The sequence below is a fragment of the Canis lupus genome, chromosome 22 (genome assembly GCF_011100685.1).
Source record: "Canis lupus familiaris isolate Mischka breed German Shepherd chromosome 22, alternate assembly UU_Cfam_GSD_1.0, whole genome shotgun sequence".
In the NCBI taxonomy this organism is placed as follows: domain Eukaryota; kingdom Metazoa; phylum Chordata; class Mammalia; order Carnivora; family Canidae; genus Canis; species Canis lupus.
The window spans coordinates 29933900-30005988 of NC_049243.1; the positions used below are offsets into that span (position 1 = coordinate 29933900).

The following is a 72089-nucleotide window of genomic DNA, read 5'->3' on the forward strand; positions in this document are numbered from 1 at the left end:
CTTTATTGGATATAATTGACAAAAACATTCTGTAAGTTTAAGGCATACAATCTGATAATTTGATATTTGTATATATTGTGAAATGATTACCATAATAAAATTAGTTAACACATTCATCTGCTCACATACTTATCTTGTGTATGTATGTGTGTTGGAACATTTAAGATCTGTTCTCTTAGCAAATTTCAAGTATACAATACAGTATTGTTAACTATAGTCCACCATATAGTCCACCGTATATTCCCAGAACTTTTACATCTTATAACTGCACGTTTGTACCCTTTGATCAACCACTCCCCACTCCCCCTACCACTCAGTAGATTGGTAATATCAATTTACTCTCTGTTTTTAGGAGTTTGACTTTTTTTTAATTCCACATCATACAAGTGTGATCATGTAGTATTTGTCTTCTCTGACTTATTTCACTTAGGAAAATGGCTTCCAGTTTCATTCATATTGTTGAAAATGGCAAGATTTTCTTCATTTTCTATATCCATTCTTCTGTTGCTGAACATTTAGGTTGTCTCCATGCTTGGGCTATTGTGAACAATGCTGAATGACATGGGGGTGAAGATATCTCCTTGACATAGGATTTTATTTTCTTCAAATATATACCCAGAAATAAGACTACTGAATCAAATAGTAGGTTTATTTTTAATTTTTTGAGGAAGCTCCCTACTGTTTTTCCGTAATGGCTATGCCCATTTACATTCTCACCAACACTGCACAAGTGTTCCCCTTTCTCCATATTCTTTAATATATTTTGTTGATTCACTAACATTGAACTTGTGGCCAAAAACATTATAACTCATGCCTGAATGAAGCATACCTAACAGATATTTTCTCCATGAGGCATATCGCAGCCTTCTTGCACTTAGGAGGACTGGATAATACTTTAACACCACATTTGGAAGCCATTTTAAACAGCAAAGTCATCCAAAAACAGCACAAAAATGCTAAACACTAAGTAGACCAAGAAAAGGATGCTGGTTTGGAAGATGAGAGCTGATACAAAAAGACAGATCATCACCTTGTTCAACTTCATGTGAAGCTGAGGAACATGTACATGAAGTAACTGAAATTTCTGCCACTCTGTGCATGCCCATGGGTTCTGATTTTGGGGTTACAAATAAATTTTAACATGGAGGTGAATTCACAACTATGAAATCTATGAATAAAGGAGATCAACTGTAGGTCTTTTGGTACTTACAAAAATAGTGGAATATTACCTGCATATCCAGAATTCATCAACCAAAAATACACTCTTTGTTTTTTTTTCATTGAGGTGAAATTCACATAAAATTTATCAAGTTTAATTCAGGAGCATTTAGTTCATTCCCAGTATTGTGCAACCATTACCCATGCATGGTTCCAAAACATTTTCAATACAATAGAGCCCTGAACCTATTAAGCAGTCATACTCCATTCTTTTTCTCCCCAACCTTTTGCAACTACTAATCTGCTTTATGTCTCCATAGATTACCCATTCCAATGTTTCATATAAATGGAATGATACAATATATGACCTTTGTGTCTGACTTCTTTCATTTAGCATAGAATTTTCAAGGTTCATATATGTTGTGGTGAATATCAGGCTTTACTACGTTTTATGGCTGAATAATATTCCATTATAACATCCATTCTTAATTATCAATATATTATGATGAAAAGGGCCTTTTATTTACCAAAAAAAATTACTATATGTTTATCAGTCTCTTGTATAGAGAGAATTCCATAAAAAACTTCAGATATTTTGAACTTAACTGATAGGACCTAAAAGATAAGACATCAGATGGAAAACTCAGGAAAATCTTTTGAAGAATATGTTTTTGAAGATTATAGGGAAAAATCATTCTTCTTTGCATATTCCCCTGGAAGCCTGTCAATTTTTCTTTCCTATTAGGTGTTTCTAGTTGCTTAATATTTGATTGTTTTCAGTTTGGTTCTTTGCCTGCTTAGATGGTCCTTTCATGATTTACATAGTATGTAGTCTCACTATCTTCAGTAAGTTTAAGTGGTGTGAGTTTTGGTCTCTACCTGAAGCTTCACAGGCTGGAATTCTGAAAACAAAGATCACAAGCAAGAAGTAAGTATGTGGTTTTAAAAATTAAGGCTGTAGAAAGCATCTGGTTAAGATTTCTTAAAGGTGACAGACAAAACCTAAATCAAATAAAGGCCAAAGTTCTTAAAAATTTATAATATCAAAGTAGAGATTCATATGGTGAAATGCCTTGCTTTTACTTAAATTCAGAAAAGTAACTAAGAGGAGAAATATGGGTTGCAGTTTTTATGGTGATATAAAATATATATTTCTTATTGAAAGTTCATTAGGTTGTGGTGAATTTGCAGCAATATTTTAAGAATAGAAGTCAGATGGGAATAATAACAAATCACTTGACATAAACATATAATCTATGAAATCAAATTCCTCTACCAGGCACAAAGGGAACAGGTTAATATTAATATATCATATGTGGCTATATTATAAGGAAATGGTGGTCCTCTTTCCTGGACTACACAAAGGAAATATCAGTGAATTTACTTATAGGTATTCGACTTTTTGACTAATGCAAGCAATGGTCTGTGTAGGGTGAAAGCAATTAATAAGGCAGTAGGGAGAGGAATCTAAAACTTTATAGTGACTTTTATCCCCTGTATTAAGAGTAGAATACATGCTTTCCTCCCTCTTTTTGAATCACTAGCTCCACATATTCATTTATCCTGATTATTACCAAATATAAATTCTTAATAAAAATATGCCCCATTTCAAATTTTCTCATAAGTGGTTGGTTTCTGTTGACCTGACATTGATAAACATTGTTATGAGATTTTCCAGTAATAATTCTCAGTGATATAAGTCAAATATAAAACATCACTTATACCTTTCTTTTGCCCGGAAAAATTGAAGGTAATGTTTTTGTTCTGTAAAATCCCAGCCCTGTGCACATGAACAGCCATTCCCAGCAGCTGACTTTAATTGCAATATGTTACATGTCAGCAGCATTTGGAAAATGCATTTTATCAAAGATAACTTGTACAAAGTCATCTTGAAAATGACAAAAACAATCAAATTTCAAAAACTGAGAATGTGAGAAATACTAATGGGCACTAATGTTGACTTTTTTCGATTTGTCATTCTGTCAATGATTTGAGATTATTATTTAGCATAGGAGTGGGAAAGAGATTTAGAGGGGAAAGGAATTGATACTAGTTACAGGGAGATTTTTAAGTATCTATGTGTGTGTGTGTGTGTGTGTGTGGGGGGTGTACACATGTGCTCCTTGGTAGAACTGGGAAAGAGGCTAGTTTGATGAAATCTGGAACTAATTTGCTCCACTATTTAAAAATGTAATTATGGTATATTGAATAAAAGTGGTTTAGAGTCCATATTATTGTAATTTTCTTTTTATGATATCCTGGAGAACTGTCATTGACTCTGTCCTTGGACCATCAACTGAAAATGGGGTAATCAGCATCCTACAGGAACCCATTCCATTATTGGAAAGTTCTAAATGACAGTTCTTAGATTCTTTCATATTTTAGTCTTCCTTTTGATTTTTGGAGCAACAGGAACAAATAGTCTCTGCTTGGTATTCTTAAATATTTGAAATAATTATTACATCTCCCTGTTGGGCCTCTCATTTGCCCAATAGAATTCCTAGTTCCTTCAATTGTTTCACTTAATCAAAGATATCCAAATCTGTCATCAACCTGATTGAATTTCTCATAATATATTTTACTTTGTACCTTATAAAACAATGCTCAGAATTGATAATAATGCTCTAATATGATACAAGCACTTGAGAACAGTGAGAGTCTACCTACCTACCATGATTTGGACACTGTAAATATATTCATGTAACCCCAAATTAAAGCAACATTCTAGTAGCCATTACACTTTTGGCTTAGGTGAAACCTGTGGCCAATAAATGTTAGTTGAAATACTAAATCTTTCCCCTCTCTCCTTATACACTAAAAGCTTGTCTTGTTTTGGATTCTTTTGGATGGCTACTATTAAAATAATAGAAAATAGTAAGTGTTGGTGAGGATGCAGGGAAACTGGAACCCCTAATGCATTGTTGTTGGGAATGCACAATGGTGTAGCCATTATGGAAAACAGTATGAAGTTTCTTCAAAAAGTTAAAAATGGAATTACCATATGACCCAGCAATCTCACTTCTGGGTAGCTATCAAAAATAATTCAAAGCAGATATCAAAGAGATATTTGCACAGTATTGCAGTGTTATGCACAATAGTTGAGGAGTGGAAGTAACCCATATACCACATGAAAAAGAACATGTGGTATGTGAATATAATGGAATATTTTTTTACCCTTAAAAAGGAAGCATTATGGCCTATGCTACTACATGGAGGAATCTCAAAAACATTGTGCTTAATCAAATATGCTAGACACAAAAGAAAATATTGTGTAATTCTACTTATATGAGGTATCTAGGGTAAGTTGAACTTCTAGAAATTGAGGATGGGATATAGAAAATTAAATTAATTTTGGACTCATGTTTTAGCTATTAGAACACAATGACTGTTTTTTACTTTAAAGATGCTTTATAGGGGATCCCTGGTTGGTTCAGTGGTTTAGCGCCTGTCTTTGGCCCAGGGTGTGATCCTGGAGTCCCGGGAATGAGTCCCACATCAAGCTCCCTGCGTGAAGCCTGCTTCTCCCTCTGCCTGTGTCTCTGCATCTCTCTCTGTCTCTGTCTCTAATGAATAAATAAATAAATAGAATCTTAAAAAAATAAGGATGCTTTATATATAATATAGTTTCATTGAATTAAGAAAAGCTCTCTTTTCATATGCTTTACACATACATTTTCAAAAACATCTAAATGAAAAAACATTAGAAACCATATTTTAATTTTTATAAGGTTTAAAATGTCTATCCTTTAGACCTAATATTGAGCTAAGAGAAGTGCATACTATTAATGAGAGACTTGCTTAAAGGGGGAATATGTAGTTCTACATAAAAATGCACATCAAGGATACATTTGCTCTATATTGTGATAGTTATTAACTAATTTTCAGATGATTTTTAGGGTGTATTAAAATGCAGGGTTTAAAATAATCTATGTAATATCCTAACTATTCTTTATGTTTATCATTCTTAAAAAGAAAACAAATTACAAATTTTAACTTTTATTTTGGTATGTTTATAGGCCCAATTTGCTAGTCATTAGTGTGATGCCAATAATGACTAGCTGTTTTGATGATGAGGGAATGCTCAAGTAATAGTAGAGTCAGATCCAAAGATTAGTTAAGTAGGTTATCTTTATAATGTTTACCAAACAGATTGGCTACTTATTGACTGTTGTCTGGATAAAGCATATTTTTTATCAGTCTGCAGATTTTTAGATTGCTGAAAATGAAACTGAGGGTCTACAGATGTTTTTCTTGATGAATTCACTTAAGAACCATAGATCGTCAAGATAACTTAATATGTACCACATTTCTAATTTGCAAAGTCAAATCACTTGAGATCTATAAACCATTATGGTATATAATCAGAGTGGGATCTGCCTTACATAGAGAACCATTGACAGTTGACATTTGACATTTAAGTTTGGCTTTCTCTCTAGCTCCTAAACTTTAACATCAGGAAAGGTAAGAATTACATTATTTTCCTTGGCCTCTTTATGCAACAAATGCTTCATATGAGTTCAAGAAATTCATATTAAAAGTACATAATTGAGTTTTGGTTTGTAAAGAAAATGTGAAACTTATAATGCAGGATTCAGATACAGATGTTGTCATTTAAAAATGTGAAAGGGAAAATTGTGAAATTGTACAACATTTCAAGATAAATTTTAAAGAGAAGTCAAAGAAAAGGCAGAGAATGTAACAGAGGGGCTCTTTCCTCATCTATTCTACAGGCCAAACCATGGGCTTATAGACAATAAGAGAGATCAACAAGTCAGGTGTAAGCAAACATTAAAAATTTCCTTGATGGTTTCAATACTAGTTCATTAACTTGAAATTTTTACAATATATTGAAGAACTTGCGAATTTGCTTATTCAGATTTAAGGTACAGAGATGATGTTCAACACCCTTCACATTTGTTGTAAATTTCTGCTAACAAAAACGACGTGAACATTGTTTGTAAGTACAAATGCTAGATTAAATTATTTGTAGTCAATTAACCCATCAAAAAAACTCTAGGACCATATGCATATGCCCTGTCCTCAATACTTCAGTGGATACATCTCTCTCACCCTCAGTGATTGTGAAATGGACTGATTGTGTCTTAAGCACTCTGCTTTTTCTGGTCTTTGTTATTTTTCAGTCCTCAATGGTATCCTCATACCTTTTCTAGCCCTTTGAAATGCTCTCTGCTCTATCAAACACTTCATCCCATGAAGGCAGCATTCATTCTATTTTATAGAAAGAGAAAATATCCAGAGAATACTTTGTAATGCAGCAGTGTCCCAGAAGGTACAGATTTTAAGCACAGCATCTAGGCACTAAGGAGATGACATATAGCGTAAACCGCTGGCCTAGATCATCTGAAGAATCTCTAGTAACACAAATTATTTTACTTTATCCCCCTAAGTACGCACTTGATCTCATAAAGAAATGTGTTACAATTTTGTTTTTTAATTTTGGAATATCTGTTTCCTACCTGCTAAATGATTAGTTGGTCTCAGTATCAAACATAGAACCACAGGCCAAATAGCGACTATTACTCAATCTCATTCTAACAAGGAAATTTTTTACAAGCATACTTTTGTAATTACTTTATCTAATTAGCTAAGATGAAGTAATAGTCCATCATTGTCTAACAACTTTTTTGCTATATGACTGAATACAGTCAGCTGTAGTGAAGTATATTAGAATCAATCAGCCATCACAATTTATGCTGAATTTACTTAATTATGCTTATTTGATATGTTCAAGTTTTGTTACATTAAACTTACCACTTAGAAATGGAACTTTATGAAGGTTAATTAACATTAGAAAATTGAGAAGAAATAATACTTTTATTTGAACTTGGCTCAGATTGAGTGATATTTGATATCTTGGACCATGCATGTGATCTATCACAAATCACTGTTATTTTCTATAAAAAATTTATGTAGACCCTTTAAAATGAAAATAGGTTTCAATATTAAAAATCTTTGATGTTCTTTCATAGGAGTAAAGAGTAGAATGGTTGCTGGCAAGGGTTGGAAAGTGGAGGAACTGAGATGTTGGTCTAAGGCTAGATACTTTCAGTTATAAGCTGAGTAAGTTCTGGGGATACAATGTACAGCATAGTGTCTATACCTGAAATTTGCTAAGAGAGCATATATGATGAAGTGTTCTAGCCACACACAAAAAATGGCAGCTATGCGGGGCAGCCCCCGTGGCCCAGAGGTTTAGCGCTGCCTTCAGCACGGGGTGTGATCCTGGAGACCCAGGATCAAGTCCCATGTCAGGCTCCCTGCATAGAGCCTGCTTCTCCCTCTGCCTGTGTCTCTGCCTCTCTCTCTGTGTGTGTGTGTGTGTGTGTCTCTCATGAATAAATAAATAAATAAATAAATCTTTTAAAAAAATGGCAAATATGTGAAGTGATAGGCATATTAATTATCTTGATTACAGCAATCATCTCACAATGCATACATACCTAATTATGTACACAAACATATATAACTTTTATTGTCAGTTATGCATCAATAAAGTTAGAAAAATGTTTGATCTTACTATAAATTTCATAGGAGTAGTATTTTGGAAAATTGTTCTAATGGTAATATATAGCTTATCTATGAAGCCCAAATATGGTAATATGTAAGTGGGAAGTTTTTCTAAATTTCTGAGTATGTAGCATTTTGCTAGAACATTTTATAAAATTCCCAGAGGATCCTCAACAAAAGAAAAAACAATGTATTTGTACCCATTTCATCAACATAAAGTATCAACTTAAGATGACTCAAGGACTGATAACCAGTGTAATATTAAATGATTAAGCAGCAGCTTCAATAAATTCTATGAAGTAAAATGAGTATACATCAGGTGAGTAAACTTGAGACATCTCTAAGATCTTAGGAGAGCTCAGCCTGGCCATGCATATAGCATGAGAAATTACAGAAGGACCATTGACAAACTGCAATGATTAATGATAACTTATATTGAATGGTATTTGGTAGAATGAGAAGAGCAATTCCTTAAAATTCCATATTTCCTATTATTTTGATTAACATCTATAGGATTAATCCCCAGGATAATATTGAAGTCTGTGTGAACCTTGTTTAAGGTAGGGACAATTTTACCTCCCGTGAGACATTTGGCAATACTTAGTGATGTTTTCAGTTGTCACAAATGAGGGGAGTGCTGTTGGCATCTGTGTTAGAGGCCAGGGATGCTGCTACAGTCCTACAATGCACAGGACAGCCCCAACATATTGTCTGCCTTCAACTATCATTAGTACTGAGATGAGAGTCCTGCTTTAGAGCTAAAAAACCTCTGCAGGATGGGCAGAGAAATGAAGCAAATCAATCTGAAGCCAAAGAAGAGTATTTAAGGAAGTCTGACTTTGAATCACTGCATCTATAAAATGAACCAAAAGGGAAGATAGGCAGGGAAACAGAATTGCTGTCAGATACTTAATAGCTGTTAGCAAAGAAACCTCAAAGGTAATTGAGGGACATAGCCAGAAACCAAGTAAATTAAATATGCTTTGAATATAAAATGATTACGGACTCTAAGCCAGAGAAATTTGTAATGAGAGCATGTCAGGGCAAAAGTAGTAGGGACTGGTAAGTCCTTGTCAGAGAGTTCAGAGGCAGAGTCCTTCTGCCTTCCACAAAAACCCATGTAGGAACATGGTTTTCCATCATGTTATACTGTCCTGTGAAAACATGAGTTTGACATCCTTCACTTTGCCTTTCTTAGGTCATGGTCCTACTTGCTTTTCTGATTCCAATATTTTTAAAAATGGGCTACTTAAGAATGAACCCACTTGCCTCCAGAGATGCAACTGAAGCCTAAATTGAAGGGAGTGTTGAGATGACGGGGTGGTTGGTAAAGACGTAGTATGACTTAGAACAGAACCATTCTGTGGGAAGTCTCAGTTTCCTTAGTGATGGTCTTGTTCCCACTCTGCTCTTTGCTTTCATTTCTCCTTTCCCTTCGTCCTTTCTCCTTTCTCCATTCCTTTTTCTTTCCTTGAGGTATTTGTACATTTTTTTTTGTTCATAGTACTTTATTACTTGTTCCTTTTTGTTTTAATCTTCTCAGTCTTTTCTCATTCCAATTCAAACCTCAGCATGGGTTACATGCTAAGGTCTTTGATATAAACTCTTAAATGTGCCATTACTTCATAAACTCAGCAATAGCAATTTTGATTGGATAATAAATTCTGAAATTCAGGTGCCCTCTGACTCCACCAAATTCCAAGGATTTTGATGGGGTGGGGCATATCATGATAATCCTTCTAAGATAAAGGACAAATTATTGCATCTGGCCCCTCCTGCAAACAAAGAGACACAATGCCTAGTGGATCTCTTAGGGTTTTGGAGGTAACATATTCTTCATTTGGGTGTTTTACTACAGTACATTTACCAAGCGACCTGAAATGCTGCTAGTTGTGGGTGGGGCCCAAAACATAAAAGGTCCAGGCTGCTGTGCAAGCTGCTCTGTCACTTGAGCCATATGATCCAACAGACCCAATGGTATTTGAAGTATCAATGACATATAAAGATGCTGTTTGCAGACTTTGGCAGGCCCCTGTATTTAAATTGCAATAATAGCACATTAGAATTTTGGAACAAAGCTCTACTATCCTTCACAGGTAACTACTCTCCTTTTAAGAAACAGATCTGGCCTGCTACTGAGTCTTAGTAGAATACTTAAGCATGAGTCGCCAAATTACCATGCAACATAAGCTGCCCATGATGAACAGGGTGTTATCTGGCCCTCCAAGCCACAAAGTCGGGAATGTACAGAAGTACTTTATCATTAATTGGAAATGGTTTAGGTGAGATCAGGTCTGAGGAGGCTCTGGGGGCACAAATGCTCATGGTTTCCACTCCTGCTACTGTGTCTTCTCACCTGCACCTCTGACTTAATGGGAGAGCTCCCCATAATTGGTTGACAGAGGAAGAGAAGACTTAGGCCTGGTCTATACATGGTTCTGTTTGATATGCTGGCATCATCCAGAAAATAGCTGGAGTACCACAGCCCCTTTCAGAGACATCTCTGAAGGACAGTGATGAAAGGAAATCCTCATGGTGGCCGGAACTTTGAGAAGTGTACCTGATTGTGCACTTTGCTTGGAAGGAGAAATGTGTGATTATATACTGATTCAGGAACTGTGGTTGAAGGTTTGTCTCATGGACAGGGACTTGGAAAGAACATGATTAGATAATTGGTGATAAGGAAATCTGGGGGAAAAGTATGTGGATAGACTTCTTTGGGCAAAAAACATGAAGGTATTTGTGTTCCATGTGAATGCACATCAAAGTATGACCTCAGCAAAGGAATATTTTAATAATCAAGTGAGTCAAGCTCTTTCCCCAGCCACCCTTGTAATGCCCAATGGACTCATGAACGAAGCAGTCATGGTAGCAGTGAAAGAGGTAATGTATGAACTTAGCAATATGAATTTCCATTCATCCAGGCCAACCTGGCTATAACCAATGCTGAGTGAACAATCTACCAGCAATGGAGACCAACACTGAGTCCTGATATGGCACTATTCCCTGAGGTAATCAGCCAGCTATTTGGTGTCAGGTTGATTACATTGGATTGCTTCCATCATGGAAGAAGCAATGTTTTGTTTTTATTGGAATAGACACTTTGGATATGGATTTGTCTTCCACACGCACAGTGATACTGCCCAAACAGCTTGTGGACTTAGACAATGCCTTGTCCGCATTGATGGTATTCCAAACAGCATTTCTTCTGATCAAGAAACTCAGTTCATGGTAAAAGAAGTATGTAAATGGGGCTATGCTCATAGAATTCACTGGTCTTATCATGTTCCCCACAAGCCTGAAACAGTGCTTTATAGAATGATGGAATGGCCTTTTGAAGTCTCAGTTACAGTATCAACTAGATGGCAATACCTTGGAGGGCTAGATAAAGGTCCTCCAGAAGGCTATATATGTTCTGAATTATTGTCCAATATATGTGTGGTTTTTCCCATAGCCAGTATTCATGGGTTATTTGTTTTCTTCTTCTCTTATTCCCTTACCATGTAATATCAGATGTATTGACTTCATATCACAGTATTTAGAATTGGTATTTTATATCTCAAGACTTTGCTTCTGGGAGATGTGTTAGTGCATTTTTGGTTGTATGCAGGATAGCTGTTATGTTGAGTAGAATTATGATCCTATTACTGTTTTTATTTGAGGTTTATGGTTTAGGGAGATGCAGATGTGAACCACGTTGACGGGATGGACTAATGATAGTTAATTTAATGTGTCAGTTTGGGGCATGGGATGCCCAGATATTTGTACATTTCTCATTCAGAAATGAGATTATTTGAATAGGCAAACAGAGTAACTCAGATTTCCTTTTACAATGTGTGTGGGCTTCATCCAGTGCACCAAAGGCCTGAACAGAACAAAAAGACTGAGTAAGGGACAATTAGCTCTCTCTTTCTGCATGTCTTTGAGCTGGAACTCAGTCTTTGCCTTCAGACTCTGACTCAGACTAGAGCTATACCATTGGTTCTCCCAATGGCTCCAGCTTACTAACTTCAAATCTTGGGACTTCTCAGCCTCCATAACCACAGGAGCCAATTCCTATTGGTTATACTTCTCTGGAGAGCCCTAAGATACCTCCTTTTTCTATTTCTTTCCTTCCTTCTTCCATTCTTTTCTTCCCCTTTCCTGTTCCTTTCCTGTTCCTTTCCTTTCCTTTCCTTTCCTTTCCTTTCCTTTCCTTTCCTTTCCTTTCCTTTCCTTTCCTTTCCTTTCCTTTCCTTTCCTTTCCTTTCCTTTCCTTTCCTTTCCTTTCCTTTCCTTCTGCTATTTGTACTTTAGTTCATAGTACATTATAATTTGTCCTTTTTGTTTTAATTTTCTCCATTTCTGGTTCCCAATTCAATCCATACCATGAGGACACATATTAATGTTTTTGATTAGACTCTTAAATATGCCTATATCTTATAAACTCATTAGTAGTTTTGATTGTATATGTACCTTTCTTATATTTATTTTTTTATTGCAGAAAAAACACATAACAAAATTTAGCATATTAATAATTTTTGTGTACACACCTAACAACAGCTCCCCTTTTCTCTCTAGCCCCTGATAATTACCATTTTATTTTCTGTTTTAGTATTTGACTACTTTGGGTTTTGTATGTGTTTTGAATTAACATAAATTATATTGTACTATAAAGCTTGTTCTATTCCTTTATTCATTTGACACTCTTAGTAAAATCTAGCCAAATCACTGTGTCTCTATCATTGCTTCTATCTGCTGTATTTTATATTTATAGTTTTCTTAGTATTTCAGAATTGTATCCAATTAACTTTTTTCCTACAGTGAGGTATACTTGGTTTCAAACTCTTTGTTACCCCAGCAATTACCCAATAAACATCTTCAGACATGTCCTGTTATGGATACCCAGGAATGTAATCATGCTTAGGACATTTGATACTTAATTTTATCAGATTTATCTCTGAAATGATTATACCCAGATTTTATTTCATTCAGCAGTGCATGAATGTTCTCTTTTCCCCAAATCTTCACCAAAAATTTGGTGTTATCTAGCTTTCTAATTTTTATAGTTGTAGAGAGACATTTCTTTGTGCTTTTATTTTCTAAAAGATTTTATTTATTTATTTAATTTATGTATTTATGTATGTATATATTTATTTATTTATGAGGGAGAGTGAGAACAAGCAGAGGGAGGGGCAGAGAGAGACGTAGAGGGAGAAACAGATGCCCTGCTGAGCAGGGAGCCTGATGTGGGGCTCAATCCCAGGACCCTAGGATCACAACCTGAGCCGAAGGCCAACGCTTAACCCACTGAGCCACCCAGGCACCCCTCTGTGCTTTTAATGAACATCTTGGATTACAAATTTGAGCATTATTAGCCACTCTGGAAAACTGTGTGGAGGTTCCTCAAAGAGTTAAAAATAGACCTGCCCTACGACCCAGCAATTGCACTGTTGGGGATTTACCCCAAAGATACAAATGCAATGAAACGCCGGGACACCTGCACCCCGATGTTTCTAGCAGCAATGGCCACGATAGCCAAACTGTGGAAGGAGCCTCGGTGTCCAACGAAAGATGAATGGATAAAGAAGATGTGGTTTATGTATACAATGGAATATTACTCAGCTATTAGAAATGACAAATACCCACCATTTGCTTCAACGTGGATGGAACTGGAGGGTATTATGCTGAGTGAAGTAAGTCAGTCGGAGAAGGACAAACATTATATGTTCTCATTCATTTGGGGAATATAAATAATAGTGAAAGGGAAAATAAGGGAAGGGAGAAGAAATGTGTGGGAAATATCAGAAAGGGAGACAGAACGTAAAGACTGCTAACTCTGGGAAACGAACTAGGGGTGGTGGAAGGGGAGAAGGGCGGGGGGTGGGAGTGAATGGGTGACGGGCACTGGGTGTTATTCTGTATGTTAGTAAATTGAACACCAATAAAAAAAAAAAAAAAAAAACAAAAAAACAAAAAAAAAATAATATGGATAATTACAATACCAACATCAAAAAAAAAAAAAAAAAGACATTTAGACTTAGCTTTCTATGGATTGATAATTTTTGAACTTTGCTCAGTTTTAAAAATGAATTTACCTTTTCTTGTTTTGTCAGAATTATTTGTATAATTTAGAGATTCATGGTTGATCTTGGACCTTTAACATATCTTCTTTCTAGCTACTGTTTTTCATTCTGTCCATGGGACTCTTCATTAAACAGGAAACCTTAATTTTTATTTATGCAATTTAGGGATGCCTGGGTGGCTCAGCGGTTGAGTATCTGCCTTTGGCTCAGGGCGTGATCCTGGGGTTCCGGGACTGAATCCCACATTGGTCTTCCTGCATGATTAATCATAACCTCTTGCCTCAGTTCTACTCTGCAACATGTTATCAGATGGATTTGCAACAAATCTTTGATAGTATGGGATATATTCACTGGATCTCCATGGACTACTGTGTACAGCCCCAATTCCTAGGCCAGCATTCATATACCGTGTGGCCCTAATCAGTTCTTCCAAGCTCATTTCCTACTGCCTGTGTGTATCCATAGTCTTCATTTAAACCATACTCCTTGCTGTTCTCTAAGTTTTCTCTCTGGCTTCCCACCTCTGCATTTTAAACATCATAGAATTTTAGAACTTAAAGCAAACATGGAGATGCTGCTTTAAGTGATACACCTTCTGTATCACAAGGGTGGCTCAACCCTCGTGATACAGAATTGGAGACTGAGGACCATGTGAGACTGAAGACATTGGGTATTACTTCTCTGCCAAAGCTTTCCTTGATCTTGGCCAAAGTGAACTCTTCCTTCTCTGGTTTAATATGAAACTCTGCACCTCTATTCATGAACTTCTACTCAGCCTGGTACTGTGGTATGTGTGTCATGTTATCTCTTTCCTCCTAAAATCTGTGTGTTTTGCAAGAAGGAGCTATGTCATCCTTTTGGTACTTAATACATTGAAATCATTTAGAATAATATTTGAGTGAAGGCACAGAAGTGACTGAATAATGAGTCATTCAAGAGTGATTGACAGCCTATCTTTCCAAAGTATATGTGTGCTGGAGTGAAAGAGAGAGGCTTGGAATAATTTATCTTTTTTTCTTTAGCCCAAACTAAACATCTTGAAAGTTTGCCATGAATTTCCACTTCTGTTATTTGACAGCTAACCTTGCATCATCATAAAATGAGAGTTGCAGCAGCTTATTGTCTTTTTTCCAAATATTAAACTAATCACACAGCTATTAAAGGAGTCATCAGAAAGAACCTACTGAGAATCAAAAAGCTGAAGAGTCATTTGATATTTTTTTCTTATTTTCTTGCTTTCCCCCCAAATCAATGTGTGTGGATGGATGATGTCAACATGTGGTGATGTGAGTGTCAGTGTTAGAGAGCCAAGAGAAAGAAATGAATATGGAAAAATATGATTATTAGGTTTATTAAAGAAAAAACAGACTGTATAGTAGATATTAGAAGATTCTTGCTAGAACAGAGAGCAAAAATAATTAAAAGATACTTATAAAATTCTAAGTAAAAGTCAAATTGCAAAAAATGAAGATGTATTTTCTGTGATATGCTGGCTGGAGTTCCTGAAGAATGCTTAAGGCTGGTATGGAAGCAGTAACAGCACTATTTTTTTTAAGGAAAAACAGTTATTTTTGGCTGTATTCTAGGCTCTAGTCTTTCTGGGAGAAAGACACCAGACGAATTAGCTATTAAGGAGAGATACATTTAGTAATTTAAGAATTTTAACTTGTTAGACTTTGGAGAAAGAATAAAATGTGAATCACTATCTTCCTGACTTATTGAAAGTTGGCACAGTGTAAATCAGGACAGAAAACATTATAGCAGGTTTATTTTCTTTGAATTTTTCTTTTTTCTTATTGGTTGAAGTATTATTGACTTAATAATAGATTTGTTTTGTTGATACTTAAGAAAAAAATAACATATTTCAGTGGATCAGTATAACTTCCAAGTACTGTCTTGACCAAAACGCAGTAGATTTAATGGCAGTGCCATTGTTGTAGTTCTACTGTTATATATTGGAAAAAGAAAAAAAAAAGAATACTAATAGGTTTCTAGATACATTTTCTACTCAAAATAAAATACTGTTATTATATCTATTTACTGGAGAAAATGTAACCTTAAAAAATAGTTGGATTCAAATTTTCTAAAAGAAACTAATTAAAATCACATTTCAAAGCAGAAAAGTACAACGGCTAAGAGTTTACTTTACGGAATTAGATCTTGGATCAACTCCTAATTCATTATCTACTCTGCTTGAAGGCCTCTTAATCATTCTAAGACTGCTTACTCATCTATAAAACGGACATTGTATGGGGTTCTTATAAGGATTAAATGTAATATATAATACAATGCATTTAGTATGGTGTCTGCAACATACTGAATTCTTGATAAATGGTATCTACTGTTAGCAGTGGTACCATTCAATCATCATTGTTGTCATCCACAGCATTACAATAGTCAAAGTTTAGGACAGACAAAAATTAAGGTGATTCATATCGATGTCCTGTCTAGACATACAATTGGTTCCAGCAATCACTGGGATTATGCATGGATGATCCATCCATTTTAATGTCCAAATCATACAAAATTGTGCAAAATTAAATTGCTTCTAAAAATATAATCAAATTATAGCTGTAAATAATAAAATATCCAGCAGCTACTTTTAGAAATGCAAATCTGATTTTGTTTACTCTCCTGCTTAAAGCCCTGCAATGACTTCCACTGTACTTTGAATAAATTCAGACACTTTAAAATACCCTTAAAGGCTCTACAAGATCTAACTCCTGCTTCACTTCCCTTTACCCCCCTCTCCCTTACTCATTCACTCTAGTTACCAGGTAAACTTGCCTTTTGTTTGTAGGAGATCAACAAATATTTTATGAGTTAATAAATAAATGTGTAAAAGAATGATATATGCTGCAATCTGGTTAATTCATTTTACCCTAATCTGTACTTTAAACTTAAAGACCATATCTCTTTTATTAAGAAAATCAAAGTCATTATTTATAGGTAGTATTTATTTTTCTTTTCCATACAGTTATCTTTGAACAACATGGGTTTGAACTGCACAAGTCCACTTACATGTAGTTTTTTCAGTACAGTATTGTGAATGTATTCCCTCTTCCTTATGATTTTCTTAACATTTTCTTTTTTAGCTTGTTTTATTGTAGGGATACAGTATAAAATATATAACATAGGGATCCCTGGGTGGCGCAGCGGTTTGGCACCTGCCTTTGGCCCAGGGCGCGATCCTGGAGACCTGGGATCGAATCCCACATCAGGCTCCCGGTGCATGGAGCCTGCTTCTCCCTCTGCCTGTGTCTCTGCCCCCCCCCCTCTCTGTGACTATCATAAATAAATAAAATCTTAAAAAAAAATATATATATATAACATACAAAATATGTGTTAATTGACTTATCAGTAAGGCTTCTGGTCAACAGTAGGCTATTAGAAGTTTAAGTGTTTAGGGATTTGTTTATTTTGTGGGGGTTGGGGCCTCCAACTTTCACATTGTTCAAGGACGGATTGTATTTTCTACTTACAAATTTATTTTAATATGCAAATTAATTGTAAGGTTACTGTAGGAAAAGACCTATTTTCTACATATTTCTACATGCCTTTACCTCAAATATCAAATATCTATAAAGTTGATCCTGATGCCTTTTCTAAGGTCAAAGTTATGCATGAAGGTTTGGGGACATGTTTTAACAGAATTTTTTATAAAACTAATCTCATAATAGTTTGATAATTCAAGGCACAGAGCCTATTTGTGTTTTTCTCTCTAAAATACTAGAGATTTACACTGGATATAGTTTGGAGCACATCAGAACATGTATTTCCATAAATTGGTCCACTTGAGGGATTTTAAAGGTTGCTTTTCTACCTTTTCTATGTTGCTGGTTTCAGAGGGTCAAAAGATTCAGAGTTCAAAACAGTGATCTCCTGGGAGCTATGGATTTGTCACCATGGCAACAAGCCCAATAAATCAGTAAACAAAGGACAGAGGAAAAGATTGTCTCTTATTGTTCCCAAGCAAGAAAGGTATCAACAAAACTCTTTCAAAGTAGATATATAATTCCATTGTAAAGGTGAATAATAGTTGTGAGTTCTATGATTTCTGGAATTTTATCTTCCTGAAAATTGAAACAATTAGATGATAGAATATTAGTTTTGAGAAAGATGATTTCTTAACTGCTCTAAATGGCAATACCATCTATTAATATCAGTTTCTAGTGTCAACATACGAATTACTCAAGGTCAGAATGAGTGAAGGTTAATTGCTTTTCATCATCTATATTGGTTGAAGCGTAAGAAATAGAAGAGACATTTAAATTAACAAAAGGGTCAGAGGAGTATCTTAAAAAAGGTTTTTATCTTTGAGTAGTCAGTAAACAAATCTCAGAAATATGCTCACCTGGATGGAGAGTATTTCTCCTGGAAACTAGAAGCAAAGCAGCTAGCACAACATAAGTTGTGAACTCTGCCTCTCTCTTCATTAAGTCCCCTGCTGATTGGTTTTGGGATTGAGCTGCCTCAGAAGGCGCAAAGGAAAGCTGTACTGTCCATGCAGAGCTGGGGCATGTGACAAGGATGAGGCTGGAATAACTGCGGGCATCAGAGCATTTGTCACATTGTACTGTAATGTACCATTTACAGCTTGCTACCTCTGACTGCATTGTGAGGTCCATGTGGGAGGAGACCAGATATTATCATCTTTTTAATAGTAAATGCCCATTCATAGTGCCTAGTAGTTAGAAGATGCCAAAAATATTTTGTGGAATGGATGGAAAAATGACTGAAAAAATGAATTCTATCCTGGGTTCAGCATTCCGTCCACTTCTGCCCAATCTTCTTTGATGATAACACTGAAGGGCAAGTTACTAAAAGATATAGATTTGTCTTTAATGAGACAAACTAATTTACAATGGCTTAGAGAAAAAAAAAAACACCTTGGTTTTCTTAACATTTTTTTCTAAATCTGACATGCATAAATTAAGCTAATAATTCTTTTAGGTGACAGTTGTCAAAGAAAAATAGCACCTGATGGAGTTAAACAGACAAAAAAGACTTCATAATTCAAGATTATTGGAATAAGAGAGAGAGATCGACTCCCATTGAAACAGAAGACAGGAGACTTAACCACTTGTTAGCTAGTGAAAAAGCAGTGGAGAATGTTAAATGGCTGGTTGGTCAGTGTAATTAGGCCATCTGTGTTTGCTAATTGTCACTTATTGAAGTTAGGCTCCGGACTATACCACAGAAATTGGGATATAGGAGCGTTATGTTTCCTGTTGATTACATTTCGAGGGAATACCTTCCATTGGCCTTGGGAAAGGCACTCGTAGGTTGTAAAACTGACAAATAGGTTTATATCTTAAAAGGGCAGAGAAAGAATTTATAATTGCATGTTTTTAAAGTAAATGCTTTAAGGAAAGGGAGACCGCGGCTTACTGTCAGGAAGAAAACTACCTAAAGTTTTGTCAAGTTGAGTGGAACATTTAGGCCACCTTGGTCATACTTTATATTATAACGTAGTGGAAAAAGTTTAACCACATATCCAAATTTTTATCTTATTTATCATGATTTTACTATTTTTTAAATTTCAAGGACTTTCAAACAGTACACCAAAATTTGTTGTATGTACTTGAATTCACCTAACATATAGTCTCCTGAATTTTTATAGATTAAACTTCATCTTTACAACCTTTATTTTATTTTTACCTTACTTTTTCTTTTTTAAAAGAATTTCATCTTCCTCTGAAAGCAAAACTTGATCACTGTAATTGTTTTTAATTATGGCTTTTTCAGCTTTGGTATACTTTTTTAAATGAGAAACAAGGGCCAAAATGATACTTACAATCCCAAGTGTGTTTTCAGCAAAATTCCATTCATAGATTTGATTAATGTAGTATGCATTCATCCAACAACTCTATGTTGAGAAGTGAATATATTTGAGGCATTGTCTAAAGTGCCATGGGAAGAAAGAAGTGAGATTCTTTTACTCCCAAGCATCTTCCCATTTCTATACCCTTTCCAAGGGTATAGAAAATGTTCTTTAGTGTACAAGTAGTAAGTGTAATAAAAGATGTAGGAAATCACTGCTTACGTGTATTTGCCCAAGAGAGAGATCACCTTTCAGATGATTTCATGAAGAAGATATTTCAATGAGATCTGAAAAGATCAACATGTTTATTTGTGGAAGACACTTGCTCCAGATGAAACAAATGTTTAGAGCTGAGGTATGGAGGAAGAAAAGTGAAAGCGTGTTTGATATTTGCTGAGTTTGCAAGTAGAAAAATAAATGTATTTAAACCCTTAGTTATGTTTCTTAAGCTATAAAAAAGTTGGAATGTTATATCACTGAAAGTTTATTCTGTTACTTCATCAGCCATATAGACCGATTCCCAAGGATGATCTGAAACCTGTCTTTGTCTCTTCCTTCAAGGTGCAGATAGAGTTCACCTCAGATTGACAGTGAATTTCTCTTTTCTTCTCCATTCTGTATGTCTCCTATCACTGAATCTTTCTTTGCTTTTCTGCTTCCACTTTGATTTTCTAAGTTTAGTTTGGACCAGAATTCCAGAAAGCAGTGGTGATATGCTCCATCTGAAGATGAGGATGCATGTATAAGGAGAAGTAAGTGTTGGAGAAGGAAAAATCCTGTATGGCATTAGTGCAATGTCCAACTGAGAATGGAGGTTAACAATAAGTAGGTAGATCTGTAGTGGGTTGTATTTTTCCAAAATGATGACAATCATATTTGTGGTGCTTATGCTTCCAGAACTTTGCCATTCCCCATGAAGAGGTAGATTGTATTTCTTTTTGGACTAGCTGAACTTGAAACCACTTCAGCCAATGGAGAAGAGTGCAAGTGATGCTGTTTGATTTCTGAGGCTAGGTCATAAAAAGAATAGAGCTTCTGCTTGGCTCTTTTGCTTTAGGCTCTTGTCCCTGGAATTCATCCACTAAGCTGTGATGAAGCCCAAACTATCCCATGCAGAGATACCACATAACAGGGTCAGCCTAAGAAACATAGTACCAATTGCTAAACCTGTGAATGACTGATCTTTCAGATGAATCTGTTCACAATATGGAAATCTTCCAGATGAGGCACTCAACATTGTGGAGCAGACAAGACATTCCTGTTACACTTTGTCCAGATTCCTAACCCAGTTATTTATTGACACTAAGTTTTGGGTAATTTGTTATGCACACAAACTAGGTCTATGAATGATGGAGTCTGAACTTTATTTGAACTATTGAAAGTTTTTGGTAAAGGGAACACATAATCTGAGCTACACTGAAGGATGTCAACTTTGATAACAAGATAGCGGAGGCATCAAAGGGGATGGGAGATTGAAGAGACTGTGTTAATAAGTTTCTAGAATTGAATCACGGCAGCAGAAGGAAACAGAAAGAAATGGATATGAATAGCATTGTGAAAAACCCACTGTATTTGAGTGGTACTTGGACATAACAAAAAAGATTTATGGAAAAGTCACAGAGTAGAAAAAAATGGAAAATTTTTAGGAGCTGATATAGTTTGGGGAATATGCCTTGTTTGAAAACACTGGGTTCAGTGTATCAGTTTAACATCCAAGAAAGATTCCGTAGCTGCTAGAGATATATAGTTGGGCATATTTTCATTGAACTAATAAACAAATTATAGAAATACAGGAAGAGAGCATTGAAAGGAAAATCAATGGATAAAGATGAGGGGCATTGGAATTAAGGGACAAGAGCTGGAAAAGGAATGGGGAAAAAAGGTTGGAGAAAACAAAACAAAAAACTGCACCAAAATGTAGAAAGAACCAGTGGAAGACAATATTTTATGATGTCAAGGACAAGGAAGCAGAATTTTTTCCATGAAAAAGTGTTTGTCAAAAATGTTTAGCATGAGAATGAGGATTTAGAAAACTCGATTTTATGATTAGTAGTAGACCTTATTGAGAGTAGCCTCAGGTGGGAAAGAGGCTACTCTCACTTTTCAGGGAAAGTGAGTGGCAGGGATAGAACTAGAAGCAGGAGGAATACATTCAGTGAAATTTCTTGGTGAAACAAAGGAGAGAGGAAGGTGATTACTCAAAAATTAGGGGGTCTTGGGATATCTTTGAGGCAACAATGGAGCAGGAAACAGAAGGGTTCAATGCATGGAGTTGGAGGAATCATACAGAGATATGTACAAGGATTACTCTTAAATGAAGAGATGACTATGAGTCAAAAGAAAAAAAATTGAAGTATATATAGAAATCAGAATTATGTTCTTCCATTTTGTTCCTGACATTACTATCAACATTGAACTCTCTTATTGGGAAATAATGTTCTCACTGAAGATACATAAAATGTTAGTTGCCAAAACGTAAGACTGTAACCTACAGATTTATTTTATTTTATTTTTTTTAAATTTATTTTATTTTATTTTATTTATGATAGTCACAGAGAGAGAGAGAGAGAGACAGAGACATAGGCAGAGGGAGAAGCAGGCTCCATGCACCGGGAGCCCGATGTGGGATTCGATCCCGGGTCTCCAGGATCGCGCCCTGGGCCAAAGGCAGGCGCCAAACCGCTGCGCCACCCAGGGATCCCAACCTACAGATTTATATAAGTAAATAACAGTAAATAGTTTTGCTGTTTTATTTTTGTATGTAGCTTTTGGCTTCTCAGATCCCCTGATGAGAAAATTTTATCTATTAATTGTTGGTTATTGTTTATTATTATATTTTATGTACTGTCACACTTTGATCATGTCTCTTATAAGCATTTATTTCAATCTGTGTCCAACAAAATCTTCATAATCTCAGAAAATTAAGGAAGATATGGATATAACTTAGTCTAAACACTTTAAAACTGCTGACAGGTGCCAACTATAATTAGTCAATGCTTTCGCCTGTGTTCATGAGAATCTCTCTCTTCCTTGCCCTCCTACTAATACCACTTCCTTCTTATCACCTTCATCTCTAGGTAGATTTGGAGCTGGTTTAGTTTCCACTATGCATTCAGGCTCTATCTAAAACTCCTTTTATTCAAAAATTGCTTAGATTAATTAACATTATTTGCCTTCTGGGAAAGCCCCTGATGTGGGGGTGATAAGGAAATCCTATCATAAATGTCATAGGTGAAGTTTAAGAGACTATCTAATCTATAGATAGATTATTGTTATTGTGATACTGCTCCAAAGCAGGAAAATGGAGACTTTCAGAAGAATCATGTCATCCTTTTTTCTTTTAATCAACTCACAAAATGAAGTTTTAGATAAATGAACATACCACTACATTTTTCTATTAGATAAGCAAACCAAAAATATTATGACAGTAGAGATTATATAGGACTTTTCCTTTGCTTTAAAAATATCTATAAATGGAATCTGTTTATGTAGTATATTGATAAAAAAAAAAACTTATGGTAACAAAAATTAGGAATGAAAAGTCCCAGGAGGCTGGAGATTTAGAGTTCACATACCATCTGCAGTTATTACTCTTGTGGTAATTGTGTACACAAAGATACAGATTGAATTTCAAAAGTTCATAGGAAGTATTTATGAAGCCAAAAACAATTCTCTTGTTGCAATTCTTGATTTACACAAAAGCACTTCAGAATAGCAGACAAGAGCACTTGTATTTTCTAATCATTTAAAGGCCACTTTGTGAGTCCAAATCCACATGGTTCAGTGCTTCTGGTTATTAACATTTTGTACTGTCATTTGCCCATATTTGTTAAACAGTTTTTAATTGCTATTTTGCTTTTCCCCGTAAATAGTAGTCTTTGTAAATGAAAAAGAAATCCTGTAAAACATGTTTTTTTCTTATTTTGTGTTGAAAATTTAAAATGAAAATCGTGATTGTGTTCTGAGCCACCATTTGAATTACTTTGCCTTCTTGTGACACTAGCTTTTTGAAAGTGCCAACTATCACTTGACTTTTCATTGTTAAACCATCATCATTATACTTGTTGCCCTGGAGTGGAAGGCTGAATATATGATTTTTACTTATCTCCTTAATAAAAATTTTTGAAGACGAAGAGGTTGATTGAAGAGTTATTTAACACTGTTTTAATAAGTATTAATGGAGATTTTAAAAACTCTAATTTTAAAAGCGACTTTAGAATAAAGACTAGTGTTAATGCAAATATGGAAAAATTAGAACCCTCACACGCTGTCAGTGGGAATGTAAATGGTGCAGATACTATGGAAAACAGTATGGAGATTCTTCAGAAGGTTAAAAATAGAATCATTATATGATCCAGCAATCCCACTTTTTGGTATTTATCCAAAAGAATTGAAATCAAGATTCTTGAAGACACACTAGCCCTCTCATGCTCATCACAGCATCACTTACAATCGCCATGGTGTGGAAACAACCTAAATGTCCATCAACAAATGGATGGATAAAGAAAAGGTGATATACTCAATGGAATCTCATTCAGCCTTAAAAAAGAAGAAGAAAATTCTTCAATATGCAACAACATGGATGAACCTTGAGCATAGTATGCTAAGTGAAACAAGCTGGTCACAGAAAGGCACACGCTGTAGGATTCCACTTACATGAGGTATCTAATACAGTTAAATTCATAGAATCAAAGAGTGACATGGTGGTTGCCAGAGGCTGAGGGGAGGGGGGAATGGGGAGTTACTAACCAATGTGCATGAAGTTTCAGTTAAACAAGATGAATAAATCCTAGAGATCTGCTATACAACATCGTGCCTAGAGTCAATCATACTGTGTGGTACACTTAAAAATTTGTTGAGAGGATAAATCTCATGTTAGTTGTTCTTACCATAATAGAATTTTTAGAAACTAAGTGAATAAAATATTTTACTCCTATTCTGGCTTTAAGGTTTCACGTAAAAGACACAATATAGATTCATTCATATTGTTCCAATTCTGCATTTTTGCTAGTTCTTTTTAGTAACATTTACCTTTTTATGGACAATTTAGTAGAAATTTAATTTTTCTTTGTCATTAAATTGTCATTTCACCTATAAGACTAAGATTTTCTAGGTAATTTAAGTAGAATCCTGGCACTATTTTACTACAAGTTATAAACTCATCTTAGAAATGCTGAGCACCTGCTGTATGTCAGGCTTTGTGTTAGATGATGGCTATGAAGTGGTGAACCCAACAGAAGCAGTTTCCACCCTCATGAGATTCCCTCTGGAAGGGAGAAGACTGGCAATGACCACATCAACACTTAAATTACATAATTACTATCTGTGATAAGTACTATGAAGGGGAACAGCAGCAAGCAAGGAAAGAGATTAACACTAGGGGACCTATTACACTCAGGATTATGAGAGAAGGTCTCCCCATAGAGGTCTCAGTTGACTGAGCCCTAAATGACTAGTGACCCAAAAGAGGAATGTGTAGTATGATATTCCAAAGAGAGTGAGCTGTGCCCCTGGAGGCCTTGATGTGGGAAACAGCCTGGTATATTTCTGGAACTGAGAAGAAGGTCCAAATGCAACGGGACAAGGAGAGAGGGGAAGATGAGATGGAGGTGGGAAACTGGAATAGACAGAGACCAAACAATGCAGAGGTTTGTAGTTCATGATATAATGTTTTGCGAAGTACAATGGGAAATTGTTGGAAAAATAACTAGGAAAGTAACACAATCTAATGTATTTTTTTCTTTAAATGATTACCATATAGAAGATCAGTAATTGGAGAGCAAGGCAGTCAGGGAAGACTGTTAAGGAAATAAGTCAGGAAGTAGAGCTTTCTCTGTATTAACAAACACAGTTTGAATTGAAGAGCAATGGATATAATAAAAATCAGCAATTCTGTGTTCTGTGTATGTCGTTAAAATTGTATTTTGTTTGTAATGTTTTTATGTTAGTATCTGCATAGTCTTATTTCCTATTTTCAATTTCTCTAAAAATTTAAAATCATACCATAAATATGAATATGATAAATGAATATTCAGTAAAATTTTATTGAGCATACACTGTATGATAAAAATTGTGCAAGGTGAAGACATTTACAATTGCCATCTCTCCCCCTACCTTGTCCTATTCCCACTCATGCCTGTTGTCTTTTTTACCTCTGTGGATCACTAAGCTGTGGAATCACTACTCACTATACCGTCTTCTCCCTATACTTGAAAAAAATGTATATAGCACTTCTTTCTATCTCCTAGTAAATAACATCTTTCTTTCATTCAATTCCAGAGTGCTTGGCACTGCTGATTCTGCTGGGCTTGAGCTAGTATTATAGAAGTAGGTAAGTTTCATCTCATGGCTTAATTATTAGAACCCAGACTACCTAAACTTGATGGTGCTTCTGGCAATTTATAGGTAATTTTGACAATAAGAAAACGGAAAAAATAATTCTTAAAACTAAAAAACCAGCATCTATATTTGCTATCTAGAGAACATAATATACACATTAAAGAAGCTATCTGTCCAGTGCAGGTCTTAAGATAAACAAATGGAGTCCCCAAAATTAGAGCGCAGTTGTGCATACTTAATTTTGATTAGATATTTACGCAGAGTGCAGTTTCTTCTCTTTTTTTAGAGATAAATGCACAAGTATCTAGCTTACCATTTTTTATTTTGCTATTGCCACAAATTGCACAAGATCTCATTAAAGTTCCCTTGTCCATTTAAAGTACACACTTTAGTCATTTTTCAAAAATGCATTTCTTTGGCTATTGCTCATTGTTAAATGATGAATTCTCCACTGGTTTTAGAAAGAAACATAACACTTACCAAGAACTCTGAATTCTGTAAGTAAATTCCTGAGTTTCTGAGATGATCTTTCTTCACTCTTTAGCACTTTTAGATTCTCTCATGTTGCAAGTATGAAGTTTAGTACTTAGTAAGCACATTAAATTTCTTGCATAAAATTATTTGCTTTTATAAAAGTTTTTTATTGAATTAAGAAAAATATGTTCAGATTAAAGAAATACACATCAAGGACTTGTGCCTGAAAATTCAGTTACATATATTTAAATATTTATCATGGTAGTTATGAAAATACCCATTTCTTATTACAAATATAAATTAATATATTTTCTTTAATCTAGATGCAAATATGATCAACTGTTTTAATAAAACTATTTGATATTCTTATAATGACAGTGGTTAAATATGTCACATGCATATAGATAATGTATACAGCTACCATGAAGATAATCTTTCTTCATTGTTGAGAAGATGATAACATATTATCAATATTTATCAGTTCTAGCAATATCAATCAGTTTGTTCCTGAACACAATCCTGAGAAAAACAAAATATAATGAAAATGTGTTCTTGTATGCTAATTCATTGATTTGTGGAGTGGTTTTTGTTTTGTTTTGTTTTAGGACATATAAATAAGGAAAGAAACTCATAATCAAATGAATACTGTAGAATTAAAATTCACTTCCCAATTTTTTTCCTTTTTTTTTTTTTAAAGATTTATTTATTTATTTATTCATGATAGACACAGAGATTGAGAGAGAGGCAGAGACACAGGAGGAGGGAGAAGCGGGCCCCATGCCAGGAGCCCGACGTGGGACTCCATCCCGGGACTCCAGGATCGCGCCCTGGGCCAAAGGCAGGCGCCAAACCACTGAGCCACCCAGGGATCCCTTTTTTCCTCATCCTTATGCAGCAATTCAGTCAGTGGTTTCAGAGACAAAAAAAAAAAAAAAAGGCAAAAAACAAAGAAGCATTAGGTACTGGATATGGAGAATATAGGTAGAATCAACAGTCTCATTGATTTTAAAACAAGGGAAATATTTTTAGTTGAAAGAAGAGCTTACAATTTAAAAACTTTCACTTGCTTAAAATTATCTGACTTTAAATTAGTCATATTTGAGCACCCACTGTGTACTCTCCTTTATGATAGATGCAACAATTCTTTCCTGCCCTCACCTTGACTTTTTCACAGGGATTTCCCAGGGCAGTACATAGATTATCATCTCTGAAAATGCTGACAGTAAACTAACAACTTAAGCTCATGTGAATGAGAACCAGAGCTCCCTCTTTACCTGCAGAGTACACACGAGGGATTGTTTCCCCCTTATATGCTGTAAATGTTCAAGACACAGTTATTTGTTGTTGGTGATGGTAGTAAAAATGCTTGGTATTTGAACCATCATCTCCAAATCAAGGTTTCTAGACAGTGGTAACTGTGATATAGTTAATTAGTTCTTATTACAACAAAGGAACCCATTTAGTGTGCCTAGCCCCTCATTTAGTGCATGCCACCTAATTAGCTCAAGGTTTGAGGTTAAGTTGCTTAGATGGCAGCTGCTAAGTGGTGATGCCAACAGGATCAAGTGTAAGAGCTAAATACTCAAGACCTATCAGCATAAAGGTCAGTGATTCTCAACACTGACACTTCAGGATAGAATTGCCTGAAAATTTAACTAACTGATTGTCTTGTTGGAAGTACAGATTCATACAATCAGAGCCAGGGGTAGCAAAACCTGGACAGAAATATTTTTTAAACTTCCCAGGGAGAGTTCCTATTGTGTAGACAAGATTGAGAGACTGGAGAGTGGCTCCTTTTCAGGCAGAAAGAGGAGGATTGAGCCACTGACTTCACCTGCTTTATGGGAAGGTTTGTTTACAGAAGCTCAACATCATATTCTTTTATTCGCTATGAGGTTCTCAAAATGGTTAGAGGACTGGTAGCATCAGCATCTGGGAATTAGAGATGCAAACTTTCAGCCCCCACCCTAGACCTACTAAAACCAAAATCCTATAGATGGAGCACAGAACCCTGTGTTTTAAAGTCTTCCAGTTGATTCCATTAGAAAAAATACCTTAAAGTTTGAGAACCATCATTTTCAGTAAAACCTTGGCTAACAGATATTTGGAGGGCAACATTTAAAGCTATCTTCATTCATTATCCAGTTAGACTTCAGTTAAATTAGAAAGTACCTGATCAATCAGATATACATCTTATCTGGATGTAAAAACAGCTTCATCACCAGAATAAAGTAGTTGACTTAGATGACATTTTATTTTTTAAAAAGACTAATTTATTTATTTATTTTAGAGAGAGAAAGAGAGAGAGAGAGAGAAAATATGAGTCAGGGGGAGGTGTGGAGGGAGAGAGAATCTCAAGCAGACTCCCTGTGGTGTGAGGAACTGGACTCGGTGCTCAATCACACAACCCTGAAATCATGATCTGAACCAAAATCAAGAGATGGATGCTTAACCGACTGAGCTACCCAGTATAAGAGCCTTCTAAGAATAATGAGTGACATGGCATAAAGTTTCACATCAAAAAATTAATGCTCTTCCAAAGAATATGAAATGAGTATTTCTATTCTTTTGTTATTAAATTCCCCAATGCAAAATGTCTTCAAATTTTGAATATATTTACATAACAAATCACTTCTCTGGTGGTCAAAATTAGACTCAAAGTAAGATTCCCAAGTTATTTCTTTTCTTATCTGAAGAGTAAAATTGGTGTTAAAAGGCAAGAAAACATATTTTATTCTCTCCTGATGAGTTAAGTCCTCTAAGAGTTGTAAGGATATTTGGTGTTCTCACTGTTACTACAGCTTGACACCAACTATTTTATTTATCTAAGGAAAGTGTCATCTATATACTCTCTCTGGCCTAGGAGTTTCTAGTATTCTTTCATTGTTACTCTCACATTTACTTTTTGACATATACATTTTTTCTACCATATGTGCTCTCAGCTTTGAATCCCCACACAGTGCACAGAGGCTTCTGTTTTCTATTGCATGTTTCTTTTTGATAAACTGTGTACCTTTCACTGTTGCACATCATGAGTCTCATCCTATAAAATTTCAGTAATAGCTCTCTGTTCATGTGTCCTTCCTTGGATTAAAATTGAGACAAATTTTAGCCTGGGATTTTGAATATTCAGATTTAATCATCTGGGTCTAAATACTAAAGAGTTAACTACCAATTAAAATTCTCTTTCTGCATAGGGAATAGAGTCAATGGTATTGTAGTAACATTATATGGTGACAGATGGTAGCTACACTTGAGGTGAGCATAGCATAACATATAGATATATTGAATTGCTATGTTGTATACTTGAAAGTAATGTAACACTGTGCATCAACTATACTCCAAAATTTGGTTTTAATTGTCTTTCTGTTCGTGGAATCACAGAAATACAGGACTAGAAGGAACTTTGGTTTTGCATAGTTCTGGAAACTCTTTTATGGTTTTTCTTTTCATTAACAATCATCATTTTACCTAGTAATTACTGAGAAATCTTAAACTTGTCATTTCTGTCTTTGCCTTTCAAACTGTAGCTTAAATACATTTCCCCCTAGCTGCTAATTATCCTATCATGAGTACATTGTTGGTGATGTAATATGGAATCTGAAAAACCTGAATCACGTTTGTCAACACAAACAACACAGGCCCCTGTTCTCTTTTTAGGCCTACTCTTATTTTCCAGAATCTTGACTCTAAAGTGGAATAATACTATTACTATATTCCCATGTCTTTTTAGGTAATTTTGTTTTTTTAAGTAGTAGTTCTCAAGCTTTAGGGGTGTATCAGTATAACCTGAAGGGCATGTTGAAACAGATTGCTGCTTCTCTCTTATCATTTCTCCCTATAGTAGTCAGAGTGATTCTCTTAAAATATTAAGTAGCTTATACAGGATTTTTGAACTTGGTTACTCCTCTGCTCAAAGGTTTTCAGCATCTTTCTGTTGCTGTCCAGCTAAAATCCACCTCCCCCTGCCCCCTTCCCCCAGTGTGATCTGCCAGCCTTTCTGGCCTCATGTCAAAGTTAGCTTTCCTTTCTGGTCCTTTTTCACTAAATTCTTCCCCATAGCAGGCCTTACACATCTTCTCAATCACCAGGAATGCTTTTGCATTGATTCTGATTTTGCCAACTTCTGCTCTTTCTTTATGCCCCAGCATAAAAATCACCTTCTCAGAGAGGCTTTCTCTGACTCCTACTCTATCAGGTCTCCTCATTCTACTTCTGGGCTGAGGAACTCTCCTGGTTTGCTTAGAACTGAGTTACTTCTTACAAAATGAGACTTCCAGTGCTAAACCCAGGATAGCCCCAAGCAAACTGGGAAGATTGATCATGCTCCTTGCTCCCCAGTTGCAGATTTTACTTTTTCTTTGCAGCTCCTACATGATTTATAATTGTATATTTAGTTGTGTTATACTTTTTAAGTGCCTACCATACTTACTAGATTATAACTCCAGGAAGCAGGAGCTGCACCGACCTTCCCGGGCGGAAAGGGGCTCGTGGGGAGTTGGAGCAGGACCCAGGAGGGCGAGGATGCCCTCGGGTTCCCCGGGACAGTAACAGAGCAACTGCGCGCCCAGGAGAGTGCCCCGAGCTCCCTAAGGGCTGCAGCGCGCACGGCGGGACTCGGAGCAGCTCGAAGGGGCTCGGGCGGCGGCTCCGCGGAGGGGGCTGCGCGGCCCCAGGAGCAGCTCGGGGGGGCTCGGGCAGAGGAAGAGGCTCCGTGCGGAGGGGGCTGCGCGGTTCCAGGAGCAGCTCGGGGGGGGCTCGGGGGCGGCTCCGCGGAGGGGGCTGCGCGGCCCGGGAGCGCGAATCCAACAGCGCAGGCTCCGGAGCACAGGGCGCGGGGACACAGCCCAGGATCCGGCCTCCTCCGGGACAGGCAGAGGCCGGGAGGGCCCAGGACAGCGAGGACGCTCCTGCCCCGAGCTGAGCAGAGCAGCGGCCCCGCCCCGGAGCCTCCAGGCCCTGCAGACGGAGTTCCTGCCGGAGCTGAATCCAGGTTTCCAGAGCTGCCCCGCCACTGGGGCTGTTCCTCCTGCGGCCTCACGGGGTAAACAACCCCCACTGAGCCCTGCACCAGGCAGGGGCACAGCAGCTCCCCCAACTGCTAACACCTGAACATCAGCACAACAGGCCCCTCCCCCAGAACACCAGCTAGACTGACAACTTCCAGGAGAAGCCAAGGGACTTAAAGTACACAGAATCAGAAGATACTCCCCGGTGGTTCTTTTTTTGTTTTGTTTTGTTTTGTTTTGTTTTGTTTTTTGTTTTTTGTTTTGTTTTGTTTTGTTTTGCTTTTTGATTTGTTTCCTTCCCCCACCCCCTTCTTTTTTCTCCTTTCTTTTTCTTTCTCTTTTTCTTCTCTTTTTTTTTTCGTTTTTTTTCTTCCCTTTTTTTTCTCTTTCTCTTTTCTTTCCTTCTTTCTCTCCTCTCTTTTTCTCTTTTTCCCAATACAACTTGCTTTTGGCCACTCTGCACTGAGCAAAATGACTAGAAGGAAAACCTCACCTCAAAAGAAAGAATCAGAAACAGTCCTCTCTCCCACAGAGTTACAAAAGCTGGATTACAATTCAATGTCAGAAAGCCAATTCAGAAGCACTATTATACAGCTACTGGTGGCTCTAGAAAAAAGTATAAAGGACTCAAGAGACTTCATGACTGCAGAATTTAGAGCTAATCAGGCAGAAATTAAAAATCAATTGAATGAGATGCAATCCAAACTAGAAGTCCTAACGACGAGGGTTAACGAGGTGGAAGAACGAGTGAGTGACATAGAAGACAAGTTGATAGCAAAGAGGGAAACTGAGGAAAAAATAGACAAACAATTAAAAGACCATGAAGATAGATTAAGGGAAATAAACGACAGCCTGAGAAAGAAAAACCTACGTTTAATTGGGGTTCCCGAGGGCGCCGAAAGGGACAGAGGGCCAGAATATGTATTTGAACAAATTCTAGCTGAAAACATTCCTAATCTGGGAAGGGAAACAGGCATTCAGATCCAGGAAATAGAGAGATCCCCCCCTAAAATCAATAAAAACCGTTCAACACCTCGACATTTAATAGTGAAGCTTGCAAATTCCAAAGATAAAGAGAAGATCCTTAAAGCAGCAAGAGACAAGAAATCCCTGACTTTTATGGGGAGGAGTATTAGGGTAACAGCAGACCTCTCCACAGAGACCTGGCAGGCCAGAAAGGGCTGGCAGGATATATTCAGGGTCCTAAATGAGAAGAACATGCAACCAAGAATACTTTATCCAGCAAGGCTCTCATTCAAAATGGAAGGAGAGATAAAGAGCTTCCAAGACAGGCAGCAACTAAAAGAATATGTGACCTCCAAACCAGCTCTGCAAGAAATTTTAAGGGGGACTCTTAAAATTCCCCTTTAAGAAGAAGTTCAGTGGAACAGTCCACAAAAACAAGGACTGAATAGATATCATGATGACACTAAACTCATATCTGTCAATAGTAACTCTGAATGTGAACGGGCTTAATGACCCCATCAAAAGGCGCAGGGTTTCAGACTGGATAAAAAAGCAGGACCCATCTATTTGCTGTCTACAAGAGACTCATTTTAGACAGAAGGACACCTACAGCCTGAAAATAAAAGGTTGGAGAACCATTTACCATTCGAATGGTCCTCAAAAGAAAGCAGGGGTAGCCATCCTTATATCAGATAAACTAAAATTTACCCCAAAGACTGTAGTGAGAGATGAAGAGGGACACTATATCATACTTCAAGGATCTATTCAACAAGAGGACTTAACAATCCTCAATATATATGCCCCGAATGTGGGAGCTGCCAAATATATCAATCAATTATTAACCAAAGTGAAGAAATACTTAGATAATAATACACTTATACTTGGTGACTTCAATCTAGCTCTTTCTATACTCGATAGGTCTTCTAAGCACAACATCTCCAAAGAAACGAGAGCTTTAAATGATACACTGGACCGGATGGATTTCACAGATATCTACAGAACTTTACATCCAAACTCAACTGAATACACATTCTTCTCAAGCGCACATGGAACTTTCTCCAGAATAGACCACATATTGGGTCACAAATCGGGTCTGAACCGATACCAAAAGATTGGGATTGTCCCCTGCATATTCTCAGACCATAATGCCTTGAAATTAGAACTAAATCACAACAAGAAGTTTGGAAGGACCTCAAACACGTGGAGGTTAAGGATCATCCTGCTAAAAGATAAAAGGGTCAACCAGGAAATTAAGGAAGAATTAAAAAGATTCATGGAAACTAATGAGAATGAAGATACAACCGTTCAGAATCTTTGGGATGCAGCAAAAGCAGTCCTAAGGGGGGAAATACATCGCAATACAAGCATCCATTCAAAAACTGGAAAGAACTCAAATACAAAAGCTAACCTTACACATAAAGGAGCTAGAGAAAAAACAGCAAATAGATCCTACACCCAAGAGAAGAAGGGAGTTAATAAAGATTCGAGCAGAACTCAACGAAATTGAGACCAGAAGAACTGTGGAACAGATCAACAAAACCAGGAGTTGGTTCTTTGAAAGAATTAACAAGATAGATAAACCATTAGCCAGCCTTATTAAAAAGAAGAGAGAGAAGACTCAAATTAATAAAATCATGAATGAGAAAGGAGAGATCACTACCAACACCAAGGAAATACAAACGATTTTAAAAACATATTATGAACAGCTATACGCCAATAAATTAGGCAATCTAGAAGAAATGGACGCATTCCTGGAAAGCCACAAACTACCAAAACTGGAACAGGAAGAAATAGAAAACCTGAACAGGCCAATAACCAGGGAGGAAATTGAAGCAGTCATCAAAAACCTCCCAAGACACAAGAGTCCAGGGCCAGATGGCTTCCCAGGGGAATTTTATCAAACGTTTAAAGAAGAAACCATACCTATTCTCCTAAAGCTGTTTGGAAAGATAGAAAGAGATGGAGTACTTCCAAATTCGTTCTATGAGGCCAGCATCACCTTAATTCCAAAACCAGACAAAGACCCCACCAAAAAGGAGAATTACAGACCAATATCCCTGATGAACATGGATGCAAAAATTCTCAACAAGATACTGGCCAATAGGATCCAACAGTACATTAGATTATAACTCCAGAAGGTAACAGGTGATATGTTTCTTAATCTTTTTGTCTCTAGTGTCTAGCACTACACTTAGCTATACTTATAAAGTATCTGCTCAATAATGACTGCTTTTGAAAGAGACACATGTCTTGTTGGTTGCTCTGTTACAAAGGGAATAGAGAATGCTGATGCGTGTTATACAACAACCTATATCCTTTTGTCTCACTTATAAAACACATGACATCTCATCAGAATGTTTTGAAAATAACTTACTTTCTTTCCTTTGGTCCCTAGACATTGCTAATGTGTTTTAGTTGACTAGAGCCCATAAATTCCACTTATGTATATGGACTATGGATCTTCTCAGCTAAGAAAGCTGCAGCGAAAGAAGCACCTATGTCACCAACCTAATAAATTGGTATACACAGACCTGTATAAATAAATAACAGTTAATAGTAACTATTATTGAGTTTCAGATAAATGCCAAGCTTTGGGTTAAGCACTGTGTATATATGTCTTTAAAAATGTCTGTTATGAAATAAATACTTTTTTATTATCCTCACTTGCCCTATGGACACAGGGAGAATAAGCATTATATCCAAAGTCACTTATATATAAAGTGGTTGAGTCAGGGTTCTAACTTAGCTCTCTCTGACTGAAAGAAGTCCAAGATTTTTACCTATTCTTTTGTCAAAAAAAAGATAGAATTTATTTTTTCTTTTTTGGGGAGGACAAAGGGAAAGGGAGAGAAGAAATCTTAAGTAGGCTCCATGCTCAGCATGGAGCCTGACAAGGGGCTTGATCTCACAACCCTGAAATCATGACCTGAACTGAAATAGAGTCAGACATTTACCCAACTGAGTCACCTACACACCCCGGATTGATTTTTTTTAATTGAAGTACAGTTGACATACAATATTATATTAGTTCCAGGTGTAACATTTGTATACATTACAAAATTCTCACCACAAAAAATATAGTTACTGTCACCTTACAAATTTATACTATTATTGACTATATTTCCTATGGATTGACTTTTTTCAATAGGTATTTACTTGCCTGGATTAGAGCAAATGATCATCTTGTCTAGGCAAACTGCCTTTTATAAATTAACTGAGTGGAATTATAGAAGTGAATTATACATATATGTATATAAACATACAGATGTATACACATATAAATAGACATATGTGTATATAAACATATGCATACATATGTAAATATATACATATGTATATTTAAATCATACATACTATGTGCATGTTATGCACATTATCTATCATGTGCCCAATGATATACATTATATGTATTTGCTAGTGTTTTGCTAATACGTAAAAGCTAACATTTATCTAAGGCTTACTATGAGCCAAATTCTAAATTAGTATTGTTAAAAGAGATGTTATCTCATTTAAACATCATACTTTATGATGTAGTGAGATTTTCCACTTTCTAAAAAAATGGAATTCTTCATGAATTATGTGTCATCTTTGTACAGGGACCTTGCTAACCTTCTTTGGATTGTTCCAATTTTAGTACATCTTTTGCTGAAGTGAGCACAATATTTTCCACTTATTATAGGTGACAGAACTGAGGTGCAAATAGATGATAGGGAGACTTTTCCTGGGGTCATGTAGTTTATAAATAATTGAGCCAGAACTGGAATACAAGACCATTTGATTCTTTTTTTTTAAAGATTATATTTATTTATTCATGAGAGATGCAGAGAGACAGGCAGAGACATAGGCAGAGGGAGAAGCAGGCTCCATGCAGGGAGCCCGATGTGGGACTTGATCCTGGAACTCCAGGATCACGCTCTGAGCAGAATGCAGATGCTCAACCGCTGAGCCACTCAGGGGTCCCAAGACCATTTGATTCTTAAGATTCATTTGTCATCTATGTCTTTCTTTTCAAATCTCCAAAGTAACCAGGGATCAAAAACTTTTAGCAATATTTTTCAGGTTTCTTTAGCTTATTTCTCTATTATTCAGCACAGTTGCTTATTGGCATTTATAGAATGTTCTTTCTCTTGGGCTGTCCAGGTGGCTCAGCGGTTTAGTGCTGCCTTCAGTCTGGGGCGTGATCCAGGGGACCTAGGATCGAGTCCCATGTTGGGCTCAAAAAGAAAACCAAAATGTTCTTTCTCATGTGAATTTAGGCACTTGGAAATGTATTTAGTCACTATAGGCCATGTCAGTGTATTAAGTTTTATACTACTACTCTTGTTGGTAAAATCTTGGTGAATGTCTTTGAAAGTGAATTTTCCTTTGAGGAAAAACAATAGAACCTTTCCTCTCCTGGATGTCTGATAGTCATAAAAACTTGACCAATGTAGGAGAAAGCGGTCAGCACTTCAATAAAAGTGATATTGAGATGATTGATTGAGAGCCTTCAGGATAATGACCTTATCTTTTGTGTGTCTTATGCTGCAAATGTGTATAGCATTGCCAAATTAATTTTAGTGGATTGATTGAAATGTGCAGTCACCTTATCACTATGTTGTTACCTGAGGCCATACTTTGGCTATGGCCTCTTCTTACCACTTGGTAATTTGTGTAAATTCCTCTAGCTCTCAGATACATTGATTTGCATTTGTTTACGGTTGTGCCTTGTGGATTAGGAATCTTTAGAAATGTTGGAGAAACAATTTTTTTTTTCTGAAAAAGAATAGAAATTTGTGTATTATGTTTTCATTTATTTTGCATATTTTTGTCAGATCAAGAACAACTCTGGGGAACAAACAAGGGGTGTTGAAAAGGGAAGTGGGTGGGGGGTTAGGGTGACTGGGTGACCGGCACTGAGGGGGCACTTGACGGGATGAGCACTGGGTGTTATGCTATATGTTGGAAAATGAAAAATACACACACAAAAAAAGACAACTCTGGGATGTAAAAAATTATGTGAATGCATTAAGTCAACTTGCAAATGAACTATTATTCATTTTTCTTAGCCTATAGATTTGATCTAATAACATGTTTAACCGTAGACTACCGCCTTTTCATTATTTGATTATTTATGTTCTTCTTTCTGGAGAACTTTACTTATGCAAGACTTGAGTTAGCATGTCTAAAAAATGATGTGAAATAAAGAATTTTGATTATATGCCAACAAACTGCACAACCTAGAAGTGGGTTAAATGTGAGAAATATACAATTTTCCAAAATTGAAGCAGGGAGAAATAGAAAATCTGAACAGAGCAATTACAAGTAAAAAAACTGATTCAAAAATTAAAAAAAAAAAAACTGCCAAAAAACAAAAGCTCAGGATCAGATGGATTTGTAAATGAATTCTACCAGACATTTAAAGAAGAATTAATACTTACTCTCCACAAAGTATTCCAAAAGACAGAAGATGAAGTAAAGCTTCCAAATACATTCTACCATGCCAGCATTATCAAAAGCAGAAAAAGACACCACAATAAAGAAAACTACAAGCCAATATTCCTAAGGAACATAAATGCAAAAGTCCTCAAAAATATATTAGCAAACCACATATAACAATACTTTAAAAATATCATTCACCACAATCAGGTGGAATTTAGTCTAAGGATGCAGGGATGGTTCAATCATCAGACACCACATCAACAAAACCCAGGATGAAAATCATATAATCTCCTCAGTAGATGCAGAAAAACAATTTAAAAACACTCAATATTGGGGCACCTGTGTAGCTCAGTGGTTGAGCATCTGCCTTTTGGCTCAGGTCATGATCCTGGGGTCCTGGGATCAAGTCCCACATTGGACTCCCCACAGGAGCCTGCTTCTCCCTCTGCCTATGTCTCTGCCTCTCTCTCTGTGACTCTTGTGAATAAATAAAATCTTAAAAATAAGTAAAAATAAGAGACTCAATATCCATTCACAATAAAAACTCTTAACAAAATACAGTTAGAGGGAACATATCTCAACATCACAAAGGCCATACATGAGAAACCCACAGTTGACATCATCCTTAATTGTGAAAACCGGGGAGTTTCCCCTCTAAGATCAGGAATAAGACAAGGATGTCTAATTTTGCCACTATTATTCAACATAGTACTACAAGACCTAGCCATAGTAATCAGACAAGAGAAAGAGAAAAGAGCCATGGACATTGGTAAAGAAGAATCCAAACTGTCACTATTTGCAAATGACACAATACTATACATAAAAAATCCTAAAGATGCCACCAAAAAACTATTAGAAGAAATAAATGAATTCAGTAAAGTGGCAGGATACAAAACTAATTCCCAGAAGTTGATAGTGTTTGTATATACTAACAACAAAGTCACAGAAAGAGAAACTAAAAAAATTATAGTACTATTTATAATTGCACCAAAATTAATAAAATGCCTAGGAATAAACTTAACTAAGGAGGTGAAACCCTTGTTCTCTGAAAAGTATAAAATACCGATGAAAGAAATTAAACATGACACAAACAAATGTAAAGATATTCTATGCTCATGGATTGGAAAAACAAATATTGTCAAAATGTCCATGTTACCCAAAACAATCTACAGATTTAATCCAGTACATCATAGATTAGCAGAAGAACAGATCAGTGACCTGGAGGACAACAATAAAGTTAAAAAGGAGAGACAAAAAATTATAAAATATTAAAATGGACTTGGGGTACTCAGCAACACCATCCAGCATAATAACATTTGCGTTATAGGGATTCTAGAAAAGAAGAGAGAGAAAAGGGGGCAGAAAATGTATTTGAAGAAATAATAGCTGAAAACTTCCCAACTCTGGGGAAGGAGACAGACATCCAAATCTAGGAGGCACAGAAAGTCCCCAACAAAATCCACCCAAGGAGGTTCATACCAAGACACATAGTAATTAAGATGGCAAAAAATAATGATAAAGAGAGAACTTTAAAAGCAGCAAGAAAAAAGAAAACAGTCATGTATAAGAGAAACCCTATCAGGTTGTCAGCCAGCCGAGTTTTCAGCAGAAACTTTGTAGTCCAGAATGGAGGGTCATGATAGATTTGAAGTGCTGAAAGGAAAAAATCTGCAGGCAAGATTACTCAATCCAGCAAGACTATCATTCAGGATAGAAAGAGAGAGTTTCCTAGACAAAGTTAAAGGATTTCTTCACTACTAAACCAGTCCTACAAGAAATGTTAAAGAGGGCTCTTCACATAGAAAAGACCATAATCAGGAGTAATAAAAGTATGAAGCACAAAAACAGTAAAGTATATCTGTAAAAATAAGTCAAGGGATTCACAAAATAAAAGGATATAAAGTATGACACCATAGAAGAAAACTGTGGGGTGGGGGAAAGGAGTAAAGAATGGATTTAAACTTAACCATCAACTTAATATAGACTGCTGTATGCATAAGATGTTAGATACAGACCTGATGGTAACCACGAATCGAAAACCAGTGATATATATGCAAAAAATAAAGAGAAAGAAATCAAAATATATCACTAAAGAAAGCCAGCAAACTATGAGAGAAGAGAGCAAGAGAAGAAAGGAAGAGAGAACAACAGAATAATCATAAAACATGTAACAAAATGGCAAGACATACATACTTATCATTAATTACTTTGAATGTAAGTGGATTAAACTCTCCAATCAAAAATGGGCAGCCTGGGTGGCTCAGCAGTTTAGCACCACCTTCAGCCCAGGGTGTGATCCTGGAGACCTGGGATTGAGTCCCATGTCAGGCTCCCTGCATGGAGCCTGCCTCTCCCTCTGCCTGTGTCTCTGCCTCTCTCTCTGTGTGTCTCTCATGAATAAATAAAATATTAAAAAAAAAGACACAAGGGTTACTGAATGGATAAAAAAGCAAGACCCATCTATATGTGGCCTACAAGAGACTCATTTCAGACCCAAAGACATATGCAGATTGAAAGTAAAGGGGTGGAAATTTTTCATTTCCAATGAAAATGTAAGCAAAGAGAAAGCTAAGGTAACAATACTTATATTGGATAAAATAGACTTTAAAACAGAGACAAGGAAGGACACTGTATAATCATAAAGGAAAGATCCCAGCAAGAAGATAAAGAAATAAAATATGTAAAAACTGAAAAAAACGAATAGATTAATTGAGTGAAACCAGGAGCTGGTTCTTTGAAGATCAAAAATATTGATAAAACTTTAGCCAGACTCATCAAAAGAGATAGAATAAAGAGAAATAGGACTCAAATAAACAAAATCAATTCACACCACAGAAATACAAATTATTATAAGAAAATACTATGAAAAATTATATGCCAACAAATTAGACAATCTAGAAGAAATACTTACATTCCTAGAAACACATAACCTCACAAAACTGAGTAAGGAAGAAATAGAAAAATTTGATAGAGGATTGCTGACAATTAAGTTGACTCACTAATTTTAAAACTCAACAAACAAAAGTCCAAGACCACATGGCTTCACAAGTTAATTCTATCAAACATTTATTTTTTTATTATTTTTTTTATTGGAGTTAAATTTGCCAAAATATAGTATAACACCCAGTGCTCATTCTGTCAAGGGCCCTCCTCAGTGCATATCACCCAGTCACCCCCACCCCCCGCCCACCTCCCTTTCTACCACCCCTTGTTTGTTTCCCAGAGTTAGGAGTCTTCCATGTTCTGTCTCCCTTTCTGATATTTCTCACTTATTTTTTCTCCTTTCCCCTTTATTCCCTTTCACTATTATTTATATTCCCCAAATGAATGAGACCATATAATGTTTGTCCTTCTCCAATTGACTTATTTCACTTAGCATAATACACTCCAGTTCCATCCACGTCGAAGCAAATGGTGGGTATTTGTCGTTTCTAATGGCTGAGGAATATTCCATTGTATACATAGACCACAGCTTCTTTATCCACTCATCTTTCGATGGACACCGAGGCTCCTTCCACAGTTGGGCTATCGTGGCCATTGCTGCTAGAAACATCAGGGTGCAGGTGTCCCGGCGTTTCATTGCATCTGTATCTTTGGGGGAAATCCCCAGCAGTGCAATTGCTGGGTCGTAGGGCAGGTCTATTCTTAACTCTTTGAGGAACCTCCACACAGTTTTCCAGAGTGGCTGCACCAGTTCACATTCCCACCAACAGTGCAAGAGGGTTCCCCTTTCTCCACATCCTCTCCAACATTTGTTATTTCCTGCCTTGTTAATTTTCCCCATTCTCACTGGTGTGAGGTGGTATCTCATTGTGGTTTTAATTTGTATTTCCCTGATGGCAAGTGATGCAGAGCATTTTCTCATGTGCGTGTTGGCCATGTCTATGTCTTCCTCTGAGATTTCTGTTCATGTCTTTTGCCCATTTCATGATTGGATTGTTTGTTTCTTTGCTCTTGAGTTTAATAAGTAATTTATAGATCTTGGAAACTAGCCCTTTACCTGATACATCATTTGCAAATATCTTCTCCCATTCTGTAGGTTGTCTTTTAGTTTCATTGACTGTATCCTTTGCTGTGCACAAGCTTCTTATCTTGATGAAGTCCCAATAGTTCATTTTTGCTTTTCTTTCTCTTGCCTTCATGGATGTATCTTGCAAGAAGTTACTGTGGCCAAGTTCAAAAAGGGTGTTGCCTGTGTTCTCCTCTAGGATTTTGATGGAATCTTGTCTCACATTTAGATCTTTCATCCATTTTGAGTTTATCTTTGTGTCTGGTGTAAGAGAATGGTCCAGTTTCATTCTTGTGCATGTGGATGTCCAATTTTCCCAGCACCATTTATTGAAGAGACTGTCTTTCTTCCAATGGATAGTCTTTCCTCCTTTATCGAATATTAGTTGACCATAAAGTTCAGGGTCCACTTCAGGATTCTCTATTCTGTTCCATTGATCTATGTGTCTGTTTTTGTGCCAGTACCACACTGTCTTGATGACCACAGCTTTGTAGTACAACCTGAAATCTGGCATTGTGATGCCCCCAGCTATGTTTTTCTTTTTTAAAATTTCCCTGGCTATTCGGGGTCTTTTCTGATTCCACACAAATCTTAAGATGATTTGTTCCAACTCTCTGAAGAAAGTCCATGGTATTTTGGTAGGGATTGCATTAAATGTGTAAATTGCCCTGGGTAGCATTGACATTTTCACAATATTAATTCTTCCAATCCATGAGCATGGAATATTTTTCCATCTCTTTGTGTCTTCCTCAATTTCTTTCAGAAGTGTTCTGGAGTTTTTAGGGTACCTTTACCTCTTCGGTTAGGTGTATTCCTAGGTATCTTATTCTTTCGGGTACAATTGTAAATGGGATTGACTCCTTAATTTCTCTTTCTTCAGTCTCATTGTTAGTCTATAGAAATGCCATTGATTTCTGGGCATTGATTTTGTATCCTGCCCCACTGCCAAATTGCTGTATGAGTTCTAGCAATCTTGGGTGGAGTCTTTTGGGTTTTCTATGTGCAGTATCATGTCATCTGCAAAGAGGGAGAGTTTGACTTCTTCTTTGCCAATTTGAATGCCTTTTATTTCTTTTTGTTATCTGATTGCTGAGGCTAGAACTTCTAGTACTATTTTGAATAATAGTGGTGAGAGTGGACATCCTGTCGTGTTCCTGATCTTAGAGGAAGGGCTCCCAGTGTTTCCCATTGAGAATGATATTTGCTATGGGCTTTTCCTAGATGGCTTTTAAGATGCTGAGGAATGTTCCCTCTATCCCTACACTCTGAAGAGTTTGGATCAGGAATGGATACTGTATTTTGTAAAATGCTTTCTCTGCATCTATTGAGGATCATATGGTTCTTGTTTTTTTTGCTGATATGATCAATCACATTGATTGCTTTACGAGTGTTGAACCAGCCTTGCATCCCAGGGATAAATCCCACTTGGTCATGATAAATAATTTTCTTAATGTATTGTTGGATCCTATTGGCTAGTATATTGTTGAGAATTTTTGCATCCATGTTCATCAGGGATATTGCTCTATAATTCTCCTTTTTGGTGGGGTCTTTGGTTTTGGAATTAAGGTGATGCTGGCCTCATGGAACGAATATGGAAGTACTCCATCTCTTTTTATCTTTCCAAACAGCTTTAGTAGAATAGGTATGGTTTCTTCTTTAAACATTTGATAGAATTCTCCTGGGAAGCCATCTGGCCTGGACTCTTGTGTCTTGGGAGGTTTTTGATGACTGCTTCAATTTCCTCCCTGGTTATTGGCCTGTTCAGGTTTTCTATTTCTTCCTGTTCCAGTTTTGGTAGTTTGTGGTTTTCCAGAAATATGTCCATTTCTTCTAGATTGCCTAATTTATTTGTGTATAGCTGATCATAATATGTTTTTAAAATCGTTTGCATTTCCTTGGTGTTGGTGGTGATCTCTACTTTCTCATTCATGATTTTATTAATTTGAGTCTTTTCTCTCTTCTTTTAAATAAGGCTGGCTAATGGTTTATCTATCATTAATTCTTTCAAAGAACCACCTCCTGGTTTTGTTGATCTGTTCCATAGTTCTTCTGGTCTCTATTTCATTGAGTTCTGCTCGATTTCTTTATTAACTCTCTTCTTTTGCTGGGTGTAGGATCTATTTGCTGTTTTTTCTCCAGCTCCTTTAGGTGCAAAGTTAGCTTTTGTATTTGAGTTCTTTCCAGTTTTTGGATGGATGCTTGTAATGTGATGTATTCCCCCTCAGGACTGCTTTTGCTGTATACCAAAGATTTTGAACGGTTGTATCTTCATTCTCATTAGTTTCCATGAATCTTTTTAATTCTTCTCTAATTTCCTTCTTTAAAATCCTTCTCTAATTTAATTCTTCTCCTAATTTCTCTTCTAATTTCTAATTACCCTTTTGTGTTTTAGCAGGATGGTCCTTAACCTCCACGTGTTTGAAATCCTTCCAAATTTCTTCTTGTGATTTAGTTCTAATTTCAAAGCATTATGGTCTGAAGATATGCAGGAGACGATCCCAATCTTTTGGTATCGGTTAAGACCTGTTTTGTGACCCAGTATGTGGTCTATTCTGGAGAAAGTTCCATGGAACTTGAGAAGAATGTGTATTCAGTTACGTTTGGATGTAAAATTCTGTAAATATCTGTGAAATCCACCTGGTCCAGTGTATCATTTAAAGCTCTTGTTTCTTTGGAGATGCTGTGCTTAGAAGATCTGTCGATTGTAGAAAGTGCTACATTCAAGTCACCAAGTATAAATGTATTATTATCTAAGTATGTCTTAACTTTGGTTATTAATTGATTGATATACTTGGCAGCTCCCACATTCGGGGCATAAATATTCATGATTGTTAGGTCCTCTGTTGGATAAATCCTTTAAGTATGATATAGTGTTCCTCTTCATCTCTTACTACAGTCTTTGGGATAAACTTTAGTTTATCTGATATAAGGATGGCTACCCCTGCTTTCTTTTGAGGGCCATTTGAATGGTAAACGGTTCACCAACCTTTTATTTTCAGGCTGTAGGTGTCCTCTTTCCAGTCTGAAACCCTATGCCTTTTGATGCGGTCATTAAGCCCATTCATGTTCAGAGTTACTATTGAAAGATGTGAATTTATTGTCATCATGATACCTATTCAGTTCCTGTTTTTGTGGATTGTTCCCTTGGACTTCCTCTTTCTTTTACAGAATCCCCTTAGTATTTCTTGCAGAGCTGTCTTGGTGGTCACATATTCTTTCAGTTTCTACCTATCTTGGAAGCTCTTTATCTCCCCTTCTATTCTGAACGAGAGCCTTGCTGGATAAAGTATTTTTGGCTGCATGTTCTTCTCATTTAGGACCCTGAACATATCCTGCCAGCCCTTTCTGGCCTGCCAGGTCTCTGTGGAGAGGTCCGCTGTTAATCTAATATTTCTCCCCATAAAAGTTAGATATTTCTTGTCTCTTGCTGCTTTAAGGATCTTCTCTTTATCTTTGGAATTTGAAAGTTTCACTATTAAATGTGGAGGTGTTGAGTGGTTTTTATTGATTTTAGGGGGGGATTTCTCTATCTCCTGAATCTGAATGCCTGTTTCTCTTTTCAAGTTAGGAAAGTTCTCAGCTATGATTTGTTCAAATACATACTCTGGACCTCTCTCCCTTTTGGCGCCCTCAGGAACCCCAATTAAACGTAGATTTTTTTCTTCTGAGGCTGTCATTTATTTCCCTTAACCTATCCTTGTGATCTTTTAATTGTTTTTCTTTTTTCCTCAGTTTCTCTCCTTGCCATCAACTTGTCTTCTATGTCCCTTACTTGTTCTTCTACCTCATTAACCTTTGTTGTTAGGACCTCTAGTTCGGATTGCATCTCATTTAATTGATTTTTACTTTCTGCCTGATCATATCTAATTTCTGCCTGATTAGATCTAAATTCTGCAGTCATGAAGTCTCTTGATTCCTTTATGCTTTTTTTCTAGAGTCACCAGTAGCATTATAATTGTGCTTCTGAATTAGCTTTCTGACATTGAATTGTAATCCAAATTTTGTAACTCTGTGGGAGAGAGGACTGTTTCTGATTGTTTTCTTTTGAGGTGAGTTTTTCCTTCTAGAGCAGTGCAGAGTGGCCAAAAACAAGTTGTACTGGGAAAAGGAGAAAAAGAAGAGAAAAAAGAAGAAGAAAAAAAAGAAGAAAAAAAAAAAAAAGAGAACAAAAAGGGGGGGGAAGCAAACAGAAAACAAAAAAAACAAGGGGACTATCCTCTGATTCTATAGACTGTAAATCCCTCGACTTCCCCTGGAACTTTCCAGTGCTGCTTGGTCAATAACTTGTTTTTCCCCTGTCCATCTAGCTGTCTTCTGGGGGAGGGGCCTGCTGTGTTGATTTTCAGGTGTGAGCACCTGGGGGAGCTGCCCAGCCCCCTGCCTGGTGCATGGATTAGTGGTAGCTGTTTAACCTGTTTATCCGGTGAGGCCACTGTTAGGCTCAGTGGGGGTTGTTTATTCTGTGAGGGCCCAGGAGGAACAACCCCATTGGCGGTGGCCAGTTCTCCAGCCCGGGAGTCAGCTCCCGCAGTAACTACAGCAGCTCTCAGTCCGCAGGGGCCTGGATGCTCCGGGGGCGGGGCCGCTGACCTGCACAGCTCAGGGCCGCCCAGCGGCAGGAGCGTCCTTGCTGCCCTGTGTCCTCCTGGCTTCTGCCTGTCCCGGGGGAGGCCGGATCCTGGGCTGTGTCCCCGGCGCCCTGTGCTCCCGGGCCTGCGCTGTTGGATTTGCGCTCCCAGCTGCGCAGCCCCCTCCGCAGAGCTGCCGCCCGAGCCCCTCCAAGCTGCTCCCGGGGCTCCACCTGGCGCGTGCTGCAGCCCTTTAGGGAGCTCGGCCGCGGGTGTGGTGCTCTCTTCCCGGGTGCACAGGTGTCTGTTAGTGTCCCAGGGAGCCCGAGGGCATCCCCGCCCTCCTGGGGTCCTGCTCCAACTCCCTGCGGGCCCCTTTCCGCCCGGGAAGATTGGTGAAGCTCCTGCTTCTCCAGGACTGGGCTCTCCTGTCCTGGGGGTACACGTCCAGGCCTTAGCCCGGCTCCTTGCGGGGCCCCTCCCCCTTGGATGCCTTTTGTTTCTTTATTTCTTTTTCCCCGTCTTCCTACCTTGATAGACTTGATAGAAGCACGAACTCTTCTCACTGTAGCATTCAAGCTGTTCTCTCTTTAAATCTCAGGCCGAATTCGTAGATTTTCAGTATGATTTGAAGGTTATCTAGGTAATTTGGTGGGGACGGGTGACTTGGGGACCCTACTCTTCCGCCGTCTTGCCCCCTCCCCCCTCTATCAGACATTTAAAGAAGAGTTAATAGTGAGTCTTCTCAAACTGTTACAAAAAAATAGAAGAGGGAAAGCTTTCAAATTCATTCTATGAGGCCAACATTACATTGATGCTAAAACCAAATAAAGGCACTACAAAAAAAAAAAATAGAGAACTCAGGCCAATATCTCTGATGAACATAGGTGCAAAAATCCTCAACGATATATTAGCAAAGCAAATCCAGCAATATATTAAAAAATCATTCACCATGATCAAGTGGAATTTAATCCTGGGATGCAGGTGTGGTTCCATATTCACAAATCCATCAAGGTAAATACGTGACATCAACAAGAGAAGGAATGAAAACCATATGATCATTTCAATAGATGCAGAAAAACTATTTGACAATGTACTACAACCTTTCATGATAAAACCCCTTAGCAAAATAAGATTAGAGAGAACATACTTCAGCATAATAAAGACCATATATGAAAACACCCACATTATACTGAATTGTGAAAAACTGAGAGCTTTTCTTCTAACGTCAAGAACAAGACAAGGATGTCTACTCTTACCATTTTTATTCATCATAGTACTGGAATATTTAGCCACTGCATCAAGAAAAGAAATAGGAATAAATGGCATTTGAATTGGTAAGGAAGTACTAAAACTTGCACTATTCACAGATAACATGATAGTATAAGCAGGAAACCCTAAAGACTCTACAGAAACTAGGAAAATGGATCAATGAATTCAGTAAGATTTCAGGATACAAAATCAATACGCAGTAATCCATTGCATTTCTATACACTAATACTGAAGTAGCAGAAAGATAAATTAAAAAAAATCTCATTACAATAGCACCAAAAATGATAAAATACATAAGAATAAGCATAACCAAGGAGGTGAAAGACCTATACTCTGAAACCATAAAACATTGATGAAAGAAATTGAAGATGAAACAGATGGATATTCTATTCTCAAGGATTGGGGGAAAATATTGTTAAAATTTTAAAGAAATTTAAAAATTTAATGCAATCTCCATAAAATTCCCAACAGCATTTTTCATTGAACTAGAACAAATAATCCTAAAATTTGTATAGAACCACAAAGACCCAAGGAACAAAACTAGAATTACAATCCCAGATTTCAAGATATGCTTAAAAGCTGTAGTAATCAAAACTATAGTACTACCACAAAAATAGACACATAGATTAATGGAAAAGAATAGAGAATCCAAAAGTTAACCTATGATTATATGGTCAATTAATCTTTGACATAGGTGGCAAGAATATGCAATGGGGAAAAAGGCAGTCTCTTCAACAAATTGTGTTGGGAGAACTGGACAGCTACATGCAAAAGAAACTAGAACACTTTTACACCACACAAAAATAAACTCACAATGGATTGAAGTTTATGAGATCTGATGATAAATTTTCCAGAAGAGACCACAGGCAATCATTTTTTGACATCTGCCGTAACAACGTTTTTCTAGGTATATCTCCTAAGGCAAGGGAAATAAAAGCAAAAATTAACTATTGGGACTACATCAAAATAAAAACTAAAAGACAACTTATTGAATGGTAGAAGATATTTGCAAATGACATATCTGATAATGGGTTAGTATACAAAATAAAAGTGAACACCAAAAAATAAATTAAAAAATGGGCAGAAGACATGAACAGATATTTCTCCAAAGAAGATGGCCAACAGACACATTAAAAGCTACCCAAGATCACTTGTCATCGGGGAAATGCAAATCAAAATCACAATGAGATATCACCTCACACCTGTCAGAAAAGCTAAAAAAAAAAAAAAAAAAAGAACAAGTGTTGGTGAGGAAGTGGAGAAAATGGAAATTTTGTGCACTGTTGATGGGAATGCAAACTGGTATAGCCACTGTGGAAGACAGTATGCAGGTTCCTCAATACATTAAAAATAGAATTATCATATGATCTCATAATTCTGCTACTGGATATTTACCCAAAGAATATGAAAACAGTAATTGGAAAGATATATACACCCCTATGTTTATTGCAACATTATTTACAATAACCAAGATATGGAAGCATCCCAAGTGTCCATCAATAGATGAGTAGATAAAGAAGTGATATATATATATATATATATAAAATGGAATATTATTCAGCCATAAAAAGAGTGAAATATTGCCATTTGCAACAATATGGATGGATCTAGAGGGCACAATGCTACGTGAAATAAGAGAAAGACAAATACCATATGACTTCACTCATACATAGAGTTTAAGAAAAAAACCACAAAGGAACAAGGAGAAAAAGATACAAACCAGAAAAAAACAGACTCAGCTCTAGAGAACAAATTGATGGTTACCAGATGGGAGATGGGTAGGGCAGATGGATGAAATAGGTTACGGGGATTAAAGAGTAAACTATTGTGATGAGCGCTGAGTAATGTACAGAATTGTTGAATCACTGTATTTTACATCTGAAACTAATAAAGCACTATATTAACTATACTGGAATTAAAATAAAATAATAGCAGAGCATAAGAAATATAGTCAATGATATTATAATAATAATGTAATGAGTAGCTATACTTGTGGTGAACATGGTGTAGTAATAAACTTATGAAATCACTAAGTTGTACACCTGAAAGTAATGTAACATTGTGTGTCAACAATACTCAAATTAAAAAAAAAGTTTCAACAACATTTGTCAGAAAGAAATAGAAATTCTATTTCTCAAGAAAAAATAAATTCTTTTTTTTTAACAGAAAGAGTGATCAAATATGCATGAAAGGTAGAGACATAGAGACAACATCCATAGAAAATGAAAAGAAAATATGGGCTCAGATGTACTTTCACTGAAGCCAAGATTTCTCGTAAAGAGAAAGCTCTGAAATCTCAAATTTGTGGGAAAAACTCTCCCTGGCAATTAGTTACTTTTAGTGGTTGGCAAGAGATTGAATAAACTTCTCTACAATGTGTCAGATGTCTTCAGTTTCACTCAACTGCCACACACACTACCCACATAACAGTAACTGGCTCTGGTTGGTTCAACAAAGATGCTCTTGTGGTTGAGTTAAGACTGAAATAAATTTCTTCCTTTTCTAGTCCTAGAGAAGAGAAACAATAGTGAGATTTACAATAAAAATTAAGCCATTCAGAAAGAGGAATTTGCTTTTTCATCTTCTTATCTGAAACATTCAGACAATACTTTTGGTAATATTCTCATTACTCTCAGGGGAAAAAAATTGAGTAAACTCTATAAAAGTGGAACCTGCACATTTTACTCAACATAGACTACATGTTTTAGCAACAAACAAAAAAATTTCTTTCAGTAGCAATTCCATTTGGTTAATGGTTGGCAAAACTAGTTCCAGTTTTGATAGAAGTCATATGAATGATTTTCCACCCAGTCTAACTGAGAATAACTAATGTTGTAAAGGAAGAGCCACAGATTAAAATGAGGCAAGATTTACTTTTCATCTCCACAGAAAATTAAAAAGTAAGAATGATATCAAACTCACTGTAGTCTGAATTAGCTATTGATATGCTTGCTGCACTGGGATCTGTTGCAAGCAGGATTATTCATCCACATAGCCTACCAACCCAATTAAGGAATTAATATATGATGGTATAAGCTAAGGTGGAAGTTGGAGAGAGACTGTGACTTCTAGAAATTTTTGGTGATGAGTCATATTAAGAATATTACCTATAGAAGCATAAAGGTATTTGCTTAAACAAAAAGATATTTTCTCTGAGAGACTAAAAGCAATTGCTTCTGTTTTGGAATAAAAATAGTATTTGGATGTTTTTTTTTTGTTTTGTATTTGGAAAATTTACTCCAAGTCTAGTTCTTTTTTCTTGTAAGTGATAGATTAGGGGCACTTAGCTGGCTCGGTTGTTAGAGCATATGATTCTTGATCTCAGGGTTGTGAGTTTGAGCCCTACATTGCATATAGAGATTACTTAAAAATAAAATATTAAAAAAATAAAAGGATATATTAATGTGTGCATTTGTTTCCTTTGCCTGCATAATAAAGTAACAAGAACTGGTGGCTTAAAATTAAAGAAACTTATTGTCTCATAGTTCTGGATGCTAGAGGTTCAAAACTGGTAGGGTTGGTCCTCTGAAAGAGGGAAGAGGAACTGTAAGGGGAAGTTTGTTCTATGCTTCTCTCCCAGTTTGTGAAGGATCACTGGCAATCTTTGGCTTATTCCTATCACCACCTATACTTCACATAGTGTTTTCTCTGTCTCTTCTTCTCTCTCTTCATATCGTCTTTCCTTATGCAGGTTTGTCTGTGTCCAAATTTCCCTTTTTTATAAGGATGCCAGTCAAATCGGATTAGACTCCATTTTAACTTGATGACCTCATTTTAATTTGATTATCTCTGTCTGTAGTGATTCTATTTTTAAATAAGGTTGTATTCTGAGGTACTGTGGGGTTAGAATTTCAATATATCTTTTTCTAGGGGATGCATTTCAGCCCATAATAATGTGTTATCAGTAAAGTTCTTTTTTAAGGAAATGTGATTCCTAATGTTTCATGCAGATGCAGAAGTTGGTTCACAGATCTTATGCACAGAAACAGTGCAAATTCTCTTACTGGTGGAGGCTTTCTGAAACTATAGGCCCATGATAACTGAAACTTGCTGGAGTTACTATAGGTATTAGAGACACTGATCACTTTGTTAGACAGTAAAACAATAGTATTTCATCAAAGGTAGCTTTTCATTAAAAGAGGGTAGCTATAGAAACTCCATTAATAAGGAAGAGAAAGTAGGCTGCTGCTTCTTTTATTTGTCTAAATTCAAATGCAGCGGGAAAGGGACTCTTTGCTCCCCAGTGCTGTTCCCTGGATAGCACTATTTTAGCACCATGAACAAGCAATTATAACTATCTACCACAAGACTTCTCCTTTTAAAGTTCATACTCAAACTATCTTTCCAATAGCTGGCTAGCCTCCATGGTCCCTGCTCATGGACTCTAGTAATAACCACAACTAGCTCATAGTAGGTCTTTCCACTCCTTTCTTATTCCTGCTACTGTAACTAGTTTTACTAGAACTATCTGACATAGGCACAGGTCAGTGATTTCTTCTATTCTCTCTGTCCTATGTGCGTTTGCAATGCATGTGACCCCCCCTCCCCCCACACACACATACACACACCGGTGACCTCTCTATACCTTTAAAGATATAACTGCTTGTTCATATATGGCAACAATCTGTATTCAGTGAGAGTTTACTGCTTCACTCCAGACAATACTGTGATAGCAGACTGCAGATATCCTTGAAAAGTTCTTGTACATTCACCAATGTTCTTCATTTAATTCAGTTAGTGCTATGAAGCCAAAAAAGTTTTTGGACCAAGCCATTAATTGAAATTTATAAATATTAAACTGTAAACAAGACATTGGAAGAATGAGAAGAGGGAAAAATGCTAAGTAAGTAGCTGCCTATTGCATCCACCCTAAGTGACCCCCACTCTTCAATCAGTGACTTGATTTTGATATCAGAGTAACTTGCTCATGGACTCTAACCTTAAAGTGTTGAAGAGATACTTTAACATTCTTATGTGGCTGATGACTTATAAAATTCTAACTCCTCCTTTCCTAACAGCCAAGTTATAACAATATTCTTAGCCATAAATATGACTTCAAGTGGATTTAAAAAAAATCTACCCACATTTGATGAAAAATAGCTGTAGAAGATTTTATACTATATTTAATTTAGTTTTACCAATGCCCATATTATGAAAATATGGTCTTCTAGACCATTTTACTTTTTTTTAAAAGGAAAATGGCAGGAACTTGATCAGCCACTTATACAGGTAGACTTTAGAAAGAAAATAGGCCAATGATTTGACTTGGAGTGTGAAAGAAGACAAACATGAAAGAAATAAAACCCTAAAGTTAGTGTTGGAATTCTGTAGCCAATTACTAATGTCAGAAAATTTCTCACAGTGGGGGCCAAAGGGAGAAAAAACTCAATAGGGCATCTGTTAGCATCCTCCCAGGCACCTGGAGGAGCATGAGGCCAATTGTGCATCTTTCAGAGCCCACATGTTTCTTACCTTGATTTAAATACACTCAGCAATCAGCAGCTGGGTTTTATCTTATTATTTATAATTTATGAGTATTCTTATGCCCGTGAAATAATCACAATTTCCAATATGCAATTTCTTTTTCCTGGTTTGTCACCAATTTCACTGTGTTCTTGGCCATTCAGCCATTCCTTGGTTTCTTCATTTGCAAGAATGGATATTACACTTGTCACTTCCTTCTCCCAGACCTCTGGGAAGATTAATGACAAAATATACTTAAAACTTGTTGGACATTTTGGAAACAAGGTGCTACATATGCATAGTATTTCATCCTTATTGATTTTCACTTTTGAAGGAAAATTAAGTAAAATGAACACAGCTGGGCCTTAGGTTAGAGCAGGGTGCAGGGGCTAAAACTAACATTTGGGAAAACAATTCCTCTTACTTTGGAAGAGGTTTTCTTTTCAAGGACCTTACAAATGAGATCCTGGATATTTTCTTTTCATAACCGATTCTCTGTGTGATGATTCTCATTGTCCTCTCAGAATTTCCTTATAGCATGTAAAGTGTATGATTTTTCTCGATAATTTATAGAAACTGTTACAAAAAATAGAAGATTCTTAAAAATAAAAAAGTGGCAAGTGAAAGTATGCAAGATGGCATTTCTATGAAAAAAACAAGGAAAGAAAGTAGCTTTTATCATTATGTTCTTTGAAGAAATAAAGTTCATATAATTTTTTTTAATTTTTATTTATTTATGATAGTCACACACAGAGAGAGAGAGGCAGAGACGTAGGCAGAGGGAGAAGCAGGCTCCATGCACCAGGAGCCCGATGTGGGATTCGATCCCGGGTCTCCAGGATCGCGCCCTGGGCCAAAGGCAGGCGCTAAACCGCTGCGCCACCCAGAGATCCCTGAAGAAATAAAGTTCAGATGTTAGTCTGGACTTTTGAAATTGTAGAAATGTCTAACAATATCAAAATAATTCCATTTCTCAGAGTAGAGACTAGGAAACATTCTCACATGGATCATTGGTGTAAGGAGACACTTAGGATTCATAAGAGGGAAAAAAAAAAAAGGATTCATAAGAGGTCCCTTCAAACATGTCACCTTTGATTCCATGTGCAGGGGTACCTATAGCCAACTAACATGCTCTAACATTTTATTGAATTCCTACAGTGTTCTTTATATTTACATACATTATCTTGTTTAATCTTCACAAAAATTCCATTATTTTCCTCATTTCCAAAGTTAGGTTAAATAAGTTGCCTTAGTTTGCAAAGCTAGGAAGAAGAGCCTAGATGGAAAGTTATCTGGCACAAGTCTGTGTCTATCATTGTTATATCCTATTGTTTCTGAGAGAAGAAACTCAAAAGCTGATCCTATATTCAATGAGTGTGCTTTTGTTAAAACAAGTGTCTAATTCCTCCACTAGGTTGCAAACTCGTTTGGAGGGCATTAAATGTGTCATTATGCATCTTTGTGAGAAAACCAATCATAAGCCCTGCATCTGTGCATAGGAAAGATGTCCCCAAAGGAGATATTGTTATTTCCTTGATCTAGATAAAGGATGTGAAGCTTCAAGGCATTAAGCAATGTGTCCATAATCCTGTATCTGACAAAGAGCAAAGCCAGGACTGTCGTGCAGGACTTCAGACTCTGGTTCATGACTCTTTCCATGACACTGCAGCCTCCTCCACTTGTTTTTTTCTCTGTATTACTAGGTTTATAATATTATAAAGTTCTTGATCACATATTAAGCTCTGTAGGAAACTTTAAGGAACATGCTATGTAAACTGAAGTAATAGGTACATTTAGCCTTCAAAGGACAGATAGGTAAGTAGGCATTTATATTGCATATTGCAAGGTACCGTGTATATTGCTAAATACATTACTAATCACATTCAATTTAATTTTCTTAACTATTCTATGATGTGGCAGTGAGTATATTCCCACTTTACAGATTAGGAAACTAGTCCAATAGAGGTTAAATTACCTCTTCAAGGTCACATAACCACTTAAACCCAGGTCAGCCTGACTCTAAAAACTGAATTAATGTAACTACACTAAAATGATAACATAGTAGTGTCTCTCAAAGCTTTACTTTAATTGTACAATGAATGACCAAGACTATTTTCTATCTTAGTTAAGAGAGGCAGATTTTATTGAACCTTTTTGTAGTTCATTGTCAAAATAATATTTTTACTGAATGTGAAATTAATTTAATTTGAATTTCACATTAATTTGAATGTGATTACTACTTATTAATGAAGTGAATTGAAAAAAGATGGAAGTTTATTACACAACAGTTCCTTCTGAGAGGGCTAGAACTCTTTGTCTGCATTCTTTTGTCTTCTTCCAGGCTGCTAGGAGTGTTCACCCATGGGAGACCCATCAGCTCTATCAGAAGTTCTGGCCTCTCTTCAGCATCAGATAATCACTGGTTTCCCATTTCCACCCACCTGGCCTTCCTATTGCAAATCGCTGACATCCTTCCTTTCAGTGAGAGCCAGTAACTCCAATCCCTTTCTGTCTTCTGCTTCAGCTCGCTCTTCTTTTTATCATAGAGCTTTCATACCCACACTTAAAGAGAAACATGCTGCCAAGATGCAAGCAGGCGCCACCTCTGCTTTTGCTACTACTGGCTAAAAGCCTAGACCAATGACGGTTAGGCAGGAATAAGATTCCTGGCACACCTGGGAAAGGAGCATGTTGGGGCATAAAGAGTGAACATGATAAAATACTGGCACAGGAAAGTGTAATAGCAACTGGTGTGTGGAAAGTGTCATTAATGTTCTAAGGATGATCTAAAGTCATTCTTGATATGTAATCTGTAGGATGAAACTACCAATCCAAGAATTTATTTTTATGGTTGTCTTGCTTCACAATAAAGAGATGGGATGCCACATATCAGCCAGGTTGTGAAAAATGTCAGACAGAAGTTTGAAACATTTACTTCTTTGATTTTGGATGTGGACAGTGGTATATCACATCCATGCATGTATCTGGGGTATCTTAAAGAATTAGTCTTACCTCCTGAAATTAATGCTCAAAGCTTCATGTCTCAGGCTCCAGGATCCCCACACTTTGACCATTGTTGAGGTGTAGGGTAGAGATGAGGGAATACATCTAGCTCCTGCACATCCCCTCCCTGATATAGCACTTGGAATATGCTTACTGAACCTGGAAAAGGTCATACTATCCCCCAGAGACTGGCCAGGAGTAGTACCAGGTTGCCAGATCTTGGTTGGGGAACTGGATTTGGGACTTTCCACACGAAGTCTGGTGTGACGTTTTTACTTGCTTAAACTGGTGGCCTCTGGGGTAGAGGGACAACAGTAATCTCTATCTTATTCTTCTGCTGCTATCTTTGGTGCAGCACCATGCTCAAATTGAACTGAGATCTTTTGTGTGGTTAGAGATCTTTCAGATCCTTCTTTCTAGTTAGAATGAAGATGTTTCTACTGAAACCTTTAGAATGAAGATGTTTCTACTGAAATCTGAGCATCATTACCTTGCCAAATCAATATAACTGGGGCTGAATCATCTCTTCTTGTCCCCAACTTGTGTATTAAGGAGATTGTCTTTGTTTTAGCTATTCTTCTGCGATTATAATTCAATTCACAAGTGCTTCTCTCAATCAAAATATTTTATGCTAAACTGGCCAGACTTATGCATATCCAGAGCCATTCTAGCCTCCTAGTACCAGCAGACCTTCTTCAGAGAGCCAGTTTGCTAGAGGAGACTGGCAACAGACAGGGATTGGTGTCTAGTTGCCTCATAAATGCAGAATATTTATATAAAGTTAGGAGGTCAGGCTCTGGAGTCACAGTGATGGTTTCAAACCTTTCCCTGATAGTAGCTGTGTGACTTTGGCCAAGTTACTTAAGCTTTCTGAGCCTTGTTTGAAAATAGACACTAATCTCTATCTGATAGACCATGGTAATAGAGGGTGTTAGGCTGTCAAGGTTACTGTAGATATGTGGTACTTTCAATACAGCCTAGAAGTCTTGGCTCCACCCTGCCAGGAAGGCACTGTCCACATAGCTGTGAATGTTGCTACTAGCAGTGTTACTACCATGAATTGAGCAGAGAAGAGCAAATGGGGTCAGCATACATATTAACCAGAAAGACTTGTAAAACCCTAGCTATCTCTATTTAACCAACCCAACTTCCCATTCATGGAAATATTTGGGAGAAATTTTAGTTACAGGTAAGACATAATGCAAATGAGGATGAAACCAAATAAATACTGTATTTTGACTATTATTAATGTTAGCTATTATGCTTTATATACCCAGGGCTGTTGTGGTCCATGAAACACCTGTTACATATTTATATATCTGAGCCTTTCTTTGTCATTTTATGTACAGCCACTGTTTTGGCTGCAGAGTTCATATAAGAAGAAAAGATGAAATAATTAAGTCAAGTGCTATGATTTCCCAAAATTAACAGTGGGCTTTCAATTTTTTATTCCAGTCTCTCCCTCTAGCATTTTCATTTTCACAGGTGAGTTCAGTTCATCCTGAAATTTAAGTAGAATGAAGAACAGGCAAACTCAAATAGAAAAATAAATCCAGGTCATCCAAACTGAAATTGTATTTTGGGTCATCTGTGAAATGTCTTTGACCTCCTTTTGTTTCCACAGCTGTAAAATGGAAAAAATTACAGCTGATTCCATAATTTTAAGGGTTATGAACAAAGTACTAGAAAGTATTTTTAAAATGAAAGTCATGCCCATTTTATTCTCAGCTTTAAGCACAAAATTGGCACAAAATAAGCAGTTAAATAGTCGGTTTCATGAGTAAAATAGTATTGTATGTGGTTCTTTGTTTACCCAGGAAACTCTACTGTGGAGCAGAAAAAAACACTTCATTGGGAGTCAGGAAACCTGGATTCTAGTCCCAGAATAACCTTGGATTAATGAGGTAACTTCCCTTCTTAGAACTTTATGTTCCTTATTCGCCACTTGAAGGAGCTGATGCTCTCTGATTCCTCCTTTCATTGCCAACACATTAATGATTTCATTCAATCAATAATGTAGAAGGATTATAGTATCAACAGTTCTCTTCTGAGATCTAGTAGAGGTCAAATGGTTCAGAAAGGTAGGGGAAGGGGGAAGAGAGGGAGGGAGAGGAAGATATGGGAGAAGAGGAAGAAAAGGATAGGAAGAGAAAGAAGGAAAAGGAAGTTTCCTTTAGATGCCATGGAGCAGTACTAGCCCCACGTGATATTATGAAATAACTATAGTTTATCGTTGTACTTCTCACCATTTTGTATTCCTTTAGTTCCCAGAAACCATGCTCTTTCCAGATATCCAGATGACAATGACTAGCTATCGTTCTAATCTTCCCACCCTCCCCTTAGGTGCACCCTCCCCCAATAGGCCCCCTACCTAAAAATCTCTCTTTCCTCTTCCAATCTAACCAACCACACATATGAACCCAGCTGCAAGTTGGAAGATACTTAGCTAATTAATTAATGCCTGAATGATAGTAATTTAATCTTTAACCCTCCTCCAGACACTTAATCAGTTATACACTTTTTAAAAAGGGTGCCTGCAACTAGCTTTTTAACAGAAAGTGAAGTGAAGGGCATATCCAAGAGGTTGGTGTACCACCTCTAGATTTAGAGTTGCATGGTACCACCAGAGCCATGCAGGTCCCTTGGGATTCTGCTCCCCACAGGAGTTCCCTGGATGTGCCTCCTTCTTCCTGAGCTTCTCATTCTTTTTTGTCTGAATGCAAATATGCTAGTAAGTGAGTATCTATCACAGTAGCTCCCTTGGGGCACCACAAATTCTTCATGAACTTAATCAGGATATAAATAAACAAATATAACCAAACAAATGAATAAATAATCCACAGGTTACTTGGTAATGTCATTAGTGGCTCTGACTATGGGAGTGGAAAGAGTAGAGCCTGTGGCTTCTAAGTTAACAAATGCTTGGATCTTTTAGCATCAAAATAATAATGAAGGGCAATCAATGTTGACCTGGGATGAAGAATAACTGTTTTCTTAGACTATCTGCTTTCCTTCAAAAATCTATTTATTCCCAGCCAAGTATTAAATGTTAGAGTGAGACACATGGGAACCAGAGTTTTTCTGTTTCATCCTATAGCCTTCCTTCCTCTTTCCAAACCCATTTCAGTAGATGTGGCTCAAGCTAGAAATCCTGTTGTAGCTGCAACCAGAAGGCAAGGACCCCAGCTCCTCCACTACATTAGAGGAAGGATCAGTTGTTGTCTCCCAACAATTGCAGTAGCAGATGAGAGCTGGAATCTAAGGAGTTATGAAGACTCTCAGCTATGGCCATAACTTAACTCCAAACCCTGATTACACTGGGGAGTACTGGTACTTCCCTAATTATGCAGCTAAAAGCCAACAACACATGGACTGTATCTTACTTCCGGAGCCCGACACCCCTGCCTGCTGCTCCAGAATGCAGTCAGCAGTGGGAGACACCTACATCTTCTTGTCTCTTAAGATTGTCTCCAGAGAGATTGTTCTAGAAGGCTTTGTTTGTGTGCTGCCTGGTCGTTTTCTGTTGTTTGTACAATAGGATACCAAATAAATATTCCTCATCTAGTTTGTTGCTTCCTAAAATTTTTTATATTCCTGAGAAATCCTATATGGTCATTGTATATGCAGTCGTGGAAAAATCTCATATACAATTCCTGGAAGTCTCTGGAGAGGCTGAAGATGGATTCAGGGGACCCTAGGTCAAGAACCCTGATAGAGGGAGCCATCCTTGCTCAGGTAAAGCAATGCTAGAAACATCAGATATCTCTAATAGAGGTGTGTGTGTGTGTGTGTATGGTGTTGGAGCAGGCTCAATCTAGAAGCTTTATCAACACCATAAACATACTATGTTTATTTGCTCTTCCCAGACACCGTATCTAATATAGAAGCTTTCCCTATGTTTTTCTGTCCTTTCACTATTTACTTCTTCCTCAGAAACACTTATTACCACCAGATCAAAAGGGTCTCCAGAAAGTTAGGAAGCATGGACTATGCTTATTTTGAAAATATATTAGTCGTACTTTCAAATAATATTCCCACTATGTTTTCCCTCAAATTTTAAACATCTTTTCAGGTGATGCACTTCTGAATTTAAAACAATGGTCTATTTACTCATCTAAGACAGTACAATGAAGGGGCACCTGGGTAGCTCAGTCTGTTGAGCATCCGACTCTTGATTTCGGCTCAGGTCTTGCTCTCAGGGTCCTGAGATTGAGCCCCACATCAAGCTCTGGGCTGAGTCTGGAGCCTGCTTTGGATTCTCCCTCTCCCTCGGCCCCTCCCCCACTCTGACAATTCTCCCTCTCTTTCTAAAATAAGTAAATAGAAAATAAAAAAGTATGATGAAGTATTTTCCTTATATTTTTAGATTTTTGGGGCAGTCTTAAGTATGTGTATTATACTGCGAGGTAGTCCTAAGAACATCTCAGTTAGAGGAAAGGGATTAAGAAGTCCATTAGTATGGATGCATGTTTATCTGATCTCATTAATAACATTAGTTACTACCTCCACAATTATAATTGGAATATATAATCTCAAGTCCCATTAAGTCTTATTCTTCTAGTCTCAGCAGGCTCTTGTATCAACTAATTAACACAAAGGTCATTGTTCTCATTTTTAGAATACCAACAGATTGTAAAAACACAACACTGATTATGCTGCCAGGTTGGGAAAGACACAGCATGAACAGAATCTTCTGCTCCATGAGAAGGAATGGGCTTTTTCTAATCATGCCTCTGCATGGGTAGAATTGACCCAAGATCAAGAGGAAAGTTCCATCAAAATCTCTCTGGATTGGGAATATGTTATGAGTGTACATTCAGCTGTGGAATCCTAATGATTTTCTTGAAGATGGTGGCCCTGGGTCTCTTCTCAGCTGAGAGATGATTCAGTCAGCAAATATTGATCATGTCCCTACTGTTAGCGGTGTGCTGGTGGCACAACACAGTTGCTAAGAAGGGACTCCCACTTTTTCAGTGGTTAACTGAAAGTGGACACAACAAAATACTTAATTGTTATAGAAGGTAGAGGGTGATGCATGCCGGGAAAAGGTAGAGATTGATTTCTATTACACACAGGAAAGGGTCAGAGGAATGAAAGATAACTTCTAGCTGGAGAGGAAGCAGGATGGGCTTGACTAAGTGAAGCCACTGAGGTAAGTATGGAGAATGAAAAGGATTTGAATATGCAATGATGGAGGAAAATGTATTCTAGCACTCATGCAAGGGCATGATATAGAGGATTCCCCAAACTCTAGCACAATGTTCATGTATTTGCTGTAAGTTGCTTGTCATTTCTGCTGTCCTAACTCTGCTTCACTTGCTCAATGATTAGCCCCAGCTTGGCAATGCCAGCAGGGACCAAGGAGAATTATTCATTAATGCAGGCTGATACTTCTAACTACTTTTCTGATAAATGCTGGAAAAGACAGATTAATGAAGACTCTATACTATCTCAGAAGCATAGCTAAGAATACAAATCAGTGTAGCATCCAGTTTTGGAGGAAATCTTTAAAAATCTGCAGTTAAGAAGGGAAGTTTACCACAACTAAAGTTCTTCTGGAAGAAGGCAAATAATAACCAGTAAGACAGAGAGAATAGCTCCTCTGAAAGACTGTGATAGTTGAAAAAAAAAGCCATTTTTCTCCTATCAGAGCTGATGTGTAAAGGGGATGTCATAGGAATAGCTCATATATGAAACAAACTTGACATGTTCAAGGAGCTCAGTTTCCAAAGGCTTTACTTTGAACACCAGAAGAAACAGAAATAGTCTCTGGTGGGGTAGTAAATTGAAAGTGAATCCAGATTTTTGCTTCCCCTTCATCTCGTTTGAAATTCAATATACACTCTTACTAAATTTGCTTGTGATTTTACCCATTTCTGAAACCTAATTTCTTTATAAATATATCCCATGTGCACTTACATTTACTTAATGTAAAACATTACATGCATTCATAAGTATAATTTTTGCACATGTGCTTTTTCAAGTGCAGTCCTTTGTCTCTTGATCCTTTTATGTTGGCTTCACCAACACTCAGTCCTCCTTCCACTTGCATAACCCTCTATTCAAAGTAATCCTTGTGATTACCTAGTATGTGTAGACCCTATTTGCTGCAAGCTCATTCAATCATAATTTGTGTATTTACAAATATACTTGTATAGGGATCTTTGCACTGGTTTGTTGTACACAAAAACCAGCATCATGCTAATCATACTTCTCAATCTTGTTTTTTCATTCACCATTTCTTTTTTTTTTAAGATTTACTTATTTATTTATGATAGAGAGAGAGAGAGAGAGAGAGGGGCAGAGATACAGGAGGAGGGAGAAGCAGGCTCCATGCCAGGAGCCTGATGTGGGACTCGATCCCGGGACCCCAGGATCGTGCCCTGGGCCAAAGGCAGGCGCTAAACCGCTGAGCCACCCAGGGATCCCATCATTCACCATTTCTTTGTGGAAATCAGTCCAAGTCAAATGCTTTACCTCTCATTTATTCTTTTACTTCAAGGTTACCAAACTTTGCTTTGTTCTTGGGGTGAATAGTTTTAAATCCCACCAAAATAATTACATTCCAAATGGCAACAAGCTAGACTTATAAAAGCATGTTTTTTACATCAGTCATCAATATTAAGAAGTTAATTAGATTTGTGCACATTACAGGGAGACACTGGAAATTTCCATTGTTCATGCTCTACCTCCTGCCACCCTACCAGCCCCCTAGAAGTACTGGAAGCCTTTAGCTTTACCACTGGGCAGGAGAACAGGCAGGTAAAGACCATGTTTAAATTATCATTATCAAATGAAATTGGTATTTGGCTGGTTTCTATTGTATACTCCTTCAGTAACAATGTTCTGCTTTTTTGGCATTACTCATCTATCTGGGCAGTTTTTGCCTCCAGGCTACTTCTGTCTACATCCTGCGTCACTCAGTCTATCTCCCACACTATCTAAGTGCAAATCTCTTACTTGTGTCTCTTCCTGTACTTTTCGTATCTGTCTGGTTTGGTCATTCCTCCTTGCTGAGCTAATCCGCTTTCTTTGTGCCACACTGCTGAATGGTCACTATTTCTCTACCTCAGTATCTCTGGCTCCTATTCCTCATCACATGTACACAAGAACCACTCTTTGGATTGTTAAGTCTGAACTGTAGGAATGGCTTTTTACTTGCTCTCATCCTTCATGAGCTTACTAACCTCCTGTGTGCACTCTCTGTATTGTCTTACATATCTTGTAGGTGCCCAACTGAGCACAATTCATGGGGCCTTCTGGGCAGCAAATGCTCAAGAGACATTTGTTGGGCTGACTTTGTTGCATTGGTAATTGTTACACTGCCATTTTGGCTGCCGGAGTCCATTATTTCTCACCATTGGCTCCACACATACTTCAGTCACCAGCTCCCCATGAAAATGTTTGTTTTCTCCTTTCCCTCTACCCTCCCCCTCCTAACACTTCAGTTTAGTTCCTTCTTATTCCTTCTCTGGGCTACTGTACAAAGGTTCTCTGAGGGACCACCCTGGTTCATGTATCTCTTCAGTCATACATACTAAACAGAAACTTCCCAAATCTTAGCTCTCATTTTGTCATTTCCTTAGTCAAAAACCTCCAGTGCTTTCAGCAATTGGAGTGTCCCCCGGGTGTCCAGCCTTACCGTGCTACACGGTCTTGTCAGAGTCATCCTAGACTATTGTGTATTTTCATTTTAGCTATTTAATGTATGCCTTATTTGTTTCCTTTTTCGCCTGCCTTAAATATGGACTCATCTCTATTGTTGATAACCATTCTGGAAGGTCTTGAAAATCACTATCATATCTCTCTGCATCAACTTCATTGTGTGTTGTTTATGCCACTTGTCTGGTTCTTTTTTTCACCAACATTTCTCATATAAAATTATACTACCAGATATCTTTTTGGTTCCTGTATATGAATTTATGTGCTCATTTAAGGTAATGTTTTTGAAAAATAAAACAAAACCAAAATAAATTTAAAACAAGGAACTCTACTAGTTGATCGGTATTGTTCTCCTAAATTCCTGATGTGTCTGGATCTGAGCCAAAGCAAACAGGGCATCAGTTCACAAAGAATATGGTGAGCTGTGCCTTTGTAAACTATGAAGTCCTACTGCTTTCATTTTTATTCTTAAAAAGAAAATTCAGGCAATTATTGAGTGTCATGTAGATACTAGAAGAGGAAGCAGTGTTTTGAGTCTTCCTTGATGATTCTTTCCCAAACCTCAGAATACAAATTAGAGTGTAATTAGCTCCTGTCATAGGAACAATGATTCAAGCATGTCCTGTATATTTAAAAGATCCCAAGAAGAAGAAATGGTACAACTTACCTAGATAGTTATGTACTTTAAAATTAATTAAAAGGTTTTAGAAAGAGTTTTATTTTATTTTGGTTGGGAGACCAGAATTTAATGTTAGTATGCTTGGCATTATGGTTTTTCCCAGATCAGAAAGTGAGGGTCTTTCCTTTCTTCTCTCTCTTTTTGTCTTATTGCTTAGCAAATATTCATTTTTTTCATGGCCTTCTGCCTTATTTTGACCACAAAACAAGCAAGCAAGTAAGCAAGCAATTGAACATGCAACCCCCAAGATACCTTGTGTATGGAAATATCAGCATAATTTATAAGGAACAATCTTCTATTGCCTTTATTGAACTTTAAATATAGGACTCTCATGTAAATGTGCCAGTATCCCATCATCAGACTGTGTATTAACAAACTGAAAACCTGAATTAAATGCAACTGTGGAACAAGGGTAAAATCAATAGCAAACATACCCAGTCATTACATATTTAAGTTACACTTAATTACATGTTTAGGAATATATTTTTTTCTGCAGAACTAGAGTTAGCCTTGATTATTAATTGCTCTTTGTCTAGATAGTCTTCTCGGAAAATGATTGCAGTGATGATTTATTTAGGTGTCTCAAAATCTGTGATATTTGTGATTGATGTGTATTTTAATTAGTGATAGACTTAGGGACTTCATCATGCATATCCTGCTGGATGTATTTCTGTAGTCTCTAAGGAAATGAGCATGGAGATAAGTGTTCAGGTTTGGCTCTGCCCTTAGTGACTCTGTGACCATGGGTCTCATTTTCTTCCTTTGCATGTATGAACATCGATCAATCCATTTTATTTGTCCTAGGAATGTATATGGAAAATAGCCCCATCCAGGAATTGGTCCTCTGATGATTTCTGATATCCTTTTCTCCTTTTAACTTTATCAATGAACATATCATACTTTTATGTGCTACTTAGCAGGGACTTTCCAGACCCCACTGGGGGTTCAACTCTATTCTCATGATCTTGGACAGGCTGAGACCATGAAATTGCTTTAATAATCTCTCCTGAGTATGGGTTCACAGCTGGTGACAGATAACCTGTCCTCAGACAGGCACAGTTCCACATGGAAAGGTTTAACAGAAGTGTGAATAGACTTGGTACCAACACAGAGTAGTTTTGCATTGCATGGATCCTGAAGATTGGAGCAAATAAGTGACTAGACAACCCCACTAGCCAAAATTAAGACCAACATTTAATAGGTCTTAGCAAGAAACATTTCCCAAAGGCTGTGACATTGGGGAATGTTCATGATGTGACTTTGAATCACTGTGATACACTGCCCCCACCCAAAATAATTATTTACATGGGATTTTATTATTTAAATTTGATTTTTGCTACAATTTGGCCACGAATACTTCTAAGTAATGTGAGGTTGTCCTCACAGCTGGATAGTAGCTCAAATTCATAGAAGTGTGACTCCTGAAGCACTAAGATGGGTCTCACACAATCTTTGTTATTTTGATTCTTTAAAATCTCTGGCCTACAAGGGACAGCTTTGGAAAAGTTTATATGGAATCTAATTTTCTTAAGACAAGTCATGAAGTAGCTTCTGTTCCAAATGTTACATAATAAAGATATACTAATAAAATAAACAACATCTAAATACAAATTGTGCTTCCTGTAACAAACTATAATCACCTGCTTCTATAAACCATGGTTCTTTATTTTCCCTCTGACCTTGGGCTGCCTCTCAGGCCATTTTACTGTTTTCAGCCCTCTCTCTCAATTTCAGCTTATCCTTAGGTGCTAATTAAAATGGCAGGTGTTAAATTGATCATTAGCACGTTTCAGCTACTGCTCTGAGCACAGAAGTCCCTCAAGTGATTGTTTGTTTCTCCCAATATAATCCTTCTTTCTCCAGACATCTTTGCTTCCTTTCCCTAGTAGTTCTAACTGCTTCTTAAAGAGAAAGCAGATAACCTAGCATGTCTGCCCCAGCTGTTCCTCATTTATTTCTCAGGCTTGTTCCCTCTGAGTAAATGATACAATCAGATTTTTTTCTTCTAGTAATGCGCCAGCATCTTATTTAAGTATTTTGGAAAAATAAAACAAACCTCTGTTAAGATGGATTTTCTACACTCCTCATTCAAACTCCATGTTCCCGAGTAGACAGCATACATATGGACACACTTCTTTTAAAAACATATATATTTTGGAGTAAAGCAATTGACTTGAGTTCTAACCCCTCAAAGTTTAAGTGCATAATATAATATTGTTAATACACACACTATGTTGTATAGTAAATCTCTGGATCTTGTTCATAATGGACAGCTAAAACTGTACACTGTCTGAATAGCAACCCCTATTTCTTTCTCCTTCCTTTCAGCCCCTGACAACCACCATTCCACTCTGTCTCTATGAGTCTGTTTTATATATCTCTTATAAGTGGAATCTTACAGTATTTGACCTTCTATGTTTTGTTTATCTCAGCATAATGTCCTCTGGGTTCATACAATGCTGTTCAAATGACAGGGTTTCTTTCTTTTTAATACTGAATAATATTCTATTGTATGTATATACCACACTGCTTTGTCCATTCGTCTGTTGATGGACACTTACGTTGTTTCCACATCTTGGCTATTGTGAATAGTGCTGCAATTAGCATGGGGGTGCAGATAGCACTCTGAGATCCCTATTTTGGTTCTTTTGGATATCTACCAGGAATGGGATTGTTGGATCATGTGGTAGATCTATTTTTAGTTTTTGAGGAACCTCCATAGCGTTTTCTCAATGTTGCCACATTATTTTCCTCCTACATTGTGTTAGGAAAAGTTGAAGGGAGGAAGTCATTGTTTCCAGTCTAGGCAGATTTGGTGTTATTAAGGCTTGCCTGACCCCTGGAGGAGCCAGGTAAGGGGAGATGATGGTGCAGGTGATCTTCTTACACCAAAATCATCTTAGCCTATGGCTAAGGCACCCAAAGTTTAGCAATTCCTGAACTTTGAATGACAAAGCAATTGTGCCACATGTGAATGGTATTGAACCGTATCTCTTAATTTCTCTTAGGGCGGTGTTTCTCAAACTTGTCTGCACATCAAAATCATCTGGGGGCCTTTAAAAACCGCTGATGTCTGTGTTCCACCTGCAGAGACTTGTTTAGTTACTAAGTAACAGTGAGTTACTTAGACTGTGGAGTGGGCCAGGCCTTGGAATTGTAAAGTTCCCCAGGAGAGTCTATGATAAAGCAAATGTTAAGAATCATATTACCTCAGTTTATTATGCCGCTTATATGAAACAGAAACCAGAGTAGGAATAAGACTTTGGCAGCTTCTGCCAAGTGAGTGTCACACTGCACAGGTGTGCTGGAGATCAGAGAGGCCTCAGCCTCAGACTCTGCCATTAAGGTACAGTGATTCTGACCTCTAAGTAAATGGAGTTTTAGTTGTCTGGGTCTAACCAGTCAGTTTAGGAACCCTTTCTCCTGAGGAGAGGAGCTAGTAAGTGCCCCAAAGTGCTCCTCCAACACCTATCCTGAGTCCCGGGCAAGTACAAGATCCCCTAGGGACCAAGACAGAAACTTGGGGAAAATAAAGACAGAAACAACACCTGCCCCAATGAGTCCCACTTCACTCATCAAATCTATTCATGAATTAAACATATGTATAAAGCCCTATATATTTAAATCATGGGGATTAAATAATGCCACAGGCTATTTGCAGAGTGAAAGCATGCTACATTTGTTCCTACAAGATGGATTCTTTGGGTTTTATTTCTGGACAGACAAAGTAATTGGGATCACCTGGAATAATCTAGAAGTTCTGGTGTTGGGAAGGAACCCTTCCCTCTGCACCAAACCGGTTAGAGTTAGGTAGCAATTCAGGTAGCTGATAGTATCCACTATTCAACAAATCATTATTGAGCATGTCTTCATGATGAGATACAAAGACAGGAGTCCTGTCCTTGAAGATTTGCTGTCTTGCAGGTTGATGTGGGGAGAAGCTGCAGATGCTATGCTATGAAAGAAGATGCAGAGGGGATACAGAGGAGGAAGTGGTCACATTCATAATAATAACCGTCATGTTATTATTGAGGCTATGACATCAGATTTGAGAGTGATCAATACATACGGCATAGGACTTTGGGTGAAATGAGAATAGAGCCAATAATGTGTTCTGAGGACTGCTAAGTAGAACTTGTGGTATATTCATATAATAAAAATTACTCAGCAATAAAGACTTGTGTATATTAATATATATAACAATGTGCATGGATCTCATAAATGATTATGATGAGTTTAAGAAGCCTGACCAAAAAGGGGAACATATCATGTGATTGCAATAAAAGAAAATTTGAACTAATCCATCATCATAGAAACAGCTCAGTGATCGTCTGAATATGAAGAAGAGTGGAGAAAAGGGAGAAAGGGAAAGAAAAGGATTACCAGAGACAAACTTTGACAGTGAGGGACATGTTTATTATTTTGGTCATGGCTAAGATTCCCCAGGGGTACATGTATGTTAAAACTTATCAAATTATACACTTTACACAAGTGCAGTTTATGTCAATACATCAATAATCCCTTTTTTTCCTAAAAGATCCAGAATATAGAAGAAAAAGAAAGATGGAGCCAAAAAGGTTATATATAGCTATATAGCTAATATTTTGTATAGAAACAGAGAAGGTAAAACAGAAGGTATATTCAAATACATTATAGGAAAAAAACATTTTTGAAATACAGAACATGCAAAACTTTTAATCAAAAAGTCTCTTAACTGCAAAATTTATAAAAATCAAGTGATATTAAAGGAAATGTTAATTATAATACACAAAAAGGATGACTAATAGGATATATATATAATTAATTTTGCAGAATCTGGGTAACATGGATTTTCCTTCTAATTATATATATATATAATTAACAATGACTTATACAATTATATTTTATATCTATTTTTAGACCCATATTTTGTACTTATTTACATAAGCAGGAAATAATAAACGAAAAAACTGTGAAGTCAAGCATTTGAGAAAATGCATGCAAACAAACAAAAACTACACATCCAGTAGGTAGCAGAACTGGCATTGAAAATTTATTCTCCTCATTCTCCTTTGTCTCCCATAGAATGGACCAAAGGTCAGTTGTTTATAACACAAAGTCTTCTGGAAAGAATGATTATTAATCAGTATTAGTATCCATCGCTTTAATTGGAGTAGAACTATTTTTACTGGAGTAAGGAAAGCTTACTGATAATTGGGAATGGAAAGGTAGTAATGGTCGAACAGGAGAACATTCCATAACCAGAAGCAATGTGAATACATATAGGTCAATAGAAAGACAAAAGAAATTTTTAAAAAATTAAAAAAGGTTAGTGGTCAGACAACAAAAGTGGATGTTGCATACTTGGCTGTTTTTCTAGAACTTGTGAAAATCAACTTCCCAATTGATGATATTCATCCTGAGGATATCAGGACAGTTTGGAAGATGGAAACCTGCACTTTCTCCAAATCAACTTAGTCCTTCAGTTTGGTCAAATTTCTTTAGTCCAACAGAATCTTGTCCCCTTAAGTTCTGCCCCATCTTTGAGGAAGAAGCCATGAAGAAGAAATTTAGACAACGAGAAAAGCTGGATGTATCTTTATCCTACTTCATTCATCCTTCCTTTCTGATGTTAATGGTCACAATATTTACGCCCTATTTGAAAGTTGATGTTTTGCTGTACTAAGCAAGAACTTATTTTATGGCTTATTATGATATTAATATATGTTATATCTAATTATGTAATTATTATTATAAACACATAATTATTGGGCTGAGTATCATGGGAAATTTAAAGGCTTTACCCTTGAAACAATTACAAACAATGCTGAGGATGTGTGCATGAAACATTCAGGGAAAAATTCATAGACAAATAAAGCAATACATAGCCTAGCCACTGCAATACCCTGACCAACTTTTCCAATTATAAAATCTATTTCCTTATACTGAATAGCACTTTTTGTGAATCCATTTCTTTTAGGATACAAGAAAATCTAATCTTTCAAAATCTCAAACTAAGCTTACAATTTTTGCACTTAAATAGTAATCTCATATTGCAGCTACACCGACAATGATGCTTTCCAACATTTCAAAATAAATTATCTCTTTCTGGTTCCAATCTGTCTTCTCATTCTGGCCTTCATTCTTCTGCAGAAACCAAACCTGGTATACTTTTTGCAACTGAAATTTCCAACCTTTGAGAACATATCTCAAAATACCCTCTAGCCTCATCTCTATCAAAATTCTACCCTTTATTAACCAAATGCCAAACTCTCCATTAACTCTTCTCATATGGAAATGATCACTTCTCTAAACATCAGTCATTTATTTGTTCAAACAATATTTACTAAATATGTCACTCACATATGAGAGATAAGCACAAATTTCTAAGGGGACTCAGAATGATTATCCTTAGGGTTTGATACAGGATAAGGCACAAAGTAGATGCTGATATGGCCAGGAATGTAGGAATATACAATATCATAAAGGATCTTGTATTCTTTGCTAAGGAATTTATATTTTTATCCTGTATGATAAAGATATAAAATTTTATGTTTTCCAGGAGACTAGACCGTTTCATACTGAAATCATTGGGGTAGATATCCTATTTTCCTTCTTAAATATGCAGGCCCAAAGAGCAGAGACTGTGTCTTATTCATCATCAGATTCTCTACATTACTTTCAAAGAAGACCTAGGTCATGTATTTTGTCAAATGGCACACTATATCATGTATTGAAATCCATAGAGACAGCAAAGCTCTCCCTTAATAATCTCACTGAAGTTTAAGAGGGCTAAAAGGTTCAACTGGGGAAGTAAACAATTTACACTAATATATCCAAATGAATTCATATGACTCTTTGTGAATTTTGTTCAGTGTCAAACAAGCAGGTCCAGAAAAATGTGATTGTTTAAGTTCCCTTAGCAATGTGATCTCACCCACATTGCACCTATATAGGGTTTTCAACAATAATTAGCATGCTAAAAAGAGCCTTTAATATGATAGTGTGTATTCACTCTAATGTCGCTACAAGAAATGTTGCCCTTTTTATTTTCATAAATGTGACTTTTTCACTGAAACATTTACAGAAGTTTCAAGTATTATTTTTCACAATACCCCTTGCCTATGGGGAAGGTATTTCTGAATTGTCATGAAAGATAGAATGTCAGTTTCATAGCTACAGTATCTACAAGAGGAATGACAGGATTGATATTTCCTTTATGTTTGGAAAGTAAGAGGTTAAGGAGATGTTAATATAAGAAAGGGAAAAATTACTTTCCCCATTTGTGCCTGAGACACATGTTCTAAGCCTAAAAGAGTGAACGTGAGTATGGATGATCTCTAGTTCTTTTTTTTTTTTCTTTTTTCTTTTTTTGTATATTTTTTTATTGGAGTTAGACTTACCAACATATAGTATAACACCCAGTGCTCATCCCATCAAGTGCCCCCCTCATTGCCCGTCACCCAGTCACCTCATCCTCCCACCCACATCCCCTTCCACTACCCCTTGTTCGTTTCCCAGAGTTGGGAGTCTCTCATGTTCTGTCACCCTCTCTGATCTCTAGTTCTGACAGCAAGAACAATGAAGAGAATAGCAACTACCCTGTGGTTCTGTTTGCACAGAGAAAGGTGCTTAGGTTGAGTCAACCATTCCCCAAGCACTTTGAATAT

At 36.9% G+C, this 72089-nt stretch overlaps 1 long non-coding RNA gene and 1 other non-coding gene across 3 annotated transcripts; one reads left to right on the forward strand and one right to left on the reverse strand.

Moving 5' to 3' along the window:
- Positions 1-20139: 20139 nt before the first annotated feature.
- On the forward strand, positions 20140-59650 carry LOC111091800. 2 transcript variants are annotated; one of them, XR_005376033.1, is made up of 4 exons: positions 20140-20327; positions 25855-25906; positions 57917-58003; positions 59227-59650. It is a non-coding gene; the product is annotated as an uncharacterized LOC111091800 (long non-coding RNA). The 2 variants fall into 2 exon arrangements; XR_005376034.1 differs by having other exon boundaries at positions 59230-59650.
- Positions 35916-36018, reverse strand: LOC119865279. The gene has a single exon (XR_005376657.1). It is a non-coding gene; the product is annotated as a U6 spliceosomal RNA (small nuclear RNA).
- Positions 59651-72089: the final 12439 nt, after the last annotated feature.